General features: G+C 41.2%; 2 protein-coding genes across 4 annotated transcripts; one reads left to right on the forward strand and one right to left on the reverse strand.

The window, feature by feature from the left end:
- The first annotated feature begins 4,686 nt into the window (after positions 1-4,686).
- Positions 4,687-43,440, forward strand: klf12b (Kruppel like factor 12b). 3 transcript variants are annotated; one of them, XM_063498796.1, is made up of 6 exons: positions 4,687-4,824; positions 20,755-20,837; positions 26,833-27,370; positions 31,523-31,658; positions 37,334-37,491; positions 39,175-43,440. In XM_063498796.1, exons 2-6 carry the CDS (start codon positions 20,772-20,774, stop codon positions 39,354-39,356), a joined length of 1,080 nt encoding a protein of 359 aa, XP_063354866.1. In that variant the 5' UTR covers positions 4,687-4,824; positions 20,755-20,771; the 3' UTR covers positions 39,357-43,440. The 3 variants fall into 3 exon arrangements, with proteins under 3 accessions (XP_063354866.1, XP_063354865.1, XP_063354867.1); XM_063498795.1 differs by lacking the exon at positions 4,687-4,824 and adding an exon at positions 4,851-5,104; XM_063498797.1 differs by lacking the exons at positions 4,687-4,824; positions 20,755-20,837 and adding an exon at positions 4,851-5,104.
- Positions 43,441-44,705: 1,265 nt separating this feature from the next.
- Positions 44,706-49,183, reverse strand: klf5b (Kruppel like factor 5b). Its single transcript, XM_063498160.1, has 4 exons — positions 48,869-49,183; positions 47,111-48,041; positions 46,935-46,994; positions 44,706-46,581 (listed from the first exon to the last, which is right to left on the reverse strand). The coding sequence occupies exons 1-4, from the start codon at positions 49,046-49,048 to the stop codon at positions 46,403-46,405; spliced, it is 1,350 nt and encodes a 449-aa protein (XP_063354230.1). The 5' UTR covers positions 49,049-49,183; the 3' UTR covers positions 44,706-46,402.
- Positions 49,184-66,705: the final 17,522 nt, after the last annotated feature.

Below are 66,705 nucleotides of genomic sequence, written 5' to 3' on the forward strand. Positions count from 1 at the left end.
CCAAAGGGCCATTAGCCACAAACTTGGCATATTTCAGAACGGTGTGCAGTGTATCCTTCAGAAAGTTGAGGAAACTGGATAAAAGGTGCTAAAAGAAGAAATGGGAGCCCTAAAACAATCTACAGCAGAACCCATTTGTGTTCTTCACACATGAACCGGACAGAAAATCAGTGGCAACAGGTTATTTATGCAAATCTGAAACTTTGGGTTGAAATGGCTGGCAATAGGAAGTCAAGGGAACTGTATAACAGTGAGTCTCTACACTTCATGATTTGGGGCTGCATTTCAGCCAGCGGTGATGGAGACCTTTTCAAAATTATGAAAGCAGAAATGTAGCGTCAGATTTTGATTAACCATGCAATACCATCTGGAAAATATCTGATTGGCAATGGCTTCATTTTTACAGCACAGCAATGATACCAAACGTGCTGCCAATGTAGTAAAAGCATACCTGGACAGAAAACACACACACTGGAACGCTATCAGTCATGCATTGGGCTCCCCAGAGCCTGGACCTCGACATTATTTAAGCAGTGTGGGATCATCTTGACAGAGAACAGAACAAAAAAGCAGTCAACATCCAAAGGAGTGCTTTGGATGTCCTTTAATAAGCCTGGAGAACTATTCCTGAAGACTACTTTAAGAAATAACAAGAAAGCTCGCCTAACAGAGTTCAAGCTGTATTGAAGAATGACAGCAGTCATACAAAATCTTGCATGACGAACAAATCTTGAACTGTACAAACCCTATTTTCTCCTCATATACTACATTTTCATCTGTGTTTGCAGATGTTTAAAACAATCCCTAAGCACCTATTTTGCATTTTCCTAATAAAATGTTAAGAATGTGTGATAAATAAATGTGTCATATGTGATAGATAGCATGCAAGCTTATGAATGAAATACGTTAAACACATGCATTGGTGAAAAAGGGATAACAATCCCTATATTATGGTTGAATTGAGAACAAGGTTGTGTGCAGGTGTGAAATGCAGTATTTTCTCTGCTGGTCTAACATGTGTACAAGCTATTGTGTAATGTAGATTAACAGTACCATACTCAAATATGAATATTTTTCATCACACATGCATCAGTCGCCAAACTTTTGTCAAAATTGACAACACTGTGCCAGTACTGTGGCAAGCAGACAAATAGGCCAGCCCAATGTACTGCTTCAATTTCATTTTGGAGGAGAGAAAACCTTGACTCGTGAAGCTGAGAGCAAGCGCTTGTCATTTTGTGTAGCCCATTTGTGTTGAGTATTCACAGTGGGAACAGCGTGGGTCTGCAGGGGATAAAGACAGGCTCCAGAGGTGAGCACTTACAAACCGTGGCTGTCTGACAGCATGAATATGTATTTTTGACCATTCCAGTTTCAAGGTTTCAAGCTGATTCTTCTACTCTGAGTCTTCTCACAGTTACTCTTTTTTTTATCACATATTTCTTATTCGTGCCTGTGTTCATTATGCTTTTCAAATCCACAGTGAAATATTTTAAAATGGGGTAGAAGTTATATTTTACAGTTCTCTCTGAGTCAAAAGGAAAAGAAACGAAAGTAAGAGAAAGGAATGTGTCTTTGTGGCTTTGTAGTATTTATTATTATCCTCTTAGCAACCCTCATCCCCTTCCCCATTCCTTCCCGCTTTACTGCGCTGTAACAGGTTGACTTTAGCTTCTTTGCTCCCTATTTCTTCGTCTGACACGACTGATCTTTTGAGTCCAGAGTCTAAAGTTTAGCCAGGGAGAACAGGAGGAGAGCATCACATCCCTCACTTGTAGCATTTCACAACACGCACAGATTTTTTTTTCCAGGCTTCCTCTGCATGCTGAGATCGCCCGCCCCCTCAGTGTAGACATTTTGTAGTGTGTGACTAAATGATGAATGGTGTTACAATAATTTGATGAGATTGGGTCAGATGATGCAAGGGAGAGGAGTGCAATCATAATGTTCTTCTTGATGTCTTACTGCTTATTATGCTGCATAAATGATCCCCCAGACACCCACGCCTTCTTTGAACTGATCCCACCCGAGGGTGACACATTAGCAACCTGTCTAGAGCTGGCGTAGCCTTGGGAGAGGTTTTTGCGTCTCAGGTGTTTAACAAGCTCTGCTGGGGCACCACGATGGAACTGAGATTCCCGAATCAAGCGCCAGGCCCCCTTCGCACACCTCCCTTTGCGTGCCTGATTCATCCCACCCCCTCCCCCCAAGCGTCCCTCAGACCATCTCCCATCATCCTCTCTCCCCTCGCTCTTCCTCTCTTCCATCCACACTCCACCTCCTTCCTCCTCCTTCGGAGCGCCTGTGTGCGCTCCACTCTGCCTTCTTTCCTTCAACACATGCCAGGACTCCTGGGGCAGCAGTTACAGAGCAAGGATTTCATTTGAAATAGCTCCTCGGGACGTCATTATAAGGATCATCGCCGGGCCTTACGGCTGATGTTACATTAGTGTTCCATCACACACGGAGGGCCTTCAAAGCACCTAATAGCCAGCTCTCTCATCACATAAATTTATCTCTGAGATTGGCAACGTCACATGAATCTGTAGCTGACCATTCTCATGTGTCAGTGCAATCAAGAAGATGAACAGCCATTAGTCTGTCGTAAAACATGGCACAAGGTCATTGAATGTGTGATAGGTAATGAGATAGTCTGACACTAGAGGGATTTTAGTTGTGTTTTGCAACACTTGTTGCATTGACCTTAAATACAACCATATCTTTAAACTTGATAATTTCCTAGTTGGGTTTCTGGATAACAGCGTGTCATTGCTGTTATCCAGAAAAAGACACAATACTTAATGTTTTAACCATACACGCATGATTTTCATATGCTTATACTGTTTGAATGTCAGAAAGTATGTAACTAGACTAGAGAATTGCATAATTGATAGGTAGCTATGCTTTTTGACAACACTAAAGACATTGTAAGTCACTTATATTCATTAGGGTACTTTAAGTAAAAATAGCATCAACCCCAACAGGTTTTAACCATGATTTCAATAGGCTGTATAATCTCTGGATAAGAACATATAAAGCACTTGTACAACTGATGGAAAAAGTCATTGCAGAGATAAGAAGAGCAGGTCTGCAGCCTGAGATTATATACGGCTACATTTTACGTCAGTGCCACACCGTCCCATCTCTCTTTATTCATTCAACCAACCCCTCCTACTATTGGATGGCTAGTGCCCCTCCTATTGAGACAGCCACAGAATTCACCCATATAGCATACCCAAGCCATCCCTCTATCCAGCCTACTCAACCTTATTAGTCCAGTCTTTCTTTCTCTCCATCCATTTCATTCCATCCTCTCATATCCATCCAGCCATTTTATCCTCCATTGATTGCAAACAGAGGACATACAGTATCTGAAGTGAAACAGAATGAATATTAAGTGGGTTGCAGTTGGATCACTGTGCTAAAGTAAAGAGTCTTTTTTTCATCTCTCTCTCTCTCTCTCTCTCTCTCTTGTTCTTTATCATCTCTGGCTCTTTCAGTCAGCTCCACGATAAAGCTGGCACCATGTAAAGTGGCATGAGCGCCATCAGCCATGCAGATGAGTCTGCTTCCTTTACCTTAATTAGAGCTCTCAGGGGAGTGGGTCTGAGGGGTATGAGCATCAGCCGCTCATACCACAGAGATACCTTTCATTAAGCTCAGTTATACCAAAAGCAAAACTGACGTGGCTACACTACAGTGTACTACAGCACACTACAGTGGCTTAGCTGCTTATTATATTTCTGCATGTTATCCAAATCTTTTCACTTTAAGCGAGGGCAGAAATGCCTTTTGTGTTTTACTTGCAGATAGTATAATCCCCAAAAGACGAGGGAAACAGGGGTGCTATTAAAACAGTCTTACACTGTGCGTGCACATATCTTGTAAGATTTTATGAATTCAGTTGGTTAAAGTGGAACATTGATTTGATAAAGTGATACTCGAATCAACAAGAAAATTATCGTTAATAATCTGGATGGTCACTTCATTTATTTATTTATTTTGATTATTTTAATAAGCGAATATAAATGCATTTATTTGATTTTTTTAATTGATTTCTAGGCTTTATTATGCTAATAAGTGCAATAAATGCAATATGTATAAGTAGTAAGTATAGAAATAAACAAGTAATACGACATATGCTTTAATGATAAGAAGAAAAGTATTCTACACTGCAATATTTTTTCAGTCACAATTCTGATTTATGAAGATTAAGGATTTAAGTCATTTTTGCATCAATAAATGTTCGTGTTCATGAATTAATCTGCCAGTTATTCCCTTGAGACACTGAACGTCACTGAATCAGAAAAGAACGAAATATTCTCATGTGATTTTGCTGTTTTTCCTTCCTCTTGGATGAGATTTAAAATTAAACTAAATGTTCACTAGTTCGTTTTTCTATTCACAAATCGGTTCACTGACCACAAATGTTTGTATTTTTGTATTTATAATTACCGTATCCGTGGGTGTAAATACTAGACGCGCGTGTAAAAACTTTGTCCTTTTAATTATCACAACCCAAAATGATGCATTGCGAATAAAACAAGTTGAACTAATGCACTGTTACCCCCTTCGTTTCCGTCCCCTTTAAACGGGGAGGTGCTCCGGTGCTCACCCCAGCCCAGGGCTCTCCGCTGCGCTCCGGGAGGTGTGCACTGGAGGGAGTTTGGACTGGTTTAGAGCGGACGCGTCGGAAACCTCCCCTGAGGGGCCCCATGTAATTCGATGCATGCTGTTAAAGCTTAGAGTATATTGTCTTCCCTTTTGCTTATGAAGCCTCCACCCACCGGCCCACCCTACATTTAGCGGATCATGTGACTCGGGGTAAGTCATTTGCAAGTACAACAGTTCTCTGTGCGCTCTCATTCATTTCCTGAGAACTGCCTGAGCCGAGCAGCTGAGAGGCAGAAGGGGAGGGAGCTGCTCACTCACATACACTCACTCACACTCACACACATTATCGCACACACACTCACTCACACACATACACACGTACATACGCGCAGAGTGAGAGGAGAGAAGAGGAGAGGAGGAGACGAGACAGAGAGGACTGTAGAAAGGAAAACAGTCTCCTAGTCTCCACGGCTCTGCAGCTTCTGACAAGGTCTGTGCAATTTTCTTGTCCTGTTCCTCTGCTGGCTGCTGCTATGTGCTTCATTTGTCACGTTGCCGGGCTTTGTGCTTGTGTTCAGTGCGTTTCGTCCAGCTGTCATTGCTCTGTCAAAGCAAATGACAACTCAGATCACCTATAGTATTGTGTTTGGTGTTTGACAGTAGAGAAGGTAGTGGGGGGGAGACGAGACCCCGCATGTAGCTGACTGGACAACTCTTTATTGTCAGTGTCAATTAATAAGCTGTCATAAAAGAGGCAAAAAAACAAAAGAGAACTGATTTTTATATACTCGGGACAACCGGGGACATGGGCAGCATCCACACTTTTGCAGCGCAGGCACCTCTTGTGTTTCAAGTCTCTTATCTCTCACAAGTCCAATGCAACTTCAAACATATCCGCTTATCAGTGAAGGAGTGTTGTAGAATAACACTGACTGAATGTCTTAGTGGGGGATGTGAGTGTGACTGCGCTGCAAAAACTCTCGGCACTTCTCAGTGGAAAAAAAAGTTTGCTGCTTGTCAGAGTTTCGTGCATGTCTTAAGAGAGTTGTGTGCGTGTGGGTGTGCATTTGTGTGCAGCGTTATGGTGTGTGTGTGTGTGTGTGAAAGAGAGAGACGGGCTTGTTTGTCTACTGTAGCAGCTTAGAAACAGAGGAACGAGGCTGTTAGGAATGGGTTAAACATTAGGAGGGTTGGATAGCGGAGGAAGGACACTCGGGTGTGTGTATATATGAGTGTGTGTGTGTGTGTGTGTGTGTGTGGGAGTGTTGCAGGGGTGGTGTCTTGGATGTCATCGCCAGCGCTCTCACTTCCAGGGTAATAGTCATTGGTATTGATGGGTGGCTGTCACAGGGGCAGAGAGCCACCAGGCTGGAGAGAGTGGCCGGGGGCTGGCCCTTGGCTGTTATTTTCAATTACAGGGGACCAGGGCAGAGCTGACAGCAAAGGCATTTGTACATCCAGAGAAGGGGGAGGAGGAGGAGTAGGAGGAGGAGGGTGTATGTGTGTGGAGAGAGTGGGAGGGAAGGAGAGAGAAAGGTGGTGGTGGGGATGGGGGTGGTAGAGACACTGGCCTCTGCTCCTGGGTTTGATGTGGAAACTAAGCACTGACCTGTGTGACTTTACCCTAGCGATGTGGAGAGGCCCTACCTTGCCTTTAACTATGTGTCAGCCCTAGGGTATTTGTATGTGTTTATAAGTGGGGTCTCTCTCTCTCAACCAAATCTGATATCTTATATATATATATATATATATATATATATATATATATATATATATATATATATATATATATATATATATATATATATATATATATATATATATATATATATATATATATATATCTGAAAGAAAGAGGAAGGGAAGGTGTGGGCATATATATGTGTGTGGATGAGACCCCCTGCAGTTCTGCAGCTCCTGGGTGTTGAGCGAGGGAGATTAGTGCCCATTTAAAGTATCACTTAAATCCATGTACAATAAGGCCTTCTGCCTGTGCACGAATAAGCAGGCTGATATCACACATGTAGAGCAGACTTTCGACACTGTGTAAACGGCAAAGAATCATATTAGATGCCTGAAAGCGTCTCTTTACAACACACAAACATCTGCACGTCTTGATCATCCAAATCACGTAAGTCTGGAATGTCACAGATCTGAAGGCTTATTTGGGATAACGGTATTTATGATCTGGAAAGAAATTTGAAAATAAACTCTTTAAGGTTAATTACTGTAGCACTGAACCACATCTGTGGTCAGAGTGCCATTGTAAGCTCTAGATAATGTAGCTGTAATTAGGGGGTTCAGTGTATGTATGAACAGGTCTTCAACAGAAAGTCTTTAAGCTGGATCATCCCTGAGGCAATGGCCACAATAACTGGTTAACATTTTAAAATGCATAACTTTTGCTGTGTCTTTACCGAGCGTTCACAGTACGCCTGGATTATGAAGCAGTGTAGAAAATTCAAGCACTGTGTTTTAGTGTGGACTGAGGAAAACAGAGACTTTTCAGTCCAGGTCCCGAAGTCTCCATCACATGCCCACTTTGCTGTTGATGCTAGAAGCCTTTGTACATTCTGTATTTGATCATGCTACTGCTGCCTGCATGTAAGGGAAACCTGCACAGTGCATGTGATATATTGTCTTAATCAAGATCATCTTCTTGCTGAAACACAGTCAGAGCCTATATTTCTGTAAAAATGACTTCATTGACTGCTAAAGTATTAACTTCACTGACAACACTACTCACTTCAGTGTAGCATATAATAATGCGGTGAACTGAGAACAGTTCAAATGAACTGTAGTACATTTGGATGATAACAGAAGAGTTAAATGACCTGTCTGAATGTTTATCATGTAAAGGTCACTTTACATGATAAACAGGTCAGTGTTCCTTGTGACTTAATTCAGACATTCAGATAGCAGTAACAAAAAAAAGAAAAGAAATGTTGACCAGTTAGTGTATATATTTTTAATGTTTACCCACGTCCACTAGAGCAACATGCAACCTGCACTAGCTGGTTTGACAGCAGTATCGAAAGGATGTTGCTGTTTGTGGCTTACTGTGAGGATGAATGTTTAGCTAGAAAAAATGAGTGGGTTAGTAAAAGGTCATGGTTTGGGTTCAAAATGACTGTTTAGCACTTTTGCGTCACAGCAAGAAAGTTTGGGCTTGAACCTGTCGCTGTCCTTTCTGTCTCGATCTTGCATGTTCTGTCTGTGACTTCATGGGTTTTCTCCAGATGCTCTGTATCTTCCCACAGTCCCAAAAGATGCTTGATATAAGTGTTGATTTCAAAGGCGGTTGTACAGGTGAGTGTGAGTGTGAATGGTTGTTAGGGTCTTTTTGTTAGACCTTTGATGGACTGGAGATCCCAGCAGGCAAAAAGCAAGGACTGTAATTCTGTCCAATCTATGATCTGGAGATCCCCTGGTTCTCCATGAAACTAGCTGGAAAAATGATTACAGTGGTACAGTATTGGTGTCTCTTCAATGCCCTGTTTATAGTAATAACTAAGAGTTCAAGAACAATGATGGCAGTGGTTGTCCGTTAAAAAACTGGGAACTTGTCTTCGGTGTTCAAAGTCCAAATTTACTTTAATCATCCATCCACCCATCGCTGTATATACTTTTTTTATTCATCTTTGACATTTGCTTCTGAAGAACAGCAAGCATAACTCTTGCAACTTGCAGAATGCTCTGAAAATTGACTTATTTTGTTTTGGAGTGTTTCCTTCTTTTTTTATTTTCTAGTTTTTTGCTTGAAGCATTAGGTTTTCCCACAAATAGACTTTACATAGACATCGGCAGGCTGTACAGATATTTTAATGTCTCATGACTCAATTTAGCATTTTTGTGATTCTTATCGTCTGTCTGAAAGTACGATATACATCATTATTGTGCAAGTGGACAATCATCTCGCTCTTATTTTAAAGGTTCAGTTGTTACTAACCACCTAGCCCAATCCTTCCTGTGTCATGCTTTGCTGGTTTACTGGCCACATTGCTGTGCTGGCAAAATTATTCAGCTGCTTTGCTCTCATCCCGGGCATCATCTTGGATGACAGCTGCCCATATTGGTGTGGGGAGATCTGGAGATCCACTGTAAGTTGGAGAGCCACTTTTACTGAGACCTGCAGTATTTGGAGACTGCTGCATGTGTCACTACTACAGTTGGAGCCCATCCAACTGTGGTAGGTGAAAGAAACACTGGAGAGGCAGCTGATTAAAATGCTCAACATGTCAGGTTAAATATTTGCATTTATAAATGGTATTCTTTAGCATACCTGTGCCTGCTTTTGAGCGCACCCAAGCCCTGAAACCCACCGCTGCTGTCACAAATAGAATGCAAATCTTTAGAGCACACCGACTATACCAACATTGACATGAACGATTTGATGTCTCACACGTCTTGCTGTTTTCCTCCACAACTGTATAAAGCTGGTGCTGCCAATCTGATTCCTTCAGTAGCTCAACCCCCACCCCAAGACATGGTCCAAAGGCTTACGATAAGGATCGGTACAGGTGGGGGGGACTCAATTAAAAAGCCAATCACCAACGGATAGACTCTATCTGTCCATCAACACCGCTCTGCCCAGGATATTTAATTGCTCCGCAGGATTCCCCCCTTTAAAGGCAACCTCTGTCAGCCACATATCAGGACGCACAAATTGGCTGCTTGTTGACAGATCAAATCTTTCAGGAAGATGTGCCTTGCTCTGGTTTGTTCATGCTAACAACACATAGGCTCAAATTTGTATTTAAGAAGATGAAATTTCCTGCATTAGGGCTAATAAACTGGGTTAACTGCTGCCATATTGACTGACTGCTCATTGATCCAAGTGGGTGTTATGGAGTGTATCAGCACTGATTGCAGATAGACTGCAGCGCACTATATGACTGGATTAATGTGGGTCTCTACTGTAATCCAAGGCCAGGGTGAGAGGAAAATTAGAGAGGTTAGGGTATGGACCCAATATATAACATACAGATCCAGTTTCCGAAAATTGCTTCTCATCTCTCGAGCTCTCAATCCAGGATATGTTGGCACCTTCTTACATCAAACTTTCATGTGAGCCAAAAAAGAAAACGCAAAAGCTGACTCAATTAAAGGAGAGAGAAAGGAATCGTTGTGTCGCTTCGTTGTTCATCCAGCGGTGGCTGTCGTGAACTTACTGTTAGCGACATTAAAAAACAAAAAGAAATATTTGTAGGTGATGTTAGTGAGCTGAGGTCCCTGTACTGGTATTTCATAATCCTAGAAATGACAAAATGTTCTTTCCCTTTGCACATTCTCTTGTGGATTCAACCTTCGACCCGAGTGTCCAGCCCCCGTTTGTTTACCAAATTAAGTTAAGGGTGTACACAGAGTGCAAGAGCATGTGTGTTTAGTGAGCAGAAAGAGAGGGGTGAGAGAGAGAGAGATAGAGAGAGGGAGAGAGAAAGCACGGAAAGTATTGTGCAACAGCCAGGGACTCTGAGGTTGATAGTATAAATAGTGAAGAAAAAAAAATCAGAAGGATCTACAATCTAACATGAAAGATCCCAGCTTGTCCAACATCATTTTAAGCATTGTTAACCTCATCCCTGGTTGTATACTTATAAGGAGTCTCCTATTGTTAAAGCTATCGTGGGGAACCAAGTTTTTATTTTGATAGAGCAAAAAACGTATTAAGACAGGCAGATTTTTTCAAATAATGTCTGACCGGTGTATTGATCCAAGTTTTTTTTTTTTCTTTTTCCTTTTGAGTAATGACACAATCGCTAGAGCAGCACACTCACTGCTTACTGGAAGTGACTCATGTTGCAGAGCTTGCCCCCAGACTCTGATTTGAGGTTGCTCGACATGTTTCCATGGCTAGGATAGAAAGGTATGTCAGTGGAAGGCCTGTCTATAGGCGATGACGTTTCCTCTTTCAAACTAGCGTGCGATTGATTTTAGCCAAATATGGCTGGTTAAAGGAGGAGAGAAGAAAAGGAAGGAAGCCAAGAAAGAAGGATGGGAGAGTATTCAAAGTCAGCATTTTCAGTCAGTCTGTTTTGGATCATTTCTGAGACTTTCCCCTTCACAGAATCTTTTGGGAGTTGCTTCTCTCTATCCTCCATGCAGATGGTTTCTGCAGACCTGTGTAAGGATGCTGCGTGGATCACTGTGAACTTTGTTTCCAGTTGTACTGTAGGTCAACTGTTAGGAAAGGAAATTATGTAAACAGCATGTGGAATCCATTTGGAGGGCTGTGGCATTTCTACACAGCTGAATTTAGGCTCCTACTACAGGCCATAGCTCTACTCAATTAGCTGCTTCAGCCAGGTATCAACATGGCACAGCGTCGGCTTAAAAAGAGAGGAGCAGTAATCGAAGTGAAGGCGTGAGTAGATGAGTAATAGAGGTAAACACAGCTGCTGGCTTTTATTGAGTGGTATTGGAGAGCTGGAATGGGTCAAACCAAGGGGAAAAACTCGGTGAGCGAAAATAGCTGCGCGCATTTGATGTAATAAGTGTCAGTGTGTTGGAATGTTTTGCTTGGTCCGTTATTGTCAATTTCCATGTGCTGTGCGTTGGGGTGGATTTGGTTGTGTCAGCACAAAGTAGGGTTAGATAGTCGAGACACTTTGTGAAGCTGCATCAGGAGGACTCTGCAAAGGCTATTAAAAAAAAAGCCATGAGAAAATTGCCCGTGCACTCGCATATATGCCTGCATGCAGGCTGCTGTTTGGATGTAAGAGATGGCGAGTGAGAAAAAAGGGCAAAGGAAGACAAGTGAAAAAAAATAAGAGTGTGTGTTTCACTGTTTGAGATGATATTATTTCTACATGAGTTGTTTACAGTAGATACAGTAGTAGATGAGTCACTGTATTGGTGCCTTGGCATGCTTGCATTGTACAGTTATTGTACAACATCTAGGTCGATCTTTTTGAGAGTGCACGTGAGTGCACGTGTGCTGTGATGCATTCGGAAGACAGGCCATTGTGAGCAGTATGTACACAGTGCATATGTTGGGGGAAGGGGAATCACATTCAGACATACATGTTGGAACACAAGTACACACACATACGCTATCAGAGCCTAGGGGATAAGAGACAGTAGCCTACACAAAGAATTCGCCATTAGGGTCGGAGTGTGCTGGCATCCCTTCGGGTAGGTGAGAGGGGGTGGGGGTGGTAAGCATGTGGGTGGTTAGTGGTGGTAGAGTTGATGGAAAGGATTTTTTTGTTGCTTTTTTGTGAGGGTACTGAACTAATCCATTAGTTCAGTGTGGGAAATTAGAGCAGGGTTTCACCCTTACACTCATTTTCAACATGTTGAAAGCAGCTATAACTTCTTCACGAGCGCTGAGAAATGGCAAAATACCACAAGGTTCACTTGCTTAACACCTTTACAACACTGTGAGAACGCTTTATATTTCCCTTCTATGGTGCCCTCCCACTGTAAAGCATCAATAAAAATATATTCACCGGTTTTTCATTTTTTATTCATGGTGAATTCCGTACAGAAAGGTGCCCGCGATGCTGTTCGGTCTTTTTGAGATGATTAGTAAGTACCGCAGTGTGGTCACCTCAACCAAGGACCTGTGAACTGAAAGTAAATAAGAGACTGGTAGAGAGGCACCGAGTGCATCTTGTATTGATCCACTGCAGTTAACCAGCCTCACAGTATCTCACTCTCATGTACAGGTTAGCCGTATGGTGGTATAAACATACACAGAATATTAGAGTATCTTCCTGAAAGGCTAAGCCAAGTGCTCCACACGTTTACCCTGGTTTGCTTGGCTCCACCTCCCCCTCCTTTGGTACAAGTGAGGTTTTTGTGTCAGAGGCTATTTTAGATGCACAGCCACTGACCGTGCTGCATTTACTGAGGTGAGTGAGTGTGTATGCATGTGTACGGTGTTTCTGAGAGGTCAGCGGATTATGCTGAAGCAAGAAGACCTCATAGTAAACTATCTCTTTAGGAGCTGTTTTGTGGTGTCTATTTGTGGTTTCCTTAGCACCGAACTCGATCCAGCTTTCATACTGAACATTTAACTTATTCTTTCTCACGATTTCATCAAAATGACCTTCAATTGGACATAAATAGTCTAGAATGGTGTCACAAATTGCTTTGACTTGGGAGTCGGAGCTCGCTTGAGTAATGCCACCTCACTTTAGCGCTGTCACGGTCACAGCTTGTTTAGCTGTTTCTCTGCTGCATTTGAGGCACATGATGCAAGAGGATGTCAGACTCTTCTGTTTACCTCTCTCTGGAGCAATGTGGAGGAGTGTGTGTGTATTTGTGCACGGCTTGTGTGTGCATACACTGTAGGTGTGTGTGGGTGGCTGTTTGTGTTGAATGGGCATCCATATTCTTCTTTCATGGGCAGAGCTGCAGAGTTTATGTGCATGCGTGTCTGCCTCTGAATCTAAGATAAATATGGTTCACGGTGGGTGCAGGCAGAGGTCACGAGGTTTGTGAGTGTCTGCGAGCCAGATTGTAGATCAGAAAAGGGGCTCAGGAAGTCAGCTTTATAAGAAGTGCATTTGAGACACAGACGGAGACACAGACAAACCAGACAGCGACCGACTCTTCTTTTCGCTTTGAGTGTTTCCTCTCAGAATAAACAGCTTCTTCATTTCCCACAGTTTCACAAGACCTAGAAGGGACGGAGGTGGTAATGGTGGAGGTGGGGATCTTTCACAATGAAAAAAGTCACCGAAAAAAAAAAGATAAAAGATTTCCCTTTTGTCCTGTTGTAACCATATTTTGACCATTTGACTCATTAAACAAGTGACACTAGGGAAATATCTGGCTAAAGTGTTATTACTTGTGCAACTTGCTTTGGTCTGTCGACTCTTTGGTTTAATTTGATAAGTTTCACTTGATTAAATAAAGCATGTGTCAGTGCCGGTCTGCGACATCTTCTCATTACCTTGAGGAAGTTTTATTGTGAACCGCAGATTTGTTATTGTAACCACACTCATAACTGACTTGCTGTATGTCGTGATCATTACAAATTATGCTGCCTGTATGTGTGTGTGCTGGTGAAGGCAGTGTACTTGAGCTGCATCCGGCGACCTCATCCCCCTCATCATGACAGGATTACTGACACAGGATCCCCCTGCCCCTGGCAGAAATAGCAAGGACCCAAGGGCAATTCACCAGAATATGGGAACTTCCGTGGGCCTTACTAGTGTGTGACTCTGTGTCTGTGTGTTGTTTGTGTATTTACATGGGCATCCACTCTATAAATGGAGCCGGTTTCCTCTCAGGTGCTGAGCTGCCTGGCTCAGTGAGGAACACTAAGAGTTCACTGCTCTGTGGCTCTCTCTCACACACGGCAGTGTTTCCATCATTTCAGACGTCATTACACGGATTTCTAATAATTTAATTTAAAGTCTTCAAGTGATTTATATCACGGCTACTGGCTTTTTGACTCCAAAAGGTGAGCACCAACATGTGAATTTGTTGCTCCTGCTGTTGCTTCTTTAACTTTACACCACACAAAGTTGCCAGAGCGCAGGTTTTTCTTTTTAAATTTAATTTGGAACACGCCGACTTTTATGGGGAATTTCGAATTGGAGCTTTTCTTGAAGCTGGGTGTAACCATTCTGACACCTGGATCAATGAAATCAATACTCATCCTTTGCTAGGCTCATTCAACCTGTTCACATGCTTTGGGTGTCTATCTCTGGAGCTGTCTCAGGCTACTCTGTATTTGATTTTCCACACATCCGTCCATCCAACCATCCAAAATCCAATTCAGTGTTGTGTGGGGGCTGGACCCTATCCCAGCTGCCATAGGGCGAGAGGCAGGGTGCACCCTGGACCCAGTTTGTCACAAGGCTTTATTTGGTATTCGGTTTTATGAAACTTTTTTTTGTACACATCATTTTTTTTGACAGGCAGCATCTCAGTGATATCCCTTTTACTCTTAATTTCAAGAAAAATCATACAAGGATTAGCCATTAGGTGACACCTCTGTAATCGCTCTGTTTTGTTGCTGCTGACAACCGTAATGTGCCCATTTACCTTTTATTTCTAAAATCATTATGTATTCATCCTATCTCTGAGTTTTTCCTTTAAATTGATAAGGAGTTGATAAGTTCCCCAAATTTCACAATATGTGCCAAAGATAAATCATCCAACACATGATGAATGTGTTCTGTCTATTAATAACTGTGTTCATAAAGCAAGCTGTGTTTTTCCTCTGTGGAACTGATTTAGTCGGAGAGGAAATGGGCGGGGTGTTTTGAGGTAAAAGGCATCAGTTGAGTGCATCTTTGAGGGGGTTTTAACCCTAAAGGGAACTTTTTTCTCCCCTCTCTCTCTCTGTTTTTAAAAGGGTAGAGTGTATAAGCTGTAGTTTATTGCCATTGTGCTTGTCTGCAGTCGGAGAAGTCCACGCTTTCATGAGCAAGGAGGTAGTAGCACTCTGCTCTCTTGAGCCCCGTTCAAAAATGTCCCAGAAGCATCCAAAAGACTTCACTTGCTGCTCTTGCCAAGGAAAATACGTCTTCTGAAATGGAAATTCTGAGACCATTCACAGAGTGCCAGGAATGATTAAAAAAAAAAAAAAACATGTCCAAAGCAGTACATCCAGGCGTGAACCCTAAGCACACATACGTACCTTGGACAATCAGCAAACACCATCAACACTGATGGTATTTTTCTTTTCCTGTCTGGTGAAGGGATTTTATTTAGCTAGGAAGTACCTTAATCTTATTTGCATGAGAGACCTTAAAGGGGAACTCTGCTAATTTCAAACGTATCTCAGTTAACTCATCATATTGAAAACAGTTATTTGCCTTATTTGTTTATAATCGTTATGTCCCTTCTGTGGCTCTGGAGGAAGTTTTCTTCACATCTATCAACATAATGGATTTTTCAAACATGATGGAACATTGACGCTGCGAAATCCATTCTTTAAAATGGTTTGCGCTGTGCACCACTGGTTTGTTACTGCGCCGATGGCTTGTTGGCATGCTGGCCAAAGCAAGGATGTGGCTCACCCGCAGCGCGCTGAGAGTTCAACTAATTTGAACTTTGACCGCTGCGCACTGTGACAAACAGCGGCAGACTACCAATCAGGAGCATGGGAACATTTTCCGGTGGCTTCAGGGTCATTTTGGTCATCAACCATCAACAGCTATATTGTAGCAAGCAGGAACGAGTTGACTGCCCCCCACTCCCAGCAAAAATCAATGCATCATGCGTCACTATGTCATTGCTAGAAAGTACGCTTTTTTTGCGGTCTTTTACAGTCGCCAGCAGGCACAGAAGGCAATATGGAGGATAAGCTGATACTGTGTGTCTGAATCCCTTAAACTCCACTTAATTCCCACACAAATTATCATTTGACATCCTGGAGAAAACCCAGGTTCCAACTAGACATGTCAGTTGTATGTTTTACCAGCCATGCAGTTTGTTGTCAGATATGAATATGAGTAAACACAGCTTAGATTTTCTTTATATACATCCCCAAATAGCTCTATGGATTTATTGAAACCGCCCTGCTGTCTGACTTATCAGCATCATATCTGGTGTCACTGACGCCTGTGCTGCTGTTCTTCCTTTGAGAGTGCTTGGGTTTTCCATCTATGCATATGGAAGAGCATGGGATTGAGGTGTGCTCTTCAAGGCTTTTGCTGGGGAGGCCTGAGAGCAGAGCCAAGCTGCCAAGTATAACTTAGTCATCTGCAAATGGAAATAAGAAGTTCTCTGACTAAAGTGGTCCTGTCTGAATTGCATTATTTATGTGGTGTTTAGCTTTGTAGGGCACCACTGACCGGACTGGGTTTAAGATTCAAATCTGTTGAGCCCTTGACCGCATAAAATGCCATAATTTTCCTGGGCGCAGTTACTCTTCAAGTACTAACTCAGCAAGGAACTATGCACATAGCTCTCAAGACCAGAATTAGTTCAACAAGATGAGGTCATGAACAGACGCAGCTTAACATGAAGCAGGCTGAGATTGAAAATCAGCTGTGATTCGGCTGATCCGTCTACTCTGCTAGCAAACAAAATCAGTAGCGTTTATGTCCCAGTGTCTGCAAAAAGTATCACTCATCCGATGCTCTTTGTCTAGCAAGTTTTTTCCCCCTCATTTCACCTTCTTTATTGAGAAATTGTTACAGTAATTCTTTACTACTTTTCAAAAACCTCTGTGCACTGGCTGAGAGGAAGTGCTGCAGTGTGCAAGTGAGCTAACAGTCGTTGGTTGGTTATCAGGCCAATGTGTCACATTGGGGTGTCCAGGGGCACAGAACAGGGAAGTGAGCTGCAGCAAAGAGGCCAGCAACAGACAGCCTGGGCAAAACACAGGAAATGCTTATTTCACATCAACTACAGCTATGTCCCTTTTATCCATAGCACTAGTTAAGCATTTGTTTGTGGGTTGCAACATTTTTAAATGCATTTCTTGCTTTGCTTTCTTGCTCTCCCTTTTTTCTTTCTCTCCTCCCTTTGGTAGAGGACTGGATGGGAGGGGGGGTCTGTTGGCATTCTTGCACCGTGTGCTTTGCGCTCGACCGGGCCTTGGCTCATGTCCATATCCCCTCTCTCCCCTCTCTCGCTTCTCTGACTCCCTCCCTTCCTCCTCCCCGCTAAACAACCCCCTCCAACCCCTTCAACTCCCCGTGATTGCTTTCCTAACCACTGCTCTTGCCAGTAACTCTGCGCTCTTCAACAACCCCCCCCCCCCCCCCCCCCCCCCGCCATCTCTTCCTTAGCTATCACCTTCCTGAATCCATCCTCATGTAACCCCCCCATCCCCTCCCCCCAATTATTCATTACCCCTTCCCTTCCTCTCACCCTTTTCCATCCCTCTTCCATCCCAGCCCGTGGCAGCAGGTCCAGCCTCTGTGACACAGATGCACCCAGTTGCTCTGGGCGTTCGACATGGGAACAAAGCATTGGCGGGGCCCGTCTGTTGCAGTGTGTTTCAGGGTGTGTGGCATTTTTGTGTGTGTGTGTGGGTGTGTGAGTGTGTGCTAGTATGTCCACATGAGAGGAAAAAGATGAGAAGGGAAGCAAAGATGGTGCACACAGCCAGATACTAAATCTGGTTTCATTAGCTTGTTTAAGCCCCAACTTTTACTTGAACAAAAAAAAATTTAAAAATAAATGTTTTTCTGTGCTCTGAGAGTGAACACGCAGAGACAGTATCAAGCACTTACACAAAGTCACAGTGTTGTTCACCACCAACCGACATACACCCTTTTTTTAATATAATTTTTTTTGCCAGTCAAGTACTTCCTTGTTAAACTCCATTAATTAACACTGAACAGTTCATAAATAAAATTATTTGATTCACAGTGTTGGCAGCGTGCTAGTAGCACAGGTGTAAAGCTAAAAGACAAGAGTAAGCCACAGAGCTGTTTCTGGCACAGTGGTTTTTAATTTGACATGCTTTCCTTTTGATTTTTTTGATTCTGTATTCAGTGAGGAAATGTGCATGTATAATAAACGAGCGCATGAGGTCAACATTTGGTCTCACAATGTCTGATGTTTTCTAGAGAAGTTTGTCATTTCTAATTTTTAACACTTTTTTAAGGCAGCCTGCAAGCTTGTTGCTGTTGCCTCAGTGAGTACACAGTCAATAGCCGTCAACAGGGAACTGGGAGATGGTGAACCTCAGGTCATGGATGTTGATGTGCAGTGGGAGTTTCACTTCATTCACTTAAACGCATTAACAGGCACGCAAATAAATTCAAACAATAAAACAAAGACAGCAAAAAACTCACAAATAGGTATACTTGGAGTATTTCTTCTGCTAGAACTGACATCAATCTTCACCTGCTCCCTTTACCTTCTTTTGTTTTTTTACCGAGGGATTGTGGTGGGGACAGGAGGGCTTGTAGGAGGGAGAAATGAGATGCCTCAACACTCCACTGCCCTCCTCTCTCCATCCAACTCCCCCACACACCTGGGATGGCCATTTCATTTCAGAGAGCAGCAAATGGAAAGGTGATCTTAATCTACCCTGTTTCCTTCTAACCCCCCCCACCCCTCCTTCTCTCCATCTCCCACACACAGTGCCTCATACCGCTGATGGACAGTGCACTGCTGGTTGCCTGAGCCTGCTGCCAGCAGAGCAAATTTAGTGATACTGGATAGGCATTGGTTTATCACCACCAACAAATTCTTTTCAGTTTCAACTCAGTCTTTGTTCTTATCTTTAATCTTTTTGATTTTTTTTTTTGATCTTCAAGCACTAGCTGTTAGAAACAATTCTTTTGTGGGAACGAAAGCGATTGACATTTGACTTCAGTCAAAGGAGTGCGACACGAACTCCTCAACACCCCTCAGTTATCTCATTACTCAGTGTTAGGGCTCCCCGACTGCCGTGAGCTCTTTGGTCATTACCATCACAAGCAAAGGAACGCAGAGACCATTGATTTCCTATGAATATCCCTCTGCAGGCCAGTTCATTAGGTACTGCTCACAAACCCACTGTATTAAATGGACTTTAGGCACACGAGGAAAAGGTTTCTACTTTCAAGAACTGTGTGATTGTCTGGCCGAACCAAAGGTGTTCTAATTGTTTCGCTTTTCCATCAGCAATAGGGTGAGCATTTAGCACAGTGAACAAAAATGAATGGAAAAGGAAAAAAAACCAAAAACTTTTTGATGTAAGAATAGAAAACCCCTCGGGAAAATCAAGTTTTATCTTAAGTGTCTCTGTCTGGATAGGTTTGGGTTTTTTTCTTTTTTTTCTCGTGAATGAGGAGAAAGTGCATTTGCCATAACGGTGGTCATCCCGGGGAAAACAAAACCTCACTTTCTGTCTCTCTTAGTGCACTCCTCTCTTCTTTTCCTCCTCAACACATGGCTTGAGGCTGGACCGAGGCTGCAGCTCCACCCGCCCAGTCGTTACCATGGCAACGCTATCTGGGCCTACCAAGACCTGAAGCCGAAGGACATCCTGGACAACAATACAATAGCAGCACAGCCAGGGTACCTGAGGGACTTAGACCTGTGAGGCGAGATCTGGGGGGTTGCAGATTGAGGGAGTAAATCCTCCCTCTTTCTCTGCCTCCCTCACACACTCAACTCACAAACACAGTCAGGATTAGCCTTTCGCTTGAGAATCTGAGAGGTAGAGGAACAATACTTGGCATTAAACAGTTTTGCTGAAACAATTTTTGCATAAGAAATGTTTTCCGATAGCTGTCTTGAGTGGATACTTTGGTGAGTAAAAAAGCAAAAAAACCCCCAAATGTTTAATAATTGAGCAGGCCACTGGGATTTTGTGTGATATGCAATATGTTTAGTGTGGTTAGATGGCCAGGACATAAGGTAAACAGAGATAATGTATGTCATTCATCACTGCCTCAGCTTTTATTCCTCAGAATTAGAATGGTCATGATTGCCGTGGTGCTGCTGACTATGAGGACTGGGCCGCAAACCCCGCTGCTGGTGCCAGCAGTGGAGAGTAATAGAGATGTTTAGGGTCTATTTGCCTTGCTTGCATTCCTCCATGTACTGCTGCTAAAATAATAAGAGGGAGGGTTACCTCAGGTCGGGCCCAAGCTGAGGGATACGGAACATGCATTGTTGTCATTGGCTCCATCTGAGTATCCCTCTTAAAGCCACAGTGCGGAGCTGAGGAGACGGGCACTGCTGCCCACTTTACAGACGCACTGTGCTCAGAGGCAGAGGAATGCGTGGATCTGAAGAAATGCTACAAATAATAATGTGAATTATCGAATATTACATTACACCTTTAGAAGTGCCACAACTTCAAACGGCGCTCATTGTTTTCTCTATATAAGTGGCTAAAGAGGAAAACTCTGAAGACGGGTTGTGTTCATGCCTTTGCTGTTGATTAACTGTATATGAAAGCATGTGTTTGTATTCCATTGAAGTCTTAAGAGGATTTCTTTCAGTATTATTAAGTGTTATTAGCCCCACAGCAGCCCACCAGGCAATTCGAAAATCTTTATTATAAAGAAGAGGGACTCACAGTTTGTGTGCGTCTTTTTGTGTGTGTGTGTGTGTCAGCTTCTGATGATTCTGAAACATGAAGTCATGTCTATTTAAAATGTGTTTATTTCTCAGTGGGTGTGAGGACAACATTGTAGATGTCCATGTGTGAATAAGTGAGTGTGGGACCTGCTTAGTCATGCTAAAACACCCGTCTTACACCTCCTCTGTGTTCCTTCACAGGCAGGCTAAGAAACAGGATGTTAATGCTTGACGGAATGCCTGCAGTCCGAGTCAAAGCCGAGCCCCTGGAATCGGAACAAGGGGTAAGAGAGCAGTTGTTTTCCAGACAATTCCTTTTTTTTCCTGCTTTCCTTTCCTTCTTTCCTCCTCCCGGCAATGGGCTGATAATCACTCCCAGGCCTAAGCAAGTGAGTGACTGAGACAGAGTGGGGGCTTAGAGGAGTGGTCGGAGAGCATGGTAGTAAGAAAAGAGAAGAGAAGAACCAAGAGGAAGAGAGCCACAGCTGGAGCAGGAATGCACTGGGGGTCTTTTAGGGAGGTGACTGGAGCCAGTGGAGTCCGCGCTGGCTGGCTGGACGGGTGGGTGAGGGCTGTGCAGATGTAGCCTCGTCACTACTCTGAGAAGGAGGAGGGTTGCATGGGAAACTAAATCTTATCTATCTCTGCCTGTTCCTGCTTCTTGACATCTCTCAATTTTCCTTTATCCTCCCTCTGGGGTTTCTCACAAAAACACATGCACACATTAATACAGGCAGACAAACAACACAGCATGCCACACTCCTTTTCTGCGCACACTATTACGGCTTCATCTGCTGTTTTGTTGTATCCTTTGCATGCCTCTGCTCTCTCACAGAGCTCCATGTCACCTCCGTGGTGTTTCTACACAGAGTAAGAGCTTGTCACTACAAGCCCATGTGAGCGCGGTTTAAAAATTCCACCAGCAAATCTGTAATAACTTTGTTTTACCCAATCGGCTACATAGAACAATTTACTTTCATGAGTTCATTTAAATGTATTGATCATGTTATGTATAACAGAGGCACCTCACGTAAGCTTTTCATGGCCCACATACAGTATCAGTGCTCTCTGGTCTGACGTACCTAGAAATAAAGTGGTCTTGTTATGGTGAAGCTGTTGCTAGGTTACAAGGGCTCTGTGTTGCTGCCACAGCTGTGTGTGTAGTGGGCGCAGACCACTTAATATTTGTAACCATGATGAATTAGAATTCACTTATTATTGATTTCCATTCATAACCTATCAATAACATTTTTAGCTTTCTAATAAATCACCAAGATCACTTTGTGGGATAACGGAATAGTTTCTGTTGAGATGAATCTGGGAGCATTAACCTGTGATGGATGAGAAAAATACAGGCTGCTGATAACCCGTCAGGTTATCTCGGAGGCCTTGCAGAGAATTGTTTGGCTGTGGAGGTGGTTTGTGTTGATAAGAGTTGAATCTCCACATCTAAGGAATTGGCATAGAGGCAGCAGGTGGTTACTTTCTGGGTGTCTTTTCCTTAGCTGCGGCTTAAGGGTTTGAGAGCTAGGCTCTTGCGCTGCTACCTCATACCTAGGGTTTGAAATCATTCTCCTTGTAATGATGTCAGTCACAGACAGGATGTGAGCACTGCAGCCCACACAGCTTTGAAGTGCACCAAGATCCAATCTTGCCCTAACAGACCGAGCTTCCCTTTAGATGGCAGAGGCAGACAGACAGTTTAGCCTGCTGCAGAAATGTGGTCTTCATTTGGGTGGCGTGGGGCCAAGGGCTTGCTGGAAATGGTCTGCCTCGTTAGACAATTCGCCTGCAAGGGGCTGGAAAATCTGCCCCGCTAACCATTATCCCCTAATAAAGACAATGGCATGAGGACGGAGGCAGGCAGGCAGGTTGAGCGGCTCTTGCTGTATGTGTGTCAGGTTTGTAAGCATGTGTGGGTTTGTATCTGTCAAAGTGAGAGTAGGGGTGGCTTAAGTTTTCCATTTCTGTTAAGTTGTGTTTGAAGAAGAAGAAAAAAAGGCAGAAGTTTCGTTTCTGCGTGTTTTGTTTATGTATAGACCGTTCTAATATTTTGATGAGAGAATTTTAAATAGAGTTCTTACTTCTCAACATTACGGCAGCACTCACAAATGAATGGAAACAAAAGGTATAATACCAATGGACTAAAAAAAGCAGTAAATTTACTTTTATAGGCTTGTAATAGTGTTGCAAGTATACTTTTGTGTAAGTGGCATGTTTGATGTCTTGCTGTAAACTGAGTTCGTGCCATATGATTATTTATTGTAGTGCAATTTGCTCACTTACCATCTAGTACTTTAAGTTACTTTTAACTACTTTATAAATAAATTAACAGATAAGTAAAGTTTTTTAAGAAACAGTGTATGTGTATGTTATTTAAAAAGGAAATGTCATTGTTAGAGCGCCAACTAGTCTTTGTTTATAGGACACTTTCCAAGTACACTGTCATTACAAACATATACAAATGCAGACAGAATTATTAGACCTCCCTATGAAAATTTAGTTTTAGTTCAGAAGTATTTCCAAAGTACTGTTAAACAGAGCAAGGAATTTTTAACACAGCTTGTCCAAACAGCCTAGCCTTATTTTGGATGCTTACATTCAATGCAACGCCAAACTACCCGGTCAAAATGATTAGCTCCTCTGACGTCAATAGTCAACCGTGTGTCCTGTTTTTTTGCTGGTTAACAGCCTGCAGTCGTTGGTTGTCGTTTTCAACAAGTTTCTCTGATGTTTCCTGAGCAATCCCAGCCTGTTATGTGATTATCTTCTGGCATGGACATTGGTCTTCAGTTCACCACACAGATTTTCAGTAGAATTCAAGTCAGGGTTTTGCACAGGCCAGTCAATAATGCTCACATTGGTCTTTCTGGAGGTAGTTCTTCACCAGCAGCGATGTATGTTTTGGGTTGTTGCTGTGTTGGAAGTAGCCAAAGCACTCTAGTTTCATCTCATTAGACCTGCACAGTCCATTGTTGTGCCTGCTTCTAGTTATTGTTCTCCCAAATGGGTTAAGTCATTCACTGGTGCCTCGGTAGTCGTTCTGGAGTCTTTACGCACCAACTCTCACTAGTTTTCTTTCAGAGTCTTTGAAATCTTTAACTTCTTACTTCGACCAGGCTTGTTCTGTACTGTGTGACTCTTTGAATTTCTTTTGATTTCTGTTCTTAACACCAGGAAATGTTGTGGTAACTTTTTATATGGGTCTTCTACTTTGTGAGCATCAATAGTTTTTTTTCCTCAAGTCTAAACCAATTTCTTTTGTTTTTCTGAAATATTTCTTGTGACAAATAGAAACAATTTCAAATGCTATGTTGAAAACTCTTTGCTCTTTTAAAAAAGCACTTGGGAAGATATTGCCAGAAAAGTTCAATTTCATTGATTGTCCTAAACAATCAATATTTAGGACTGGGGCAGCATATCTGTTTTATTCATAACATTATTCAGTCTGCACTTTACCACATGAGATACTTCAATGTCTTTAACTGGTAAGAAGACTTGCTAATACTACATAATTTTAGGAGTGGGCTACACACACTTACTAAGAAAGACACTGTTTTCAAAACACTGAGATTAACCTCAGTGAATCTAACGACTTCAAAGCCGACAGGCGGTATAGCTCCGGGCAGACTGTGACACTCGCTTTCTATACACAAAAATGGAAACACAGAGAGACCATGTGCAAAAGCAGCTAGATGGTAGCCCGAGGCTCTGCCAAGAAAGGCTACGTCAGACTGATGCAAGACAAAGTAGAGATGACGGTTAATGTTTAACTCTGTGTGAAATTTATTTAGAAAATTTTGTCTGGGTAAATTCCTGATATAGCCACTAGATAGCAGACATTCAACCATAAAAAAATCAAACAAACAAACGAAAAATATAAAATGTGAATTTGAATAACCTAAAGGAGGGACGTGCTTGTTTAAATCTAGACATTGCTACCATGGAGACTCAACAGAGTCTAACTTTTTTTTACGCAAAGCAATGCAAGCGTCATCCGTCTCACTTGAGATTGTTTGAATAGAAATGATAGGTTTATGTATCCATTTGTACGTATAAATGTAGCCTGAAGCATGTTTAAGACTACAAATGTATTCTTTGCCTCTAAGTACCAAAAACGTATTTTAGAATAGAATAGAAAATCTCTTTATTGTTATTGTACATGTACATCATCAGCCGTTTGGTTTGGTTTACGCTTTCACACCAGTGGCTCTTTAATTAGCTGCAAATCTAACAGTTGAATACTCAAATAGTATCAAAAAAGTTGTTGCACGCTGCTGCTACCCATAACATCCCCACAGTGTCGGAGTCTCTCGGTGGTGCACGGGCTTTATTGTCTCAAACATGCACACCCGGATACTGATCGCTGTTCTTGCTGATAGAGTTTGTGGCTCTCTCATAGCTTCTCTTATCTTCTTACTCTTTTTTGCACTTCATCACTGCACCATATTTCTTTAACCCAAAAACCAAAACCTTATTTGTAAACTCTGGTTTCAGCTTCCTCTTTGCGATGAGGCCCACAAGTTCAGTCGTAACAGAAAAGGTAGAAGGGAACCTGTATGACGCTCTCATTGTTGCTGTGCTGGCAGCCTTATGCCATTGTGGATTCGCAGCGCTCTAAGTTGCTTCTACTGAAGCCTTTACTGATATTTACTTTAGAATATCTAAATATTCTATACGTACCTGTGCCTGTAGGTCGCTCTCGTTCTTTGAGAATAACCTTTAAAAGAGGAGAACTTTATAACGATTCGTCAACCCCTTTAGGGAAGTGTCTCTGTTTGAATGGTACTGACAAAAATGAAGGAGATGTGATGTTATCTTTATCACAGTACACTAGAACTGATCATGTCTTCCATTTTCTTAATAAACAGCATGATTGAGCATTTTTTTGTGTGAAGCGATAGCCCTGAAGAATAACACAAACGAAATGCTGTGAAGGCTCATGCCTGAAATCGGTGGTGGGTAATGACCCAGACCATATTTTACTGTGGATCTTGACACGACACCAGTGACTCTGAGCTGAACCCCACTGAGGTCCAGAGTTCATCAGAAAGCATTTTTCATGGGGCATGGTTTGTTTTCCAACTGAAGAGGAGTTACGCTGCGTGAAGTTTTTTTTTTTTTTTTTTTTTTTTTTGATTCATGGGGTTGTAACACTTCCTGTAGGCTGAAAACAAGTATACAAGTCTGGAGTAAAAATAGTAAGCTACTACATAAAAGAACACCCATACACACCACTCAGAAAAATTCGTAATTCACCGCAGATCGACTCTCAGTCAGCATTACATAAGGAGAAAGAAATGCGAGTCTCTGAAAACAAAAGTGAGCATGAAAACCCACATTAGAGAACATTTTTCATTTCTCCTGCAGCTGCTATTGGAGTGAAATTTTTTTTTCCTTTTAATTTTAATGAGCTTTTCCTGTTTGATTATTTAAAAAAAAAAATCCTGGACGTGCTCGCTCCCTGATGGCACTAACTGTGACTCAGCCTCTGAAAGGCTCCACTGTGAGGATCAACACTGCTTACCACACTTTGCAGCACCCACGTTGAGCAGAGTGAGCCGAGATCAGCCGCATCACATGCAACTCGGCTAATCTGACATTAGAACAAAGACCGCGATATCAAGTAAAGGGGCCAAAGTTTGGGAGCCCTTAGAAGCAAATAGTAGCAGGGTGAGCGTCACTTTTTCTACCGTGTGTGTTCTCTATTATCTTTTCCAAGTAAACAGGTTCCTGAAACGTGTGCAGACAGATGGAGAGGTTGTGTTACAGTCTGCTTGGTGTTAAGTGAAAGATGTGTTGAGGGATACGCTAAGCCACCAGCATTGGCCTTAGGAGGCCCATTTCTGAGAGACGGAGAGAGACGGTCAGGAAATTGAGCCCATATGATGTTTTTTCACCGTCACAAAGGAGATTTAAGAGAGAGACAAGGGGAGCCAAGAGAGCTGCGTTTGTGTGGGAGTCATGGAAAACAGGAGAAAAAGAGAGAGTGCAACCCAGGGCAGGAGAAGAGAACGAGGGAGCGAAAGGAGGCGAGTGTTAGAGACGTTATCTTTACTCGTGCATTTTATCTGTGCGTGACATCATGCCAGTTGAAGAGCTTCACAGGAGAAGTTGAACTCTTAAATGAATATTTTGCTCTGTATCTGTGTTTCATAACAAATTTTTCCACAAAAACTATTAGACCTTGGATTTCAGCTATAGAAACACTCTGTCTTTTAAGGTTAATGTATTTTGTGGCATTAAACTCAAACATCACTGTCTCTCTTACGCCCACAGTCACCCAAAGTGCGCCCTTACACTGCGATGGACGGCGTCCCCTTTTTCCTCAGCAGAGTTAAACCGGAACCTCCCGAAGACCTGCTCGCCCACGACCTGCACTTCCACACGCAGACCGAGCCCGTCGACCTGTCCATTAACAAACCCCGCCCCTCCTCTTCATCCGCCACCACGATTTCATCGTCATCCCCCCTCAGATCCGCCTTCTCTCCGTCTTCGTTATCGTCGTCATCCTCCTCCTCCTCCTCTCCATCAGTTATCACCTCAGCCTCGTCGGTGCTCACATCGGGCCCTCTGGTTGCCCCGGGAACTGGGGTGAGAGGTCAGCCATATTTGCACATCCTGCACTCTGTGCCTCCGCCTCCATCCAGCCCTCTGAGCCTGCAGGGAGCCGGGAAGCTCGCCAGCCATGTTCACCGCATCCCAGTTGTGGTACAGTCACTGCCCCTCATGTACACCACTGCCGTTCGATCACCCTCCAGCCTCAACAATGCCATCATGCTACCTCTGCTGGATGAGGCCAAAAGCCAGGGCAAAGGTGAGACCCTGCTCTCTGAATTTGCTCTATATTTATACAGCTAACTTTGTTCTGTTGGGATTTCTATTAAAGCTCTGTCATTATTTTAATAAGATACACTGCAAAAGGTTCAACTATGATTCAGGTTTTGTGCTACTGCCTTTTTATTACATTTATATTTACTGAGCAGCCTGGGCCCCTGTGAAGCTCTAGCCCCACATCTTTTTTTGGTGTATTTTGCATGTTCTGAGGCGTACTTACAAGGAAATGTTGCCCTATGGTGTAACAAAGTCAAAATGATAAACATTTTAATGTTAGATTCAATAAAGAGAAGTTATATATTCTAGCTTCTCCTGGCCATTACATTACAAATACTGTGTAGGCTTACCACAACCTAAATCCACTGAGGGTTTTTGGACTTTTACCCTCTACCTCTGCAGCAGAGCTATCTCTCAGTGGGGGGGGGTACTTTGAGCTGCTCCCTTATTTCCCAAGGGGTCACGACAGCGAATAGATTCACTTGTTTGATTTGGCACCGATTTTACACCAGACGCCTTTCCTGACGCAACCCTCTCGATTATCTGTGGTTGGAACCGGCCCTAGGACTACGCCAGCCTGTGACTCCTCCCGATCTCGAACTGGGGGTCTTTTCACATCTATGGGAAAAGTGTAAACCGCTGCAACTATCTCTCAAGACCTTTATCACTGAGCTCAAAGTCTGAAAGGCTTGCGTGGATCAATCTAATCACTTTCTTTCTTTCCTACAAAATGAGCTACCTGCGATGCCCTGCAGGAAAAGATAAAGCAATACTTTCATAATGCAATTTCTGTGTTTGCAGCTAGTATTACCACGTTTTTCAGATTAAAATGTATCTCAGGGATACATATATTTCAAAAGTTTCTGAATTGAATTGCGTACTTTTTAAGGTCAATTTTTCTTCTACACCAGTGAGTTTTAATTAGGAAATCACGTTTTTGTTTTATTGAAAATTACAATTGTATTAAAAAATGTAATGGGTTACCACCTTGTTGGCGTGTTTCTCCACTGGTGGCCATCATGATTCCTGATCAGCCTGACTGAAGGATGACCACTAACCTGAACCATGTGACCTAGATACTAAACCAGATTGGGTGAAACCTCTAATAGGACATTTAAGAGTTTGTAAGTGCTGGTACCTGCTCTTAGGCTCTACCTTTTGAGAAATATTACTTTTAAATCCGTTAACTCACTTAAAATAGGTTATAATCATAATAAGCTTCAATGTATTCTTACTAAGAGGTGTATGAAAAGAGAAACCGCTCGCAGCTTTCTCTGGGAACAATTACAGAAGTTTTTTTGGCTGCACCTGGGTCAGATATAAGGGATGACACAAACTGACATTTAGCACTGAGGATTTTGAAATGTTAGAGGGGGAAAGCTCAGTGACAAGCTGTGTGGTTTGTTATCTGGCAGGTTTTCTGCTCTGTCTTTAGTCAACACATTGCTGAGAAGGCAGACTGTCATGTCCATGCTTTCAGAATGCCCTCTCGGGCAAAAATGTTGCCCCTTCAGAGGGAAGATAAGGCTTAGAGCTTGAACGCCTTGTTCGTGTTTAACAGCCTCCAGTGCAGGTAGCTTTCCCTCTGTCAAGAAGCAAAAGTCTGGGGTAGTCCGGCCTTGCCTTGGATGTGTTGTTGGTTTTCTCCCTGGGTGTGGTTTTACTGCCAACCACTGGATGAGAGCCTACAGTAGGTGTTTCTGTCCAAGTCTGAGCTGTACACAGGGCAACTGTTGGTTGTAAAAAGAGGTTGCTTCTTTTCACTCCCTGCAGAAGGGATAGACACATTAAGGCTCACACCCGTGCATGTACAGTACGTACAAGCAAACAAGCAATGATATGTAATTAGAGCATGTGCTCAAACAGACACTCGGCCGGCTGGGTGGGGTGGTCCTCAGAGATGGGTGGTTTTTTTTTTGGTTGTTGTTTTTTTCTTTTTTTTTGCTTTTTAAAATGCTAGATGTCAGCTCCCAGGGAGAGGAGAGAGGAAAAGAAGGAAGGATAGGGAAAAACAAGACTTGCATAATAGGGTGTGGATGGATATTGAAGATGGGTGGCACTCAAACAGACGCATCCACACACACATACACAGAGCAACATCAGCAGTGCCCGGCTCTGAACGCACCCAGCACAAAGGAAACGGGGTGGATGAGTGCTGGGTGTGGTGGACGCAGTTACTTTTAATGAGAGTGCAAACGGTTGAGAACCAGAACATTTGGCTATTTATTGCATTTAATATGATGTCTACAAAATCCAACATTCCACCATCAAAGCCAAATCAAAAATGAATTAAAGCCATAGAAAAAATATCTATATCTGTCTGTCCATCTATATATAGAGAGAGTTTTTTTGTCCCTGCCTTATCTGGAATTTCAGGTGTCACTACTGGTCGGTGGTTAAACAAATAAGTTGTTGACATCAGGCAAATCCCGAACTAAATCCAGCCCCCCTCCCACCCCCCACCAAGAAAACTTTAATGTGATTATTAAAGTTCTCAGCGTAGATATGAGGTGCACACTCACTCGCTTTTCACATACATACACAGGTTGGCCATCCTCTTTCAGAGAAGGCGGGTACCCTTTCTTTCACTGCTGCCTCCCTGTCTCCGGTAGGAGGTTGCCATGGAAACAGGGCTTGACTGGAAACAACAGGAGAGAAAGGAAGAAATCCGGTGCTCTGCCCACCTCTCCACCACTCCTCCTTTGTGTCCCTAGTTCAAAATACCCCCACCCTCCAATCCCCATTTCCAACACGCGATGCATTTCTAGCTAATTACAGGTTTTCCATAGGGTTCGGCGAGCTGGTGACCACTCTGCATGTCTTAGTCTACAACAACAGCAGAAACCTTTAAAAGCAAAAGCTCCAACTGAGTTACAGCATTATTTCTGTGTCCAACCCCCCCCTCCAGTAATAACACCATGTCTGCTCCTAACTCTAGACCATTATTATGGGCCATTATGGCCACAGTCTCAGCTGAGAGGGCAGAGAAGGTGAAGTCCTGATAGCTTATAAAAGCACCCTGGCTTACAGTAGATGGGGATGTTGTAGACCTCAGTGGAAAATACTGTATGTCTCAGTATATTCAGTGTTTCCGGTGATTTTAAGCAAGAATAGCCTTTACAGAACCGTTAACAGTGTACATTTTTTTAAGTGCTGTATTAGAATGCCCTGCTGCTAATTCTCCATCTACAGCATGTCTTTGTTTTTTCTTCTGATATTAATTTATTGTGTTATCCGGGATTTTCGCCGCATCTGTCGGCTGAAAGAGAAAGAATGGACAGAATGGCTCCAGGCTCTGGCAGTATATCTGATGAGCTGTCCAAGGGACAAGTTTTCACAGCTTGTGGAATAGATGTAACCTTACTGCGTAGCTCAAGAGACAGAAACCACTGAGCTCACTGGCTCAGAGGGTCATGGTTCAACAGCATTATGGTCTTTTTTTCCCTTGTTTTTCGTGGTTTTGGTCCACGTTGTGCAAAAGGAAACAAGCAACTACATATACATTTCGCTTGTTAATTTTCAAGGTTGAAGAAATTAGCAGCTGATCTCTTCAGGTGTTGTGTACAGGTTCGTCGCTATGATGAATATGATTCTATTTCAGGTGTGCATACTGTATAGAGGACCAGATGCTCACAGTTGCTCTCATGCGTGCACATGTTCTTTTAAGTTGGAAACAGTAACAAATGCGCAAATGTTTCCACACGCTGCTCAGAGGCAACAACACAACTAAACAGTGCTCCACCCTGTAGTCTTATCTTTGTGGTTGGAGGCAGATAGAGATTATGTGCACACGTGTGTCCTTTTCGCATGCTACTCTGTAAGTACGCAACCTCTGGGTACAGAGTCACAGTCGACTGTTCTGTCCTCCAGTTAAATGTTTCGTTTGATTGACAGCTCCTGAGAGAAAATACTGCCAAGTACTGAGGCCATCTCAACTCACGCTCAGCTACTGCTTACAGTATGCTAAATAATGGCACACAAAAGAATACTTTTGGGGTTATTTGGATGAAATGGTATATAAAGGAGTTACTTCATTACAATTAGAAAGACGCACAATGTGATATGCCTTATAAGTTTACAGCGCCAGCTCCAGTTTCATGTGTCTGTCTCCCATGTCTGTGTCCCATCCTCACAGCACACATAGACCCCAACGGCCTGTCGCCAAGGCAGATCAAAAGTGACAGCGATGACGATGACCTGCCAAACGTGACCTTGGACAGTGTTAATGAGACCGGCTCTACCGCGCTGTCTATAGCCCGTGCTGTACAAGAGTGAGTATCTTCATTTTTTTTTCTTGAACACACGCCGGAAATCCTGGCGCTGACTTTTTCTTCTTTGCTAACTTTAAAGCCATAAATGAAATGTGGATCTCTGCCATGAGTTGGTTCAGCGTTATGACAACAAGATGCTCAGAAGTATGTGGCTTTGGTTATTGCGTTCTTTACCAGTGACCGGTGTTAAATTTGGTTATATGAAAGTTTCAGTTTGTTCCACTGGTGTGTTATTATTAGTGCTGGGGAAAGCAAATTTATGCGAACTACTGTTACTTTGCTTTATTACTGAGCCAAATAGTTAATAATGACAGCACAGCAGAGCTCTTTATTAAAATAAGTAGCACTCTGCATTGCATAACGGGGGAAAAAAAGCTCACAGAAATAATGCATGAAGCTTAATACACGTAAATGTGTTTTATATTATAACATCTTATCATGTGTGCGCGCATTTATTAGAGGCTTTTATTTTGAAAATGTAATCATCTTCAATTAATATGGTAAAATTGGAAAAAAAAAAAAATCCCTTTAGTCATCCAAGCCAGTGATGTTGCAGTCTTGAATTTTTGAATAGACAGAGCACAGAGTACTAATATGTTTTCGTGACTCCCTGGAGGAGGGCGTCATTATCAGACCCGTTGTAATCCTTAGCATTGTGCATTTCCGTGTGGTTTTGTAACCGCTCTTCCACTCTTTGGATGTGTCTGCGTGGGCGTGCATCTATATGCCTGTATGCATATGGCTCAGACATACTTTATGAACTGTTCGGCCTACAGACATCAACTCCTGCCGTGCCAGTCCATCTGTGTTGAAATGAAAAGTTGATGACAGCGTATAGAATTCTTATCAGAGGGAGGAAATCAGATGCAGAGAAGCATTTGGCTCGGCCCTGTCCTTGTTGCGCTGCTGCTCATAAACCCAGAACAGTCATAATTGCCAGCCTGGCTAGACTCAAGTTAATACCCATCGGACTTTTATTTAGACTACCTGTAAGGAAAGTATTCCAGGACTCCTTGAGAATCCTGCTAATGCCGTAGCGACATTAACAAGGCTGCCGGCACTCACTGTGTTTTGTAACGTTCTAGCTGGCAGGTTTGACATTGTGTACTAGATGTTGTATTGTTTGTTTGTCATCCATTGGCTGTGTGACCATCTACTGTAATTAACCTAAATGTTTTATTGTAGTTCCAAAGTACAGCACATAATAGTAAAGCTGTGGTTCAGGGGTACAAGTATAGGCTGCTGTGCTTCAGACACACACAAACACACACGCACCGGAGGACTCAGGTTTCGATGCAGGTTATTGAAAGGGACAGGCGTGCCCCTGAGTGCCACACGTGGGCACCGGGTGGTCAGAGGAGAACAGAGGTTGGCAGGACACAACCTTTCACAGCCCAAGCTTTCACTATGGCGATAAATCACCAGCCAGGGTTAGCATTGCTCTGCCAGGGCCTGCCCACACACTCACTTCTCTGTGTGCAAAGTGCAGACTGTGCTGTGTGGAAACTCCTGTGTGCACGCTGTGTATGTGACTGTGACTGTGCGTGCGTGTGTGTTAGTGTGAAAAAAAAGTATGTGTGCACTTCTGTAAGTATTAATCCTCCGGTGTGTGTGTGTGTTTTGTACTGTATGCATGCACGTGTTTTCTGCACAGTGGACAGAACAGCTGGTTCCAGAAGGAGGTCAGCCATTGTCAACAGGAACACAGACTTGCATGTTTGTCTGTGAAAAACAAAGCAGTCTGTAGTCTTCTTGAGTTACACGCCGGTTTGGCCGCAGAGAGGAAGAATGTGCGTTGTGTGTTGACATAGCACATGCACTCGATGGACATCTGCACCGCAACAGAAGCCGACTTATAAACATATCAGTCCACTGCGTCGCTATATTGCCTTTCTTTTCATTTAAATGTGTATGCCGCGCTTGTGGAAAGAGCAGCTTTACATAATTTGGCAGCCACATTTACACAAGCAGTCACCCAGAGAGCATCAGAGAGGCGAGGTGTAAGGGCGGAGGACGGGAGTGCCTGCAGCCTCCAATCCAGGTATCCATATATAAATAAATGAGTGAAAGAAGAGTTGGGTAGAGAGCGAGTTTGTGTGTATCATGTGCTACTTGGTCAGCCTCCTCCATATTCATGCGTTTCCCTGGGGATCAGAGGATAGGCTATTGTGGGAGAGCGCGAGTGAAAGAGAGGAAGACAGAGAGGAGAGGTGTGTGAGGCTGGGGGCAGGGGCTTGTGTTGGGAGGGTTGTCTCTGTTGAAGTCTGGCGGGTCCCCAAGGACCTGGGGGGCCAGAGAGCAGGTGGAGGGAGGAGATGTGGGCGAGGTGAGGGGTAGTATCCTCGGACAGGTACAGGAATGCCCGGTGGGCAGTGTTCCAGCGCACACATACACAAACTTGAGCACTCCCTTTCCTGTTTTCTTGATAATTCCACCAGTGCCTTGAAGCAGGTCGTGCTGTTGCTGTGCTCAAGCCGGTGTTGTGACCCCGCTGCGGGTGAGGAGTTAGAAATATGTATTGTGCTTGTATTGTGGGAAATCCCTAATACAGGTGACACACACTCATTCCCCATGCTCCCCATCTTTCTGTCGTACGGGTAGAGCCCAGCGGATGATGAGGGGAGAAAAAAACCCCCAAAAACGGGGAAACAAAGGAACAAAAACAGAGGTTAGCTCTGTTTGAAATTATTCTCAGCTGTACTTCCCATTTCTTTCTGCTACTTCGGGAGACACAAACAGACACATTCATACAAGCATTATGCTGCGGTGACTCAGGGTTCAAGGCAGAGTGAGTTTTCCTCTGGGCTCTAATGAGAAAATATAACCAATTCGCGGTCACACAAGAACTACATTATAAGCATGAAAGACCCAAAGAGATACATTTTGTGTGCTTTCTTGCATTTAGGATTATTATTAGATTTTTAAAAATGACAAAATTAATTTATGTATCTATAATGAGGTAGTAAAAGTGAAGACTTCTTGTCCGTTTACAACGCTATCGTTGAAAAGCACCGAATTCCTGCCACTTTTTTTTCTTGTTAAATGCTCTTAATTGACATCTATTAGATTATCAAAATAGTCATATAGTATATAATAGTAATAATCAGGCAAATCAGGCATGACTGTACGTGTATTCATTTTGAGTGTGTAGCAGAAGCTTAAATCAATAGATCTAGTAATAACTCTGTCACAGTATTTCATATTCAGTTCTCTTTAAGCCTTTAACTTTTATGGCTATTTTTCAATTATGCACTGAATTCTGCTCACTGGCTTTTTTGGTGTGACCCAATTTCCTCACTTGAATCATTAAAATGTCATTTAAGTGGGATTAGAAGTTTTCCACTGTTTACCTTTATGTCACTGGTGAGCGGTGGTGAGCAATGGCCATTCTTCTTTGAGAACTGGAACATTTCTCACTTAAATTTTTTTTTTTTTTTTTTTTTTTACAGATGCACAAAACGTCTATAAATACTGCCACTACTGATTAAACCAATCTGTCACTGAGCTCTTGAAACGCAGCAGCATTGTATTTGGTGAAATAATTTATGATGGTTGCTTGTTCTTTGTTTTAGAAGCTGTTGTACTCAGACCTTCCTAAATTATATCATAATCATGAAGTCACTTCATGGATGAAGTCAGAATGTAAACATCCGCCTCATCTGCTCGATGGTCTGAGCTCAGAGTGTTTCCACTGGCTCTTCTCTTTACTTTCCTGGGCAGACACACACACAGAGTTCTACAGCACCTCTGACTCTAAACGGCCCTCTAAATTTTCATCTAGAATATATGTGATGCGGGAACCTCATCAATCATTTTGAGAAAAGGAGTTTAACTCTTCGTCTAAAATTCTTCATTTGTTTTGTCATCACGTTACAGTGCGATATTCCCTGAGCTTAGAGAGTGAGAGAGAGAGAGAGAAATGAGAGGGGAAATGGAGTTCACTTCATATCTGACCCGTGTGCTCATTTCCTGTACAGCTTCAGATTGGCAGTAAGCCAAGAGTAACAGGTGATCTGTATGCATGCGTGCGCTTCTGTTTCAGTGTATTTATATAGCCTGCGTGTAGCTATGTGTGTATCTTTATTGTGCGTGTATACTGTATCTGCATTTGACTGTGCTTTGGTGTAAGACAGAGAGACAGGAAGTGGGTTGTGTGCGGTGGAGACAGTTCACTGGAGGGCCTGTCTGGCAGCCCCTGTTCCTCTGACATGATTTTAGCAGTTCCTCCTCCCGCTACTTTGCTTTTATTTTACCCACTTCACCCTTTTACCTGTTTACAAGCCTCACAGCATAAGCAGAGAACCCTGTTAAATATATCCCAAAGATATCACTCCTCCCCCCTTTACAAAACAGAGATGTTCTTGTTTTCACTCAATATCGTATCTCAGTTTTTCTCGCCAGTTTGCCGGCTGTGTGCACGAGTCATGTGTTGTGTAAAAAGGTGCTCACTGTTGCACAGTCAACAATCATGGGCGAGGCATGAACTTCTGGCCACCTCTTGCTGCCTTCTGGATTTCTCTCTGGGTTGTGTGCTTGTGTGCAGCGCTGCCTTCAGAACACAAAGATGACAGTACATTCAGATTAACTAAAGATATGATGACTGTACTCTGCAACTGCGCTCACAAACACTGGCAAGTCAGACATGCATGTGAAACCGCACACACATGCTCACTGACACAGGCACACACTTTGCAGCATTGCTTCACAATGACAAATACAGTAGACAGTGATACTGACTGCTTGTTGGAGAGGAAATGCCAAAATGCAATGATTACATAAATTACTCAGAAGCTGTTAAACTGACTCAACAACACAGAGATTTTAAAAAAGACAAAAACTTCTTCATCTCACCACTTTTGCTTTAACAATAGTATTGGAACCATATGAATATCAGCCCTCTTACCTTACATACTTTTTCAGAGGTACTTAAGTAGAGTTGCACTGCCACCTGCTGGCAAAGCTGCTGCTCTGCCACCTTCAATCTGTCTATCTTTCAATATTCACTGTATACTGTCTTTTTTTTTTTTTGCATTTCAAAATACATATATGTTGATTCCGTTTAGAAACGCACTACTTTTTACAAGAAAGAGATAAAATGGTTGTACTTATTGAGGGCATCAAAATCATCCACAAATCAGAAGACTGGTGGTTTGACATATTGAAATGTCTTTGGGTAAGATGAACCCCAAATCGGTGCTGATACATCTATTGGTGTGTGACTGTGAGCTCTAGATCAAGCGCATAAAGCAAAGTGCTGTATGGACGTCTTTGTGCACTGTGTGCTTCCAGTGTAAATGCATAGTGAGCTCTCACTAAGCACACAAAAGCACTCTCTAAATACCAGTCCGTCTTTTATCTACACACCTTTTCCTCTCTTAACACAATAACTAGTGACGTTACAGCCGGTATGACAGTTATGTTTTATGTTCTTTTGGTTGCATAAAACAAAAACTTGAACTTTTTATTGCAAATAGTGAATGGTGCAATAATGCATGTTGAATAAACACTGCAATATTCTTCAGCAGGTTTTGAATTGAAATATACTGTCAACTTTAATTAAAATGACTGACCTATTCTTCCAAACTTTCAACAACTGCTCTTTATCACAGAAGAAGATAAAGGCATCATCAGACTCTAATAATGTTATCTGTTGCTACTTTTTGTCCTCCTTGCAGTTCCATGTCCCCGTTCAGTATCGACAGCATACGGCGTCCTCGGAGGTCGGAGTCACCGGATTCCAAAAAGAGAAGAATCCACAGATGTGACTTTGAGGGATGCAATAAGGTGTACACCAAAAGCTCGCATTTAAAAGCACACCGGAGGACGCATACAGGTCAGTAAATCTACGTGTGAGAACAGTTGTTTTGAAATGCTGTTATTTTATTTTGATGCTGTTTAATGCTGTTTGTTTAAGTCTAAGTGAGGTGGCATTTCACATTTTGAGAAAGTTACCCGGTGTGTCCGCTGAAAACCACTTTAGAGTCTTGACTCACTGAAGAAGAGCGTTGAGCAGCTAAACTTATTCTTATCTGTCTCATGAACGCAGTAAGACAAGACAGCATACAACATCTTGGAACATTTTAATTGCTTTTTGAGAAGGCTGAATTGTCCTTAACATGATTTATTTCATGAAAAGTGCTAAAACAATTACAGCCATTCCTACTGAAACGTTCTCCCGTTGTTGTGGATGGACACTGAAGTTATAGCTTCCTTAAATCATTTCAAGCCTCAGAGTCTGCTTTAAGTAAAAGGTGTATACTGATTGTAAATTGTATGGCTCCCTGGCACAACGTTATAGCACCACATAAGAAATTATACATTATTCTGTTCACACATTGAGAAGAACGTTACTACTCTGCACACGCTTTTTTTTTTATTGTCAAGCATTATTTAAAGAATTGGTCTCGCAGTAGAGTCTTAAAAGAAATTTCTATAAATCATAAAACTGTGGCATATCATGATTAAGTGCATATACACATATGGAGACCATTTATGCAAATGAAATAAGCGTGTTGCGTTCATTACTCCAACCTGCATTTTCTATATATGATGACTGTGACACATCACGTTATAAAATCAGTCATTTATCTCAGGCTGCTGCAAAGCCTGACTTTTCAGCCAGCGCACTAGCTGACAAGCAGTAGTGTCACAAGCAGTGAACACTAAGCTGTTAGGATAATGGAAAATGCTTCTCTCTGTAAAAGGTCTCTGACATCAGTCGACAATTAGACTTTTTTTTTGACAAGGTTTCTATGGAAGAGTGGATAGAAAAAAAAGACGCACTTTGCCATCCAAAGTCAAAATTTGGGGTTATTCTCTCCAAATTTCAATTTAATGACTTGGAAATTTCAAGTTATTTTCTAAATTTTGAGGATTTTTCTTAGAGGTTTGAGTTAGAAAGGCAACATTTTGAGATTTGAACATTTTGAGATAATAACCCTAAATTTTGACTTATGGGTAGCAAAGGTGTCGGCTCTTGGCCTGTTATAGAATATAGTATATCAATTGTTTAGCTAATATACAGCAATTTGCTGTTTATTCACTGGAAATCATATAGACTTTAAAGCCAGTTTGAGATCCAACAGTATAGACTGCTCAGAATATTAAGATAACACTTGATCAAATTCATGTTTCTTTTTTGCCGTGACTTTGAATCCAGGCTTTAAAGATTGAAGACTTTGTTTTTTGCTGACCACTGTTGCATCATTTTGCGCTTCCACAGTCTGTCAGTGAAGACTTTCAAATTTAATATTTCCCTGTCGAAATCTGATGTGTGACTTATACATTCCCGTAATTTTTTTGTGTTTAAATATTTTTTTAATAATATCTCATCAGACAACCATACCATTTTAGTGAGTTATATAGATTCTTGAAACTTGTGCGACTTGTGCACTACCAAATTGGACATTAGGTTAGCGGCAATTTATGGATTGTCACTTAACAAGTGCAGATTTTCCAAATTAATCTGCCGGAAATGCGACTGAACATGGACTGTGTTTTCTGACTTCCTTTCCAGGTGAAAAGCCATACAAGTGTACCTGGGACGGTTGCACCTGGAAGTTCGCCCGCTCTGATGAGCTGACGAGGCATTACAGAAAACACACAGGGGTGAAGCCCTTCAAGTGTGCAGACTGTGACCGCAGCTTCTCCAGATCTGACCACTTGGCCCTGCACCGGCGGAGACACATGCTGGTGTGAATCAGACGGAGCGCGATAAAGAGAGAGATAGAGAGGTCAACAAAAAGACACACACTCACATGCATACACAGGCAGCCGGGGGAGCGGGATCTCCCTGTGAATGTTTTCAGCCGGCCTGGACGCGCACACACACACACACTATCACACTCACACCCACATACAGACACAGACGCACACATGCGCTCATCCTTCATAAGGAGAGAAGACGGAGACAAAGAAGACTGATGGACGAAGGTGCACAGAGCTTGAGGAGCACAAAACAGGGTCACTTCTGGATCCTCTTTGGTTTGGAATGAAGAGACGGCAGGATCTTTTATTGTCTTTGCTTGGAGTATAATAGGGAACTGTCTTTTACAGCACTGTTCATAAATGTTTCACTTTGATTTTTAAGATTAACTCTTTATTTGGACAAAAAAAAAGTATAATGCAATTGCAACTGTCTTTTTTTTTTTGTGGTGTCTTTCTTTTCATTATTGTTCAAAACGGCTGCTTTTCCAGCATTCATAATGTGAAAGACCCCGTTGTAAGGAATGGATTTCCTGTGTGAGCAGGAAGAAGTTTGGCCTCGACTGGATCACGGGAACGGACTTGGATGTAGTTGAAGTTACAGGCAGTGTTTTTTCACCACGCCTCCCTGTGTGAGTCTGATTTGTGACCAGCAGGGGGCACCATTTAATCACAAGTGGTTTCATTTTCCTCCTGGCTTCTGCTCTTAGATCTGAGGCATCCCTTGTAGAAGCTAAAAGAAAGTTGGACTTTCACCTTTCAATTGCCTGCAAACTGTAATCAAGATAGACTCAAATGCCCACAACCCGAAAAGATCAACCTCATCAGCACCTCCACTTTTTCAGTCATTCAATGCCTGTTTTCATAAATGGGAATAGGACTTGCATATCATCGCACCAGCACACACCATTGATGATCCACTCACATGGCCGGACAACTCCAAATCTCATCAGTGCTGTTCTTTATGTTTATGTTGAGCCTCTTCAAAGCATTTATTAGAAAAAGGAAAAAAAATCTGGTGGATTTTGAGCTGTGATTAGCAATCAGTAAAGTGCAATCTTAAAGGATAAATATACTTCAGTATAAAAATGTTTTGTTTATTGGGTTTTGCTTCTTTTTTAATGCCTGCTTATTGCTTATGTTTGACTCAGAAAATACAACCCCTCATGTACAGTGAACTGAACAATCAGAGGAGATTTCCAGTATGTGAAAAAATAGAGGCACCTTACAGACTTTTATTGTGTCCTGACATTTCTCCTTTTTAAAAAAAAAAAAGTCATTCACCTCTGTCTTTTTTTTCAGCTGGGTTTAACAGAAAAAAAAAAGGAATTTGTGTTGTGGTTTTGCACAGCACCGCAGCACTTATCCATAAAATGACACTGACACCAGCTAAAGTGTTACAGGGATAGTGTGGCACCTGGTGTACAATACAGAAGAGCAATACATTCTGAACAAAGTGATGGGAAGGAACATTAAACCTCCTCTTTGTTCTGTTTGCTGATGTCAATATCCGAGGAGAAGTTCCAGCTTGGCCACCTCCTCTCGCTCTGTACCACAACTCCCTCCGTTACTGACTGGTTTCTAATCTGATGTCTCCCAGCTGGTGATTGTCTCCACATGTATCATTTCTATTCCTGTCGTTTGTCTCAAACACAAACAAAGTCACTTGAAATTGCCTCAGACCAGATATAAGTTATGATTTATATCTGATTTACCTGAGATTTGGTCATGTAAAAAGCAGAAAAATGCAGGAATTGCACACATGCATACGTACACAAATACATGCACACTGTTTTTTTTTTTCCATTCTTTTTTTCTGTGTGTGTGTTTGTATTCACAGCAGGAGTACCTTTTAGAAGCAGTTTCCGGCAGAGATATATTTATTGGAAAGCATCACTTAACCTTAATCAGGAAATTCAATTAAAAATATATTTTTATAGACCTAATAACAGACATTTTTGCAAGTATTTCCAGCGCTCTTTATGCTATGTAAAAGCTTCGGACATAAAATATCAGGCCAACCAATGTTATTCGATAATGCTGCCAAATGCATCTATTGGACCTAGGCCAGTAAAAAAGAAAAATGTTAACCTTTTTGATTACGGTACCTTGAAATCCATACACTTGCACGCTAATGCACAAACTTGGATTCCACATTCTCACTTTCAGTAAAACAGCCAAATCCAGGAAGCAATTTCCGCACGGAAGCACACGACGCCCTTCTCGATTTGTTGGAGAACGCATGTTGTCATTATTTATCTGTATTGTTTGTGCACGACATTATGCCCAGTTGTATTAGCATTTTGGCAAAACCATATCAGCACCTTGTTTGTTTGTTTCGTATGATATTCAAATGATTTTATTTCAGATGTCAATTTATAAGCGAATAATCATCATCGTATTTTATCATCCTTATAATGTATTAGAGCGTTTTTATGATTGAGGGGCACGTCTTCATTTGCATATAAATCTTTCTCTTCTGTACAAAGGACATTTTGAAATGTTGTAATATATGTGATAGTGAAGATAAAACTTATTACAAAGTTCTACAGCCTGTACATACATTGGAAAAATAGGGCTTTTGATTAGTAGATGCAGGAAATACATTTATACATGTAAAGTCTTTTTTCAGAGACTGTAATTTATCTAATTTGATATACAGTGAAATGGGGCTAATGGTATTCATCATGTAAATGATCATATGTGATGTTATAGAACAGTTTGCTTTATTTTCTCTTTGGTTTGTGGTTAAACACATTCATGATCAAATCATTTTTTTTTCAGTTCCCAAGGCTGAACCAGTGTTTGCTAGAATCGACCAATTATTTATACACAGTATTAAGGTACACAATTCCCTGTGTTGCTATTTTGCTATACCCGACAAGAAATTCTACCGATCAAGCACATATCAGCGACACATGTACTCCTGTATTCAGTATATGACGTTGCATGCCTTAATACACCAATTTCTGAAAATCTCAATTTGACTTGAAGATGGTGTCTCCATAGGACAGGGTGTATTGTATTTCCCTTCAGCATCTCTTTCCTCATATTTTAAAGCATAATTTTGTTACGGTAACCAGGGTCAAAGTTATGCAATAATAATAATGAATAGTGCCTCATATCACAAACTTGTAATATCAGCTGCTCTGTGCAGAGCTTCGATTTCAGCACGCGTGCTTGGATTAATAAATTTCAAACGAGAAAACCACGAATTCTGGGGGAAAAAAAAGAAGCACAGACAACATTATGCAAGTCGGACCTCTAATGTTGAACTTTCTTTTCGCACTGAGCCTTATACCATTGTGTACAATGCAGCATCTTCCCATAACACTTTCACAGGCTGTTTATAGCACACATTATTACTTTGCTTGCAATAAGTCACTTCCTCTAAGGGTAACAAAACCGAGTTACAAAGGTCTCTTGGTGTTTCAGCTTCAACACATCAATTCAACATAGTGATTCCATGGAAGATGATGAGGAATCATACTCACAGGAAAAAAGAAAAAAAGAAAGAAAGGAAAAAAAAATCCTGTGGCTGGGATTCCAGCAGTCACACCTCTCTTAATGAATACTTATCTTGCGGTTTCTGTCAGTTCAATATATATTTTACTTTCTGTATAACATCTGCTTCTGATTTTCCTGGTTTTGAAAATTTAGGTAGTGAAGCCAATGCCTTTGTTTCAAGTTTGCTGATAATACGTACAGTAATCGTTGTTCCTGTATTTATGTAAAGTGAGTGTAGTGTAAATATATTCAGATCTTTTCATTCTTACCGTAAAGAAAAATGTGATATTGCTCAGCATCGCTTCAAAAAGGGAGATTCTGCTCATGGAATTCCACATCTGTAACAGAAATTTTTAATCCTGATATTTTTCAAAACTTCAACAACAGATGTACTCTTTTTTTTCTCCTGTTACACTTTTTTTTTGTTTCCTTTTCTCCGAGAGTTGTTTAAGTATCCAGTCAGTGTTTTTGCCTTTTTCTCTGTATTTTTCATATGGATGGAGCTGTGAAATTAAAATAAGTTCAAACATATACATGTATATTAATATGAATGGAGGCATGACGGTTAATAAAGTTGCATTTTGTATGTAACAGACTGGGACGGAGCCAGTTGCTATCTATGACTGAGATGGATGGAATGTGGTTTCGGTGTCACTTAGACATCCGAGAACTCCCATTCGCTGGCATTCGGAAAACTAATCTCGCTATTAGGGAAGACGTAGCTGAACAACAGTACAGTGGTCTGTACGCAAAGTTCATCGGATCGCTACTGGAAGCGGAAAAAGACACTTTGAATCGTCCAACTAAAACATCGTGTAATATCACACTGCTTTGTTGTTCTTATGTAGTATCAACAAAGAGTAGTATTTTAAGACCTGGTATTCTCAAACAAGCCTTTTCTGAGAAAAGGTTACAGCTAAAAGAATGCACCCTGTACTTCCTGTCCTCTGCTCTATTATAACGAGGTCTGGATGAATGTTTCTGTCAGGCAGCAACGGATTGAGATGATTACAATCAATTCCCACTCCACTAAGCATTTTACTGTGCAGGATCTCACCTGAATGATTTATCACTCACTAGAGTCTGAGTTATGTGGGCTTTACTGTACCGTAAGTAATGTAAAGCACTGGCGGGAGGGCTGGGGGGGACTTACACAAGTAAATAGTCCTCAGAAGAGTTCAGGAGTTCCTCTGCACCCAGGACAAGCTCAGACACCTTCTGTGGCTTTTACAGGTTCTCCTGGTACTTTTTGCAAAAGCTTTGCTATGACTCATGTCAGGGACACCTTCCAAGAGTTGCAAACCAAGAAGATGACTTGTTTTGTTTCGATTACACCAGATTGTTAAAAAGGAAAGTCTTGAATCGGGGAGTGGTCCGGACTAATTAGCAAATTCCAGAAAAACTGGCTCCTCCAGCTGGCAAGTGTCCTTGGGAAAGTTAGACAGACTACAAAGGTGCTACATGAGTTCTTTTTATTATCCTTCTAAAACTATCTATATTTTCAGCTTGTAACTTAAAAAATAATGGTGTCAATGAGCCACCTTTAATTTTTTTCCCTCCTATTTTGCATAAAAAGCATAATTTCTAAAGCAAAAACCGATCAACATTGCCATGCCTGTTTTTGTGCTATTTCTTATTCAATACCAGCAAGGTTAACTGAAAGCAAAAGCTGTGGTGTAAAATTATATAATAACGTGCAATATTCCCGCTCTGCAAGCAACAATCCAAAAGATTAGCATTAGCATTAGCCAGCGTTTTCTCAAGATTTGGCATAGAGACATATGGCTAGAGTAAACCTTTTAAATGTTGTGAATAAATTATCAGACATTTCAAAAGTTAATATTCAACACAAAACATCTTTATTTGCACCGTGAGGGACACACAGCTCCATTGGACATTTGATCAGTTTAGGCTACATGTTAATGTTTCAGCTTTGACACAAACTTCTGACCTTTGTGCATATTTATTTATTCAACAGTATTGCAATAATTCACTGCGCTTCTTTCTTGGCTGGATAAACTCGTAACAGCCTCGACTGTAGCGGCGTAATCTAATCCTTTTTGTACTTTGTAAAACAAAAATAAACAAACCTAATTTATTTTAAAAAAGGAAAATTTTAAACTGTAATACAATCCAAAAGAAATACATGGTTCTTTTTTTTATTTTAAAACAGCAGATACAAAATATATACATCTTAAATAACAGAAACTTTAAAATTTGTTTTTGCTAAGCCATATTCAAATTTGGTCAGGTAATAGAGATTTCTATTAATGTTACATTGTGGAAATTAAGAGGAACATAGTGGATGGTTTTAACAGGCAGGGGCAGCTTCGTTTTTCATTCATTCATTCATTCATTCAAAAAAAACCCCAAAAAACTAAGCAGTTAAAGGCACTTTCAAAAAGGTGTTTGATATTTGGAGAGAAGTCAAAGAAACCATCAACTTTCATAGATGTTCACACTGAAAACATTAAGTGTCAAATTAGGCTCACCCGCACCCAAAAGAAATTCTAGTCAATGTTTTGATTTCTCCACGATGACAACGAACAGGAGAGAGAAAATAAATGTTCGCAAAGATATTGTAAATTGTTTCAGCACTTCGTATTCCTAATATAAAATGAGATCTCGCTGAAAGTTAAACACCACAGTAGTGAAAAGTGTTCACAGAAATCCTAAAATCAAGATGCAACATTTGGATTCATCTCCTGCACTTAGAAAAAAAAAGACAACCCTCTCTGTAATGACCATGTGTATGTTACAGTGTCAGAGCACAGATAAAGACCATTCACAGTGCTGGTCATTCAACACTTAATATCTCATACCAAGTGTCCTCATGTTGTAAGCAATGCAATCACCAACATGGCTCACAAACAATGCCCACCACCCCCTCGATGTTTATTCTTCCTGCTACCGCTTCAGAAAACTCTACAACTTGCTTTCCTGCAACTTTAACTTAAGTGCTTTTACTTTCTATATTACACAAATGCACAACCAACCCTTTGACCCACTAGCTGCAACAACATCCTCCTCCCTCTGGCTAATAGCATACATAGATATCTGCACTTACAGTGTAGCAGTTTGCAGCATACTAAATAAATGCCCCTACGACACATGGGTGATATGATGTATACAATGAAAACACCTAAATATAAAATTTAGATTTCAAAATGTTTTTGTGTAGAATTAAAATAAAATCTTAAAAAAGATCTATTATAGTTACGTTATTACACTATGTTTTTTTTTTGTTTGTTTTTTACTGATACCCTTGCAAATATCCCCTAAACTGAGGCATTTGTGTGGAAAAAAAATAAGGCAACCATAATATTTGATCTTTTTTACATTATTATTATTCGTATTTGTGGGCCAGCACTGCTAAGATTATCTGCCCCTTTTGGAGTGAGTGAAATAAGTTTCACAGTTTTTAACATGTTTATTTGCTGATATGCATATGACGGTATTTTGTCCAAAAAAACAAACAAACAAAAAAAAAAAAAACAGGAAAGGAAGATTGATGTTTTTATAGGAAGAGGTTTCTAGCTCTGGTGTCTCTTCATGTGCAGGGCCAGGTGGTCAGAGCGGGAGAAACAGCGGTTACACACTCCACACTGAAAAGGCTTTGCCCCGGTGTGTTTCCTGTAATGGCGTGTCAGCTCATCAGAGCGGGCGAAGCGCCACTCACATCCCTCCCAGGAACAGTGGTACGGCTTCTCACCTTCATTGGGAAGAAGTTGAAGAATAAAGGTAGCCAGTCATTATATATTTAAATATATTTGAATTCCTTCAATATTTAATGTTATGCAAGAAAAAAAAACCCCAAACTACTCCATCCAATTAAAAAAAACAAACTCACACTAAGCCACAACTGTGAGTCATAAATCACACTGTGTCCTGTCTTCGTCCCTGCTCTCTTTACGAGAGCTGCGGGTTTATGTGATTTGACAGCAGTGAGATGTGGGCCAGGTCTGTCAGCAGACAGAATGCATCTGCAAGCCAAGTGCAAGTTTTCTGCCTGGCAACGTCACCAATTTCATCCAAAAATAAGAAGTGCAACTCAGAACATTTTACCTGTGTGCGTCCGCAGATGAGCCTTTAAGTGAGATGACTTTGTGTATACTTTCTGACAGCCTATAAAAACAAACAGATAGAGCTCATTAAGTACTTGCATTTTATATCTTTTTTAATGTTGACAAAATTTAAACTCAAATTTATTGTTGTTATGTAGACCGAACAGAAGTCTTAACCTGGGACGTCACAGTGGTGAATCCGCCGTCTCTCCAGATCAGGATTATTCCTTCGATTGTACTTAACTGGAGCCGACTGAGCCAACACCGGGGACAGCGGGCCAATACCCGACGTTGTTTGAACTGGTGTCAGGCTTGAACGCTGTACTGGTCCAGAACCTGAACTTTGGATGAATCCAGATGTGGAAATTTGATCTTGGTTTTGGATTGGAGCTATGCTGGGTGTCTGTCCAAGATCAATGGAATTGTGGGTCTCAAAATTTAACTTAGAGGCGATGCTGGCTTCGTAGGATGGAGGTGGGGAGAGGTTGTGAAGGACTCCTTTGCCCCTGTCTGGACTTGAGGGCTCAGAGTTTGGCGGAGAAGGTGGCAGATAGGTTGATCCTGGCTGATGGCCCACGCGTCGATTAAATGAAAAACATTCGTTCTGCAAGCTGCTCGCGGGTTTCGCAGAATTCGGGACTGGGCCAGCATGAACATTCCCAGTAGGAATGCTTAACGGGGCTATGGGGATGGGGTTCACCTGCGAGCTGTGAACGAGCTGTTCCAAATCAGAGTTCAAAAGCTGAAATAGTGGAACGTCCTGGAAATCTGGCACTTCCTGCTTGATGACGAAGTTACCACTTGCAGTGTCAGCTGCGCAAAAAAACCCTGGGTATTCAGGGACTGCTGCCGATACTCCGCTCCCCTGGCACGCGGGATGCATCAGAGAGTTTGTTGGCTCGGTTTTGATCTGTCTGACAGTCCTGCAAAGGCCTGGGTGCAGATATGTGACATCGGGAAGGAGCAAGCTCATGCTGACGCTGTAAGGGGAGGCAAAGTCCTCGGTGAAAGGTGGCTCTAGAGCCAGGGTGCTGTCTCTGCACATCATTTTGGAATTTACTACATCCTGTGGTTGTGAACACAAATAGCTGTCCATCTCGGATTTACCCTGGGAGAGGCAAAACAGAGGAAAATGATCAGGTGAGTCGTAGCAAGATTGTTACTGTGGATGTAAAGACAGCAGAATAGGAAATACAGGTGTTGTGCAATTGATTTAAGCTCACTAACTGCTTAGTTTTAGGACATTTTTCATTCAGATTTATCAAGGTCAGCACTCATCATGCACTCATCTGTTTATATCATTATTTCTTTGGACTTGGAGAAATATTAATTGGGGCAAGAGTTAAGGAAAAATCAGAGCCATTCAGAACTTCCCATTATTGCCCATTTAAGGTACTAGAAGTCTGACAATAACAAAAGTAACTGAGGTAAATGAATCTGGGGATGCATGCTGGGGCCTACTCGTGTGCACCCATCCACATCAAAGACGCCCCCACCACCCCCTCCCTACAAGCAGCAGACGCCCTTCTAAAACACTCCAGGCTAAGCTGTTTCAGAATACATGGCTGAAATTAGAACATGCAGTTGCTCTGCACGGCAATGCATCTTCCTCAGGAGTTGTTTCAGGAGCGGGAGCAACGCGTCACATCCCAGCCATGTCCTGTTTGCAATTCCCCCTCTTAACAGTTAGTAAATAGCAGCATCGATGCAGAGGTTAAAAGCCCAGGATTTAGCTGTAATTACACGGGCCTTCCTTCAGTATCGTGGGTCACATCTTTAAATGAAAACAGCCTTTTTTTTCTTCCTTTTTTTCTTTTTTTTGCTTTGATCAGCAACACACTGTAATCCTGCGTTAAACCTGCTGACACCAGTAAAGCCCGTGATGCTGAGAGGCAGACGGGGAAAGAAAAACATAATAATAATACGAGCCCCTACCAAATTGTAATCGTGGAAGGAGGAAGTTCCCGGGATGGCATCCCTCGTGTTACAGAGCACTTGTCCATGATCTTCACCTCTAAGACCGTCGGATGTCAATGGTGCGGAGGTTTTCTGGAGGAACTGCGCGTCCTGCCGCGGAGCAACCCAAACATTATTATTCCTCACGGCAGCGGCCATGCAAGCAGAGATTCTGGGCAACTATCCGAAATCTTTAGCGAATGAATGCAGCATAAGTGTTCTTTTGTTTCGAAGAAATCTGTAGCAGGAAAACGGCAGCTGTCAAACGTTCATTCTCCCTATTTTGCGCTGGCTTGTCAAATTACGCAACTGCGTGATATCAGCGCGTCTGCAGGGCGGGGCTGAACATGTACAAAATAAACAGGGCAACCAGCCGATCGCGATGCACCTAGTGTAATGAATACTGTGGTTGTGTGATGGGGTGAAATGGCAGAGGGTGGAAATAACGCCAAAACTCTTGGGGATTAGGGATTAAAGAGTCACTTGCGAGAGATGAAGGTGTCAAGTGTTTGTGAGCATGAAGGAGCGGTTTACAGGCACAGTTCGCAGACATTAAAGTGAGTCAGTGACTCGTTGATGGAGTCTGTGCAGTACCCGCGCAGGGTCATACTTAAAAAGAATGCTTTGCTTCTTACGCTTTTATAAGAGCTGCAAGTTTTTCAAACTGGACACAGACTTTTTAGGGGAAATATTTTATTATACACATGGTTTTCTTTTCTCTCCCAAATTTCAAAGGAAATTCAGCAATCTTTTTAACTCTAACATCCCCACAGATAGATTCAAACTGGTGAGTTCTCTGCGTCTCGCTTCGCCACCACAGCGAACAGTGTAGTTTCGCTCTAATTTCTTCACGCACTCTCTGATTTTGTTCAGAGACAGAGGATCCTGCAGGCTTGGGTCCTGGTGTGGCATGTTAAAAACGCCACTGCAGTGCAGCTGTCTGTCAGGACTGCATACTTGATGCCAACATTCCTGAGCCAGCGACGAAGCCTGCGCGCATATACAGGCTACGCATGTTTCCATCAAAATAGCTCAGCATTTCAATCAAATGCAGCGTACGCCATTGTGCGTTTTAGCACCGATTAACTGTACTGAACTTTAACCTGCAGGTGTTTGAACTTCGTCCTGCGGCAATCCCTGCTAAACTTCCAGTCCTGTATTCATTTTGCACTCTAAAGACTTCGAAATGTGACCCTGGAGGAACTTGCTTTTGTTCTTTACTGTATTTTCTTGGATTTGGCCCAGAAATAAAGGAGATTCCAGCCTTCAGCCCACTCGAGATCAGAGTGACAGCAGCTTTATAACTCAGCTTAACAAAACAGAATTGACTTGTCGACCACCCCACACACACCTCTCATAATACACTGTGTATATTATGCTACCTATGATGGTTCCACTGGAGCATGCTTGAACTGGAAATATGGGTGTGCCACAATTTGGCACAAATATATATATATGTACACACACACACACACACACACACACACACACACACACACACACACACACACACACACACACACACACATATATATATATATATATGAAACCTCAGTGTGTGTAAGGATTTCTTTTAATGTGACATTTATTGCCACTCCCATCCACTTTCACCTTCAGGCAGTTCGTGTCCTCTTATTAAAATGTTGTAACTACACCCATTGCAGGCTTGACTGAACATGTTTTAAATATGAGAATCGCTCGGGTTACATATGGTCATATTTGAAAGCCAGGAAAACATATATGAGGAAAACATGTTTCTAATGTATGCATCAATTTTTTTTAATATTACACAAAAGTCATATTGACTCTTGCACTTTATTTCACAATTATTAGAGATGACTGAAGATTTCTTTTAAAGTCTTTGTGGTTTTCTAAATTGCCTCTGCTTTTTCATCTTATGGCTTTCTCTTAACTTACAGCAAAGTCTTTTTTTTTCTTTTAAGAAATCATCTTACCTTTTGCATTTTAAGATAACCATTATCAAAGATTTTTTTCTATGTATATTTTATAAGATGGTGTGATCATAATATTAAGGGTGGGTTTTAAACTCTTACCTACATCAGGATGAGTCACCCCCAAGAAAATGCTTGCAATTTCAGATTTTTTAATAATGAGAAATTTTTTTTAGAAACATATTCAAATGACTGCTGATCATCCAATTGGGAGCTGACTGATTGCCTGTCATGTGCTGACCTTTAAAAGTGCAATATAAATCCATGGATGTCTCAGCTGCAAGAGGAGCAACTGTCATTCTTGGCTCTTCCTGTACAGTGAATGTGAGCCGAGCCCTCCGCCATATCCCTCGTATTAAAACCTCACAATATGCCCAACAACTGCACAGCGGAGGACAGGGAATGCACGGTATGTGCTTACAGCATCACAACTCCTGTCTCCTTTCACATGGACTAATATGGCCAAGCCAAAATGGGATCGGACAATAAACACATGCATCACATTACTACTGTTGGATTAATGTTTTCGTGCTTTCTTTCTTTTTCTTCCTTTGAAACTAAACAGCTTAATAAGAAATAAATTAGCTGGTTTGTTTTTGTGTAACTGGTATAAATTGTGTTTATTTGTGCTTGTTTCTTGTCTTGAATAATCTGAGCTCTTGTGAAATTTGCAACACAAGAAATACAAACAAATCTAAGTTCCCCTCTATATTTAGTCATCTTCAAGCAGGTGCTTTTCACACCCACCAGAGGGCAATGGTCAGCTGCAGTTGGATATCTTTTTTCCTCATTTGTGCATTTACATAGTGTAGCTTTGTACTGCTGAACCATCAGAGTTTGTGTGCTTTCTACGTAGTTTTATATAGTGTATAATCACCCCCCCACACACACAGCCATCGAGTGTAATGGGCAGTGGGTTGACATTTTATGCAGTAAATCCACACTTTAATTTAGTGCTACTAATTTTTTAAAGCAAGACCTTTTCTTTCTTTCTTTTTTTAATCTGGGTGGGTTTTTAACTAGACACGTAAAGTTAATTTTAAATCACTGGTTACTTTCATTGTAAATTAAAAGCTTGACTTGACTGAACTGATGCAAGGACAATTATGTTTTTTAAAACCTGCTTAATGCAAATTCTCTTTGACTTTCTATATAGTCTTTAAAACATGAAGTAGGCACTCTGCATTATAATTCATTTGATGTCAGCTTTACAAAGCCTGCCCTTGAAAAAATACAATCAATAATTTTTTCTTTGGCTTTATTGTTTTGTCTCAAGTTTGGCTGTGTTACAAGCTTGGCTTGTTGACTGTGCACAGCATTTATCTGATCTGACACAGTTTCATTAGGCATTAGTAATCATTTCCATAGCACACAACATTAGAGTACTCCTGTTTGTAAAACAGCAGATGAGGCTAATGCCGTCCTCTAGGGAGAAATTCAATATAATTCGTTAATTAAATGGAATAATTTAATTACAGTAACTAAGAAAGCATTCATCAATATAATTGTTTCTGGAGCCACCATTATAATTGAGGTTTAAGTGAAAACAAGTCCGTTTCTAATGTTGGTAATGTGCTGACATAGTTCTCCCACCCTCCATTTGTTCCTCTCTCTGATCTTCCACCATGCCATTTCTCCACAGTGTTTCTGTTTGATAGCCAGCCATACCACATCAGCAAGACCAAAACATTTATTACAGCCATTTAATTTAACCTCTCTACAGGCACGGACAAGAAGACAGAGATGATAGCACAGCCGCACTGAAAGACTCTCGCTGTTCAGCTTCTAATCTGATCCTCTCTGTTGCCCTTTCATAAAGACACCAGAGTATTACCTTGACTCCAAACATACCTCTGCCATTTAAACTGTCTTAGATTTCACCACAAAGACGGCCAAATAGAGTCCAATTCATTCTTCAGGGCCCAAATAATAAAACATAATTTTCACCTAATCTGCCTAAAGAATGTCCTCTGTTTGAAGTTGACAGTGCTCTATCTTCTGGGAGGAATAATTGCCTTTTGAGTACAGCAGGAGAGGCCACTGAGGTAAGTCTGTCGAGGGTCTGCACCTTACAGGTGTGCCCTTGGACAGACAACCTCCTCGTTGTTCTTGAGAGAGTGAGGGAGAAAGGGAGAGGGCGAAGCCAGACTGAAAGAATTCATCTGCCAGTTGAAATGTTACGAGGCAGTGGCGGCGGCACAGCAGCAGCAGCACCGCTCTGCGTTCTCATATCACCGTGTGGCCAAAGTGAAGTGAACAAAGAGACAGTGATCTCCAGTAATTCCTCCTGTCTGGGTACAGCCGACCACTTCTTGTCATTAAAGTTTTATCATGTTGCTTTTTATCACGACTGCTTTGTGAAATTGACCCGGCTGTAATCTGTTTAATTTCGATGACTACACAGTGACAAAGTTACTGACAGTTATTGTCTAGAAATGTAAACGACACTCCTCTCCGTATAGTGCAGGCTTTGTGTGCTTCCACAGGCAAATTTCAATCCGTCAGCCTCGTCTGGCCACAGTGATTCTGCGCAGGCATTGATTTGAAAGTTAAACATTAATTTCCCAATCATTTCGCTCAAAGTGTATGCTATTTATCAGTTATGCGAGATAGTTATTTTGTAGCTATCTTTCTAAGACAAACTCAGTCTCTGCTTCATTTGTCAAACTTCTTCCTGGATTTTTAATGGGGGTCTATTAATTGAGCAGAGAAATCTGTCCCTTTCTGAACATGGCACTGAAAGCTGCTGAACAGCTGTCCCAGCTCTGGAGAATCATATGGAAGAATGCATTATCGGCCTTGTTTGAATATTCCCTTAGATTTGGAATAATCAGGCAGCTATTCAGCAGTGAGATGGCCATGCACAGATGCCAAAGCACAGCTGAGGGAAGCACAATGGTGTAATGCCGATGAAACACACACTGACACACATACACACACACAACCAACGCCATGGAAAACGTGAATAATGCAGGTGCGCTTTATTTCTGTACGGTGTGCTTATCATACATAACAGCAGGACACTTTCTTTCAGCCCTTTTATCTCCTTTTTTTCTCCTCTCTTTCGTCGTGCCTTGTTCAAGGTGATCCTAGCTTTGCATATGGCTGATTAATCTTATTGCACAGTAGCTAACATTGATCACAGAAATGATTAGAAATGCATTAGTCAGCAGACTGTTTGGAGTGGTTGGGTTTAAGTGCTAGTGCCAAGCCATTTTCCATAGGTGTCCATGTTTTTAATTTTGTTATATAGAATTTTGCAAATGGATGCATGCATGCGGCCCAAATACAGCATCAAAGCTTTAATGCTTACAGACATAATTTAATCTCCTAGATGGTAGGACTGATGGGCTGTGTAGAGAAGGCATCCCTGCTAAATTCATTATGCTAAAAGTTGCTAGATCTCACTAGCTGATGAGAGAAACAGAGTAGCACAGCGTATGTTTGTATTTTTTGCTGTGCAAGAAACTGGCACTGCATTGTCGAAGAAAGCTGTCCCTCTATCACTTTTGTGTTTGTGTGTGCCACGGACTTATTTTAAGCTTAAATCTAAGTTTAAAGAAGAGCAAGCACATTCTAAAAGTGTTCACATTTATTTATTGCACAAAACAGACTGAAGAACACACTGAGATGCTTCGGTGATGTGTCTCTTATGGTATGTGGATTATAATTTACAACGACTCTGCAAAAGTACAACACCTCCAGAGTTCTTGGACCTAAACAACAATAGCATTTTACTCTTTATGACTTTGAAGCCAGCTGTCACGATGATGAAATTTAATTTCCCTTTTGACAATACATTTTCACTCTTGTGTATAAAGGCGTCACCAGGCTGACATATTTTATTGAAAAAACTACAGATGTGAAGCATTTTGTTCCAAATTTTCAAACTTTGCCAAGCCACCCAGTGGGCCGTGTTGATCTGGCTCCCAGGCTGCATGTTAATTACGTAAATGATACCGACTTCTGTACAAAAGCTTCAACTTCTATAGTCTCTAATTTGATATTTATACCCCATTTCAAATGTTTAGTACTGTTTGTGCTAGCATTAGTAAATATCAAACATGGATCACAGCATAGTTAGACGGTTACACAGCATTTATTCTCATGAATAAAAGAAAAAAGAAATAAATTGTCTGTGTGGGGCACTTTGGTTGCTTTGGCCATGTGTTTAGGATTGTCAGTGGCTGAATGATGAAATGTCATACAGTGAGTTTTGATGCATTTGGCTGAAGGTTAGCACAAAGGCTTACAATGATCTTTACTTTACACACTTTAACATGCAAGTGGGAAAGTCCTTTTGCTTTAAAACACTGCTGTCTTTAATCACTTCAAAATAAAAGTTAAAGTTGAAGCTGAGGACCTTGCCTCTATCCCAACATGTTTTTTTTTTTCAAAACCATTTGTCATTTGTCTCCTGACCTCGCTGACAGCTCCTCCTCCTTCTCGCTCATGCCTCAGATGCCGCCTTTAATCATTAAACAAAGTCCTTCTTCATCCACAACACTTCCTTTCTTCTTGTGATTTCAGAGATACTGGGGGTTTAATCTAAATGCCTTTGTACCTTTTCTATTTACTGTGCTTTATTATGCTTTATTATTATAGAACGTCCATACCTAAACCCAAGGTGGAGTTGCACAAGGTTAGTTTTAAAGGTGATATGTACTGGACAGAGATGAGATGACAAGAAGAGGGTAATGTTTGCAGGTGCAAATAAAATCACGGCTAATAAGTTGCAAAACAGGGCATGAAAGAAGAGAAGTGACTGATATGAATTGAATGACAAATTGTCAACACAGCTTAAGTAAATTGGGTTGTACAATAAAATGGGCTCGATTACTTAGCAAAGGACACTGTTACAATTAACAAATAGCTTCCTTCCAGCAGCATAAGTGCAAGCCATAAGAGTCCCACCAAGACAACTCTTGCCACATGTTCAACACTCCCCATTAAAAACCTGGGGAAATTAATGAGCTTCCATTGGCACCCTCACAACAAAGGGATCTATAAAGCAGCCTTAATGTTCTCAGGGAAACTTTACTCTTCAGTAGTTCCCAATCAACCGGTAGCAGCAGATTTTGTTTTATTTCCCTTGTAACCTACAACAGGAGCTAAAAACGCTACTCAATGCAACTTTACATAAATGTTATCCCTGATTGAAATTGCTTACAGCTCGCTCTTAATTAACAATTTGTCAATAATTAACCATGTTGGGTTATCAAAAATATAATTGTGTATGAATGCACGCTTTATGTTTAACTAACAGCTGAGCAGCGTGTTTTCAAAAATCTATAAGTCTGCAAACTATTGCCAATTATAGCGACAGTCATTAGTTATTTGCTCTTACCTCTATCATCTGAATTACCTAAATAAATAAATTAAATAATCACCCCCACCCACCCACACACACACACACACACACACACACAATGTAAATGAAGAACAAAATCTTCTCATGTTGTGAGCATTGATTTGTACTTTCTACCTGCTTGTACACAATTAAGAACACTTAGGAATCAAAGAGCGCAGAGGTTTGCAGAAAGGTATTAATTAGAACTTTATTTATGCAGATGCTTTGTAAATTTGCATAAAAAGCAATTCCACAGATGGGTTTATGGCAGTAATGACTGTTCCAGTCTGCAATAAAACATCTGCTTAATCACAACAGAGACAGTCAGTGGCTGCTGTGAAAACAGGCTGTCCAAGTACATCTCAAAGAAAGTAGTGAGGAGAAGAGCTCGTGTGGACAGGTCAGGGGAAAAAAAAATAGTAAAGCGATTTTAGAAAAAAAAAATTGTGAAAGTTAGTTAAAAGAGACACACTTCTCCCAAACATTTCCCGGTGCTGCTTTGAGTGCTCTGATGTTGAGAAAAATACCCTTATCGTGTTGGCAGAACAATCCACTTACTGTGTTTAAGAGAAGAGAGAATTTTGTTCCAAGTCAAGCCAAGTCTTTGTCTATGTGTGCCAACTATTTTGAAAATATTCCACTTTGTGTCTTTTTTAATCTGGGAGAGCCACACACAGATACAAGCCTTTGCACAAACACCCACACCCACACACGCATAGCAGTGTGGCTACAAGGTCACTCCAAGTATTGATAAATCACCCAGCTGTGATTCCCTCCTGACAGCTCAAACTAACATCAAGCTGGATGGGGGAGAACAAAAGACCATCAAGCAGCCCTTTTCCTGACACTTTTATTCAATCACGGCCAGATTGCTTACGACAGCACCAGCAGCTGTTTCGTCTTCATCTTTCCCCATTTGATAAAGCGTGTCAAGTCATATTTCTGTAAGTACTTCACCTCACCCCATACTGTGCAGATCCACAGCGATTCGGCATATGCACATTCCACATGAGGGGATCGTCAAATGGGTCAGGGAGTAATGACACCCCTCTGAAGGTCGCAGCACACTGGCGTGGGGGTGGGAGCAGGTAGGTGGGTGGAGGGTGCGCGTGTAAGGGGGTGACGACAAAGCAACAAGCTGAAGGTCAAAGATAAGAACAGCCGCAGAGATATCTAAGATAGCCAGCAGAAATTAAACAATGAAGGAAAGGCAGTAGGGCTTTGATTGTGTGATTGTGTTTAAGAGAGGAGGAGGAGGGGGGGGGCGTTTGTTGGGATTGTTATTTTGGGATCACCATCCCATTTGGAGCTCTTCTGTTGACCTTTTTCCTCATAGGATGGAGGTTGGTGATAGGACAGCGAAATATTGCAGATGTCTATTGTTTGTTTTTGATCAGACATCAGGGCAAACAGAAACGACATTTCCATTTAGCAACAGCCTTTTAATGTTTACATTTAAATTGCCCTCACAGGCTCTGTTTACTTGTGCAAGTTTCCGAATAATTATTACAGGTGCTTCAGTTTATTGTAAGTAGGGTGAGTGTCATATTTAAAAATAGTGATTACATTCATTGAGAAACTATTCGACACCCAGAGACATTTCTGTTAGCACCAACTTGAGGGTCATATTTATTGTTTAATTTCTTAAATACAATTTCATGTGTTTTATGGAAATCTGTTTTTATTCAGCTGTTTAAGGGTGGACGGTTATTTTATGGAATACACACTGGAGTGCCCCAGAGGATTATCTAAAAGCATTAACAATTTAAAGTTGTCCAGCTATTTAATTTATGCTCAACTACTATCAAACATATTATATTTTCATTTTTAAATCTGTACCACACATGTGCAAATTAGGAAATGCGAGCATGCTAATATGAGAAACAAAGAGGGTGCTAACCATTAACTAACATTTAAGATGAATTTATTCGTTAGCATTTAGCATGGTGATGTTGCATGTTGTGCAGAGCTAAATGTTAATAACTGTTGAGCAGGAGGTATGTAAAAAAAAGTTTTTTAGCTATTCTTTTTTCATTAATGTATCTTACTATAATGATCAACACTATATAAGGGTACATTGTTGAATTTAGGTGTACATTACGCGTAAGTGTGTGTTGTTGACATTAACGTATACGTTATGAGTATGTTGTTGACTATGCATATATGTTGCGTGTACGTTGTTGTTTCTAAAGATGTTTACAGCATGGAAGAAAAGCTGGCTATGGTTTCTGTAGAAAAAATTACAACTGACCTTTTTATAACTTCATCCAATTGTTTTCTTCTGCTTATCCAATTCAGTGGAAGGAGGAGCTGGAGTGAGCTCTCATGGGTACACCCTTGACCGTTCACCGGTATATCGAAGGGCTAGCACAGAGACCTATGGACAATTTAGAATCGCCAATTTAGTTAACCTAACCCAACTACCTGCTTGTATTTGGACAGTGGGAGGAAACCGGAGTACCCAGAGGGAACCCTTGCACACACACAAACTCCACGAAGAAGATCCTCAGCTGGCTGGTGGATTCGAACCCAGGATTTTCTTGGTGTGAGGTGACAATGCAAACCACTGCACAACTCACTAACGTTAGTTTTTATTAAGGCTTAAAGTTACGTATTGTTAGGGACATGGTTGCATTTCTTGCCAACCGGGCTAATTAAAATGGCTTAACTGTACAAAGAGCCTGTCCAGAAATCTGTGCAAAAGATTTGGTGAGTTCATCATTAGAATTCTGTTCATTTATCACTAATTATCAAATATTTGTATTTTTGCAATCCTCCCATAAAGTCTATGAAAGCACCTTGCTAATCAAACTTGCTAGCTTTAGCAGATAACTTAGCCTTTTGCCTCATCATCCAAATACAGCACTTACAAGATGACATAATAACGCGCAAATCTTAAAATGGAGACTTCACAAATGGGTAATGGCATAGAGCCTGCTTAATCTTTAACTGCATTATGATGGTGGTAGATTCACTAGTAGTTCAGATTTGATAAGTGTTGTCCTGCCACGGACTTCACTGAGCCTTTTAGTTTTCAATTGAGAAAATACAGGTCCATCAAATATCTTGATGTACAGATTCAAAGGTCTGAACCAAGGTAAGCCTACACCATCTATTAGGGGTGCAACGATACACAAAATTCACGGTTCGGTTCGGTTCGATACTTTGGTGTCACGGTTCGATATTTTTTCGATACAAAAAAATGTTCATGCCTTTTTAATTTGTCATTTATTAAAATTATAAATATATATTTTAACTCAGAAGTACAGTTTTTAAATTTAATGTTGCTGAAACAACAAAATAATAATAATAAAAAAAATCTATCTGATCGAGGAATCACTCATCTTTGGAAAAGAGAGTTTATTACAGAGAAATGGCTCTTTCCAAAATAAAAGCTATACTATACGCTTCTCCTGGGGTATATTCTCAGCAGCATATTAAACATATCAGGTCCCCATAAGGAGAATCATGTGCTAACGGCTGTCTAAATGACTCGGGTAAAGTTTGTAGCATGCGTGCTTGTTGTTTTTGTCTGCTTCCACTTGTCTTTGCACTAGGATGATATCGGTGTAAATGTGCAGTCATATTCGTTGTGTTCCCACTAGTGCTGTCAGCGTTAATCTCGTCAAAATGACGTTAACGCCATAACGCGGCAAATCTCCGTTAATGAGTTACCGCAGATCGCCCCGTGCGTGGGGCTGGACGGCATCAACACGTTATCAAGCTAACTGCGCTAACGCACTAGTTCCCACCAATTGAGCATTGCGTGGCACATCCGACATACTTGGTCGTGTCCAAATTCATGGGCTGCCTCCTCCTGAGGCCGCATTTGTAGACCGATTACGTCACAGCGACGCGCCGAAGGCTGTCCAAATTCATAGGCTGCTCCGAATGCAGCCGACAAATGGGTCCTCATTTTCTCCGAATTTGAGGATGGGTCTGATGTATCCTTCTTTGCCCACCATATCCCAGAATTCATAGCGCGGCCCAGCCAAACTCTAGTTTCCGGTAATGGCGGCCGGTACTACGTTTTAAAATTACTCTTATTAATTTTTCTGGGTCACAAAATAAACTTTTAACATATTTTCAGGCGAGAAAGTAGCTGTGTAAACATCAAATATCTGCTCGGTTTATCAAGATATCGCATATTTGGAAAAGTGCTTCGACGTTTTCGGAGACGACTGTTACCCACCAGCTCGATAGCTAGCCGGGAGCTCGACGTTCACTGAAGCCGCCGAGAACGGCACAACTCCCGGCACCTCATTTTCAGATCACCGCGGACTTTCGCTACTCGGGTTAAACGTAGTATATAAGTACCTGAGACAACCTAAAAATGTTATTGTTGGGCTTTTTCAGTGTTTTGTTTGTTCGTGAGTAAATCGGTTTGGCTGAGATTAAAGTTATTAGATTAGATTAGATAAAATAAAACTTTATTAATCCCCCGAGTGGGTTCCTCCTTGGTTTTTATACAGCTGACTAAACGTCAAACAGAAAACTGATTAAACAGAAGTGTGAGATGGTCGAGAATTTACGCCAGTGTCCTGTTATATTTTACATAGCAAGGAGCAGACGGCCGAGTTTATTAAACTCCACCGAGACAGCGGTGACGTTAATCAGAAGGCTAGACCGTCCAATTTCACTGCCGTTTACTTCCGGCCTACCCGACCGTCTGAGGACCCGGCCCACTTAGATTGCGAAGGCCCGGTCCTCAGGAGGATGCAGCCCATGAATTTGGACACGACTACTGTTTTACATTTGTCCATGACGCGCTTACCATCAGGGTCATGCTTCACATGAAAACCAAGATAGTTCCAAACGCCAGATCTGAATGAGGGTGGGGGAGGTTCAATTTCGGGTAGCGTTGAGGCAGTTGCCATGTTGCAACGAGCTTAGCTTCTGTCTTGCTAGCTTGCGCTGCGCTCAGTGGATCTGCACTCGACAGTGCAGCCTAGGCGGAGTAGTCGAACTCAGATTCACTGAGCGCTCAACACAGACAGCATCGTTAGAAGAAAAGTTGATAAAATAAATAAAAAAATTTGTATTGTTCGATACATATGCGTACCGAACCGAAAGCACTGTATCGAACGGTTCAATATCGATACGAGTATTGTTGCACCCCTACCATCTATATCAAAACAGTATTGTGTATCATTGCAGTTTCACTGCCAAGATTCAGTAACACAGATGTTCAAAGCACTTCTAATAGCTTTTCATCTGAGAATGTACTGCAACTTAAAAAGCATGCAAAGACAATGTCCTTCAAATACAACACAAGTAAACAGTCAAAAACTTATTTAAATACACACATTGAAATCAGTTACTAGGATTTGCTGCTAGTGACAACAGAAATAAGTTTACCTATATTGGTAGCGCATCTTCTAAGTCACCAAACACACCATGTCCCAGCTGGGGTTTCTTTCACATGTAAATGTTTCCATTACCGTCTAGTAAAAATTGTAGTACTAGATGTTGTAGTAGTAGATCCATTAAAAAAAAAAATGTGTTACTCTTTCTGCTTGTGTGCTTGTTTCGTTAAATTGATGAAGGTGTTTTCGTAATTTCTTAATGTTATATCTATTTGCACGAAGAAATGTCACACAATTCACTATTTTTGGTCAGGTGCTGTCCTGGCTTGTGTAGATGGTTGCTAGTTTTGTAGGAAAAGAGATGTGTAAATCAGGTGGAATGTTCGCATCAAAAATGGGACAGCTTACTCCACTCAGACTTGGCCTGATTCCCAGGAATGCAGTTAGCTAGCACACAGTCACCGCCTATTCATGGTGGCACAGCTGCTGTGGACATATGTTTCCCACCAAAGAGGAGGACATCAACCAAGCACACCTTGAACAGGTGAGCAGATGAATGGCTTTCGATCCTTTGACAGTCTGCCCTCGTCTTGTTGTTTTTTCCCTTGCTCAACAAATAAGTTCCTCCTCGGTGTGGCCTAAACTTTTCCGTTCATCCATCTGTGACAAACCGAGTGCATAAAATGTGACAGTAACAATATTGATTTTTATTTAGTTGGATAACGTAGATCAGTAATTTTAATCATGTTTGACTATTTTCATTTAAACAGGGTGTTTCAGCAGGACAATGAATGTAAAGGAATGGCAATAAGGAATATTATTAGCCAAAGAGCGCACAAAGGCTTTTTTCCAACCTCTCAGCAAATGACCAAATGTGAGAGAAAAGATTACATTTATTCATAGCTGTCTTTCATCAAGAAGCTTAAAACCTAAACTTCAAATGTAACCCCAAATTATATGCATATTGAGCTGACCTCTTTCACCCTTTTTCTTAAAGCCATAGAGGAGGTGTGATATGCAAAAACCCACAGATCCTTCAGCTCATCATTTAGACGATTTCAGCACTTTTGGTTTTTCAGCCGTCCAAGGGTGATCACGTTAGTCACTAATAGATAAAGAAGAAGCTTCTCCATTAGCATGGAGGTCATATGTGTAATGTCAAAACTCCCAAACCTTGCTGTCATTGCAGTCAGAGGAAAAAAACAACGTGACTTACACTTAAAGCTCGCTCGATGCAATGTAAAACACTGAATTGTGAAACAGAGAAAAGCGCCAGATAAATGCAATCCATTCTCACATTATCCGTTGTTAACTCTCATGCTTTTGTCACCCATCTCTACAGCTATGACCTATTAGCTTTAGTGAAGTGCTCTGAGGCCACAGAACCATGTGAAGGTTGTTCACCCATCCAACAGAGCCATTTACAGGAGAGAGACCCCAGAGCCGAGCTGCAGCAGCTCTCTAATGACTCTATCAGCTACACTGATGGGAGCAAATGGCACCCAGAGATTTAAACACATTCCCTGAGCATGCATTACATTTTCTCTATGTATTTTCATTATTGTATTGTAATGGTAATGCATAAGTATGCATGTTAGGACAATGTAAAACAGTTAACTCTGCACTACAACAATATCGGTTATATTTTTCCAGAATCCATCACAATTTAGACACACAGAGCGAGCAGGTGCAGGTTTCATACTGAAGAAAATGTAGTATCATTCCACTGCTATCTTAAGTCTCTCGCATGTTTTTAAAGGATCAATTAGCTCTTTAACCTAAAATATGACCTCAGTGTAATTATTGTTATTTCCAAGGGAAGCGGGACTGATCTAGCACCTCAATCCAACAATTACAGGAAACTTTGTATAAGATAAAAACAGCATACAGTATGTGTTTCCCTTTGTGAAAGACACTGTGAAGTCACAGGAGTATTCATTAAGGCCTTTGTGTCCTGTTTGAAATAGTGCCGTTAAAGGCTTTAGCTGTGGGCATCTCTCTGGAAGAGATATAATGATCCTCCAATTAGAGACAGAATCATGAGACCTGTTTATTAGTCTTAATTCATCTCTTCTTTGTGCTGAGCATATCAAATACCACAGAGGAAAAAAATAATCAACAATTTACCAACCGTAATTACAAATCTATTAATAGTTTCCCAACAATGACGTGCAACTGTATTCGCATCATTTTCAACTGTCATGAACAATACTGCGGCAGCGTCGATGTATCCATTAAAAACTGCATTTCTCCCAGCTCAGTGACATCTTGCATTTCAAAGATGACTCGGAGCCTCTTCAGATAAATTACAGTTTTTCATTAACAAGAATGGTTTGGGTATTATTAACTCTAAATGGAGTTTCAGACACCACTCTACATTTGCAGCTTATCAAACAATAGCAGGCTTTTGTGGCTGTAAAGGTTTTTTCCATTAAGAAGAAGAAGATTGAAGAAAAAAACAAAAAAAAACAACCTGCAATGCATATTTCAGTGTTTTATTTAAGGAATTAGAAACATGACAAATTACGTTTATTTCTCCTCATGCATAGAATCATTAGTAAATGAGCCCATCTGCTAACTGGCCAGCTTGACCCTCTTTTTTACTTTTCATGTTAGCGCCACAGTACTACAGCTAAACCTAGCCCAGGGGGTAGAAGCTTAGCACCAACAACTTATAAAGATGATCCTTTTATTGATCAGGGAAAACCCACTGAATACACAATTCTAATAACTAAAATTTTAAATAATTTTAAAAATCACAACTCTAAAATATTAAAACACTGCAAAGCAATCTATTACTGTAGACGTTACTAAAGTAAAAAAAACCCAACTCACTACAGGAGAATGGTCACAGATTATTTATATTATTATTACTCATTAAATATAAATATATCAAGATTATTTTACTGTTGTAAATGATCTGTTTGGAGCTCAGTTGTTACTTATTAGACTTTATCTAAATATCATTTCCATTGTAGTCACCAGGAAGAAAGCACAGAGAGAGCAAGGATCGGTGTGGGCAGCCTTTTTGGTGGTGAGGGGAAGAGAACACAGGAAAAAAACCTTGAACCTCGACAGAACAAAACATACATTTTGGGAAAATAAGTCAAGTTAAAGACATGCAGCAGTAGCAACAAACAAATCTGTAGTGAAAAGTGGGGCGTCGAGGAGAAGTAGCCTAAACCTTCAGCAGAATACCTGTGGGGTGGTTTGGGTTCTCTTCATCCAGCCCTACCTATATGCTTTATCAAAAACCTAAACTTAAAAGTACAGGAGGAGCATCTATTGGAGGATGAGATGAAGGCGCTGCCTCTCGTAGTATACTGTATAAAACTCAGGAAACTGAAAGCAACAATCCAAATACAAATGCAAATATTTAGGCAGTGTTACTTAAACTAGTCTTTTAACCCTTTCTGGTGGCAAATACAGTTTATATGTTCTATATGGTCAAATATGATTTCTTGAATAAATTCTGTTCATTTGGAAAAGTTTGATTAAATGGCACGAGCCTTCGACTGTTAAGGGATTAAACGTCCTAGCTCGGTAGCCAAGTTAACTATTAATACGTTAGCACAGGCTAATTCAAATATGAGCACCTGCTGCACCAACAAACAAATGACTTAAGGTTTTTTACCACCACACTTCCAAGTTTCAAAAACATGTTACTTCGTAATAGAAAGGACCAAGTGAGTCCACGTTCATTTATTTAAGGCATATTTGCACTACAGTTTCAATAACGTTACGGTGCCGAGTTGCTCGGTTTTTGGCATCTGATATAGTTGCTGGTACTAATGTGACCAACCAACATAAAGAATTAAGTGGATCCACATATTAGAAAATTTGGCGTAGGGTGCTCTTTATTTACTCTGGATTTTACTCAACCATTAAAAGTGATTGGCTGAAATCACTGATGTTGCCTTTAACCCAACCACATATAACGGTTGAGTAGAGCTTTAGAAATACCCACTCCTGGTTTGCAGTGACCACTCCTTGTTGGAAAACAGTGCAGACAAAAAACGTCCTTCGTCTACCATGTTGCACGTATACTAGATCAGCGGTCCCCAACCTTTTTTGCGCCCGGACCAGTTTAATGTCCGACAATATTGTCACGGACTGGCCTTTAATGTGTCGCAGATAAATACAACAAAATAAAATGACACGGCCAAGACAAAAACTGTGGTGTTTTGTAAATACAATAATAAACACGAATTCACTGTGTAATTGTGTAACTTTATTAGCAGCGTCCTCCTGAAATGTGCCAACAACATTGAGAGTAACATCCTCCTCTCTGCCCCTTATTGCTCTCTGGTCGCTATGGTAACAAGTAAATATTTCTTTCAAAATAAGACGTACAACTTGATCCTAGCTACTGAATATTATAAAAAAAGATTCAATTTTTAGGCAGGGTCACCCACGATGTAGGTTCTTTCTGTCACTGGATTTACCAAGCATTGGACTGTTCATTCACTAATAGTTGACTTGAGCTGGGTTTGACCATCATGAGATAAGTTCGTTTTACTTTTCTGTCAAAGTGACCTTGATAAGGGCAAAAAGCTGAAACATCATTCTAACAATAAAGTTGTTATATATACTCTAAGAGTTGGTAAAATATATAACCCTTTGTTGAGACTGTGTCAAAGTTCTGTTAATCCATCCTTGTAACTCATGATGCTTTATTGGATGTTTCTTTTTCCACTGCCAGCGGTGACACTATCAGTTCCTTCAGAACATCAGAATTTGGGGCTGAGGGAAGGTTTCTGAGCATTAAAGTTATAGACGGTGATAACAGCCAAAATGATTGTTGAGCAGTTAATGGTAGTTTTTTCATTGCACTGGCATGATAAAGGGACAACTATGGTAGATTATTACGGTATTGGTAAATTTACTATAGAATTGTAATTATGACAGAAACCAAATTATCGTGTCACGTTCTTACTACCGTAATGATTTACAACCTAAAGACTTCCAGCTCTTTAATCATAGTGGCTACTGATTTGGTCTGAATGTAAATGTAGATTGGATCATGGACAATCTTTGCAAGTGTTAACTGAAAGTCATTCATTTATATACTGCCATTCCATTTTCCCTGCTGTTTTTCTTCTTTTTGTCTTTACTGTTTCCTAGGATGAACATGGTTGTGATTGTTATCTGAATATGTAAAAAAAAAAAAAACCTACATATATTAGTGCAAAAATACAGCAAATGCAA

This window comes from Pelmatolapia mariae, linkage group LG16_19, assembly GCF_036321145.2.
Source record: "Pelmatolapia mariae isolate MD_Pm_ZW linkage group LG16_19, Pm_UMD_F_2, whole genome shotgun sequence".
NCBI classification, from domain to species: Eukaryota; Metazoa; Chordata; class Actinopteri; order Cichliformes; family Cichlidae; genus Pelmatolapia; species Pelmatolapia mariae.

Excerpts from the sequence above, each read along its gene's own strand:
- klf12b (XM_063498796.1), top strand. The coding sequence starts at position 20,772 with ATGTTAATGCTTGACGGAATGCCTGCAGTCCGAGTCAAAGCCGAGCCC. Across the intron at positions 20,838-26,832 it reads CCCTGGAATCGGAACAAGGG|TCACCCAAAGTGCGCCCTTA; the intron begins GTAAGAGAGCAG and ends TTACGCCCACAG. Across the intron at positions 37,492-39,174 it reads ACACCGGAGGACGCATACAG|GTGAAAAGCCATACAAGTGT; the intron begins GTCAGTAAATCT and ends CTTCCTTTCCAG.
- klf5b (XM_063498160.1), bottom strand. The coding sequence starts at position 49,048 with ATGGCCGCTGCCGTGAGGAATAATAATGTTTGGGTTGCTCCGCGGCAG. Across the intron at positions 48,042-48,868 it reads CCTTCCACGATTACAATTTG|GGTAAATCCGAGATGGACAG; the intron begins GTAGGGGCTCGT and ends TGCCTCTCCCAG. Across the intron at positions 46,995-47,110 it reads TCACCACTGTGACGTCCCAG|GCTGTCAGAAAGTATACACA; the intron begins GTTAAGACTTCT and ends TTGTTTTTATAG.